The sequence below is a fragment of the Enoplosus armatus genome, chromosome 17 (assembly GCF_043641665.1).
Source record: "Enoplosus armatus isolate fEnoArm2 chromosome 17, fEnoArm2.hap1, whole genome shotgun sequence".
In the NCBI taxonomy this organism is placed as follows: Eukaryota; Metazoa; Chordata; class Actinopteri; order Centrarchiformes; family Enoplosidae; genus Enoplosus; species Enoplosus armatus.
The window spans coordinates 9,645,897-9,713,837 of NC_092196.1; the positions used below are offsets into that span (position 1 = coordinate 9,645,897).

Sequence of the window (67,941 nt, forward strand, 5' to 3'; positions counted from 1 at the left end):
AATGATCTTCATTCTCTGTCAAATGTATTCATTCTTTTCACTCATGAGAACAGAAAATCTACATGAGAATATATTTCATGGTGCTGATGACTTCAGGGATGTAAAAGCAACACGTTACACGGCGGTCTCTGAAGGACAACATCCTGCCAGTGTTCTTTCATTAAAGGCGCAATGAAATGTCAACCTACACACCTTTCCAACAGTTGTTTTCCCTTTACACACACACACACTCACACAGTACCACATGCCAAATGATAGCGATGTTTGATGATGTTCAATACCAACACCACCATAGGAGGGAGGGTCTGCCCTGTGGTGGAGCATCATGAGTTCACAATGTCATTCATCCCGGAGATTATTTCATTTACCGGCTCGGCCCGGCCAGATCACTTATTACATCACAGTCCACCTTGTCTCCAAGGACACACTAACGACCCCATTAAATAAGGATGAGGAATCCTGCACTGTGCTACTGCCGGCTCCCAAGTGTGCTTCATTACTCCGTGTGTACACGTGCGCCTCCCTGAGTGTTTGCATGTGCCACAAGATATACAACGTGGCTCCCACACCAGCGCTTCAGCCTTTACAGACATTATTACACTTTTTTTTTTTATCATCGCCTCACTACAAAATGTATCTTCTATTTACGTTGATCCCACAGTGAACAGCAGCAGTGTCAAGAGCATTTGAACTGATGATGACCTGATGTGGCACAATGCGTCATCACTATGGCAAATTAAAAAAACCAAAAGCAAGTGTGTTAAACTCAGCACTTTGCTGGAACGGCACATCTGGTGGTGAAAGTGGTCCCACAAGTCAGATTCAACTCATGACCCTTGGAGAAATGGCAGTCATCCAATCAACAAGGCTGTAAATCTCTACATAGTCTATTAATACTAAATTGTTATTTGCTATTTTCCCCACATACTGTATAAAGGCTGTGTGACAGGACAGCGCGGCCATGGGCACTGAAGCAGAAAGGGAGATGGTCCAACATGGCCAGTGGATGTGAGGAAAATGCTGAGTCACAGTTGTCCTCCACAGATTCTGAACATATAATCGATACCTCGGGGCACTTGAGGCATCAGACAGCACAGTGCAATTGGAGGCCATTTTCTTGCTTTGTTAAAGTGCCAACTAGGCACCTGAGGAGTGGCCTCAATTCTGACCCCGCCATGCCAGTGTTTCTCAAACAGCCACTGCAATGCCCTTCTTGTTTTGGTCTATGTGAAAGAGGAAAGAGGCAGAAAAAAAACTATTCTGACAATGTGGTATTACAGCATATTTTTACAAACCATGTAAAGAAAAAAAAGATGTAAACTTATGGAACAATTAATTCTTTATCAGCACATTCTGTCTAATGTGGCAAAATGGCAGGTTGTTTTTGCTTTGGATGCTATTCTGAAAAACTCACGCATTGCATTTGACTGTCATGCCCTCATAACAAGCTGCCATTTGTTACACATTCAAAGGGAGATTTAATCAACATGTCTGGTTACATAAACCACAGAGACGTGGTGCAAAGAAACACTGAATAGCAAATGAGGTTGTGCTTTCATAACTAGCCAAAAATCCTTTCTTCTTCCCCTGTAATGAAGACAGGCATTCACCATCTTCAGTGACACTGGTTCTTTCAGTATAATTCTGGTCATGTCGGCATGTTTCTGCTCAGAGACAAACTCATTGTAAAAAGACTCCTACTCAAACCTGCTAGGACTGTTTTTTTTCAATGTCACAGAGAAATGTTCCTGTCACAGTGAAAAGCAGTAGTAACAGATGTCTCAAATCAAATAGATATATAACACAATACAGATTTTACTGAGTTGAAACCCTGAGCTGTCATCCCTTAATGCATTTATAATGGAGCTTATTTTATTCACCTCCTCCAGACAGGCTGCAGCTCCGGGATCCAACATTAGCCTTCAGTCATTTCTGACCTAAAATGTCAACTGCGTACACTCTTGCTAGAGGGCACCAGAAAGTGCTGGTCTGACTATATGCTATGCTAATAACAAGTGAGGGAGCATGCCCAGACTTTGCCTTGGCTCCTCTGGGCGTCAGCCAGCAAAGAGCTGCTTTCAATGCAGCAGCCATATGCACCCCATGGGGGAATCTAATATCTTACCCTTGTTATCTTTTAATGGTCAGTAATGGCAGATAACAAAGAAGATGACACATGTTAAGGAAACACCGAATTAACCTTATTCTTCATGCCAGTTATCTCTGTGGTCTTCTTCTAAGTGCACATATATAACGTTGAACTGATGCAGGCACACATCAAGGACACCTCTGCATGTGTACTGGGAGGCATTTTAGGAAGTGACCCTCAGCCACACATCCTGTCTGCTGAAATATTCTCTGTGTGGAGGATAGAGCTAAAGCTCAGGCCCGTGCTGTGTTTGGATAAGAAGGGAAAAAGCCGTTGGCCTCCACATTCATACAATAGAGTCTTTGAATTCGTGCAACAACTTAGACAGGGTGGGACCTGTTTTTATTACCGAAGTTACGTAGCTTCGATTTCCATCCTCACCACCTGATTAGGACAACTATGTACTCCAGAACTGCACTGTTTATATTAAGCCAGCATCCGAGAGAGTCAAACTTACTTTTTTTGTCCTAAATAAATAATTGGATGACACAAGTGTTCTCATTTCCATAAATTAAGGCATAGGGCTCTGCAAGACTCCCCACCTCTCTGTCAGCGTTTTAAAGCGATGCTGTAGTCCAATTAATGTTGGGCTGCACGCAGTGCTGCTACTGGAAACTTTGAGCCCCGAGGTGGCAATCTGTATGATATCTTCTCTTATTTCTTATACACAGTCTGTCTGTCCGTGCTTGTTTTTGACCAGAGTTCAGCCTGCTGCCGCTCTGCTCTTCTACATTTTCGGTTGATGAAATTGAGCAAATTAAGGAGGAAGTAAGGTGACGGTGTTATTGAGCAACAAAGTCTGCGGCAGGGAGGAGGTCGGTGTGGATGGGTGGGTTAACAAAATGTCAAACTTTGGCACAGACAAATGATGTCGTACTGTCAAACAAGGGCGTCAGATCAGAAAATGCTTCTAAGTGTCATTCTAGAGGGCATGGACAAACAATATGTTTTGGCTTCTAATTTGGAGGACTTGTTGGGAAGGTGTCACACGAGCATAAGCCCACACCCAGAAGACTCCTCCCTCTGTGCATGCAAAAACAACTCAGCAACAAGGACATTGGCACCAGTGCAAAACATGCATCTCAAACCAAATCTATCAAATCTATTCAAGATCTATCAAATCTATATAAATCTTAAATTAAATTCCATATTTGAGACAGAGCATGACTGTGTCCATGCCAAACCAAATTCCAGTCACAATGCAAGCCATCCACATCTGGTTTAGAAAATTATAAAGATATCTTTTGCAAAATTACAATGTAGTGCACTGAGTCACTTAAAGTATCTTGATGACTGTGAAATTCCACGTAAGCACGACCAACTTCAGAAATGTTTCTGCTTGACTCTCCTCGGACCACAGGCACGTCCATCATCCTCCAAAGTTTTTGTTCCCCAGTGAAGCCCTTTGAGCTACTTATCTACACAACAGAGCAAAGGAGCTCTTCTCCTGCTCTCCTATCCTTGTATTCCTGTTTGTATCTGCTCCAGCAGAGTGCATCTAAGTATCAGTGATTGATGTAGTAGTTACTGTGTGCGGGTACTGACATTTTTGCTGAGACAACAAAGTGGAAAGCGTTAACTTTGTGGCTGCATTAGAACAGATCTGAGTACAGCCTTGCTGCAAATGTGCAGTTTCTATTTAAAGTAAATGTAAAACTTGGTGTTGATGAAGTGTGATTGCATTGCTTGGAATTATGTAATAGCGTCAAAGGTAGAAAAAAAACATAATTTGCAAAATGTGTAGATTGTGTATTCTTAGTGTGTGCTCAGCAATCTCTGTTATTGCATGAATTGGTAATGTCACCGCTGTCACCCTCGCTCAGTGATTTACAGTTTCAGCATTAAGAGAGGTGTCAACACCAAAAACAAATGGTCCAGGAGTTAATATGCTGGCACGCACAACATACCAGCCATATTTTCAAGGACAAAGTGTTCTGCATGCATTAAAACCCCTTTTTAATGTGAAAATATCTCTCAGAAAGCGAACAGTGGAAAAGTTGAGAGTTGTAATTAAAACCCTGAAGCAGCGATAAGATTATACCAAAGGGTGCTTTAGGTTGCTGTGACTCTTGATAAGGGATGTGAAGGAAGACAGGGTGGAGTGGTGGCGAAAGCATATAGAAAGATGGTTATGTTATTTCTAGATTTCAACACCTTCCTTTGTGTCTACATGTTGGGCAACCGGAGACACACACAAACACACACCCACATTTTATTTGCAGTCAAACACACATAGTGGGAGACAGACTATCGAGATCTCTCCTTGTCTTGATTCCAGCTGTAGTTCCTTTGGCAGTAACAAAGGTTGAGGAGTGTTAATGTTTCACTCACTCTGCCAGTCTATCTGCCAAGTTCCTAAAAATGCACTGTAGGGCCTCCTGGAGAGAAAAACTGCTTGTGCAAACACAACCTCTCTCTCTCTCTCTCTCTTTCTCTCTCCCCCTCTTACTTTCCTTTCAGACATTTTCGATAACTGTCCCTCATGTACTGCAATATTGTACTTTTGCTGCCTCATTTTCTCCTTCCTCTCCCTGCTGTGCCAACACGGCTAACACAAAACACACATCAGCTTGATTGAAACTGTTAAAGCATAATTCAGCGACTACTTTCACACACTAATGCTCCAATCTAAGCTTAAAAGCATTTTTGTTTATTATTAGATTCACTGCGTTTTTCCTAACGTCACAGCATTCAACATGTGCAGTGACCTACGTGGTGAGACAAGGCCAAACTGAGTTCCTCTCAGGCCTAAGGCTGTTATTCTGTCAGCCCACCTGAGTCCAGCTGAGCAATGGGAGACCCTCTAGGTCTGTTGCCGGGTAGAGGCACATCTCCACCCCTCGCAGGGATTGGTTGACTCTTTACGGCCCCACCTCCTGGAAACGCGGGTGTCTTCTCTGTGCGCAGCCGTCTGTCTCAAACCCTAACAACTGCTCTGGGGCCAGGTATTTGTGATCCGTGGGCTAATGTTAGAGAGCACACAGTTAGGTAATCTGATCTAACAGCTGTCAGTATACAACTCTACTTGACTGAATTTCAGACCCAAAGGTTTCAAAAGTTAACTCTGCTTATAACTGTTTCCTTCCCCTCCTGGTCCCTTCTCTGTGAAATTTGACTTTTTCCTCCTGAGGTTAGACACTGTATGTACTCATGTACACACCATCAGTGAAGTCAGCTAGACAGACAATGTGACTCTCACTATAAAAGGCGCTTGACAGTGAGGGAGAGAACATGGCGCTGTTAGACTTAATCAACCATTGCCTCTTAAATATCTTTCAATGTGTTAGTATTCCTGTTGCTCCCTCAGGGGTAAGAGAGAGAGGAGGCAGTGTGGTTGGGTGATTCATTTTTACTTTTCTACATCAGCTACCCTCTTCTCTTGTGGATCAGATGGATCAGATTGACAAAATCAAAACAATGATGATAAGTGATGTGGTGACACACACACACACACTCAAATGACAGTGAAAGTCTGACATTGGTATTCTGTGGAGGATACATTTTATCACTTGCCACTCTTTCCTTCCATTACAGGTGATCAAATAAAGAAGAAAAATCCAGGGTGAGAAATGTACCAGCAGCCACAAACCAAAAAGTAGAAATGCAATAGTCTAAAAGTACTCCACTAAAAGTTATGCATTCAAAATGTTACTAAAGTAAAAGTACAAAAGTATTGTCAGCCAAATGTACTTAAAGTCTCAAAAGTAAAATTACACAGAAACTCTCCTTTCAGAGTGATATATATAATAAATAATACAGTGTCATTGGATATTATTACTTAATATTGTAATTTGTCAGTGTGAAGCAAGTGTTTACGTGTTTACACTACTGGTTAGTTTAACAGTAAAGCACTGCATCATATTTTATAAGCTCCTCATATGTTTTGCATGTAAAATCTTGATCTTCAACGTAATTAGAAAACTAAGCTGTCAGATGAATGTGGTGAAGTAGAAAGTGCAATATTTCTCTCTGAAATGTAGTGGAGTAGAAGTATGAAGTAGCATAAAATGGAAATACTCAAGTAAAGTACAAATACCTCAAAATAAGTCTACTTTAGTAAATGTACTTAACAAATCCTAAACTGATAATGAATTTATCGTATTGTCTGTGTATCCACAGCCTGATATACTTTATGCCATAGAAATGTATTAAAGCAATTATAATCAATGTTTTTATTTTAACAATAGATCACATGACTTGTAAGTGAAAAGGGTCGCTCGTACGATGAACCAACACAGAATAATAACAAAACTCAGCTCTATGGAACTTAATAGCGCCCTTATGCTCATTGTTTTGGTCTTCTGGCCCACAATTTTGCTTTTTTAATTCACTCTCATAGTGTCATTTTCATAGCATAAACCTTTTCACAGGAGCCTTTGTCTTGTCATAGCACTAAAAGCAGAGTTGTAACTTTCAGCAATGGCTCTGTTCCATTTAAGTGTGCCAGTAAACTCAGCATGTACAATAGGCCTCTGGCACTGGCACAGCTAATTGGAATGCAGGCATTATTAATGGTATTAGTTACACCAGTGTTTGGCAGCTCAAAATGTGTATTACTCAACAAAATCTGAGACATGGGCGGTGATTCGGGGGTTTGGAACAGGCAGCCTCCCTGCCTACCGTACTGCTCCGATGTTCACCATCAACAATACAAGGCTTTTTGAACCGGGGTGCACCCAGGTGTGAGATTGCATAATGTAATCCTCCTTCAAACTGCACCTACTCTCGCTGTACGTACGGGGCTTCCAGAGAGACTCATTTCTGTGAAAGAGGAGACGTTCCTGTTGTAAATCTTGTACACACCGGCTCTGTCCTCTTTTCATCTTATGCCATCTGCCCCTCCATCACGATATGCAGCCACCCATCTCACCTCACCCCAAATGCTCTTCCTTTCATCCTAATCCCTCGTTCTCCATCTCTAATTAGTTGGCATGAGTGTCCTGACAATCTGTGCTGTATCACAGATGAAAATGGAGGCTGTATGTTGATGTTGTCCTAAATTCTAATCTCTCAAAATCAGGGCAGTGTTGATCCAAACAACTGATAATCATGTTACATCACGCAGTAAATGGATGCACCTCATCCTTTCCCTTCCACGTAAACCTCTTCCCACAAATAGAAATGTAATCAAATCATTTTTGGAACAAATGCTTGATTAGTTAGATAACTTCCTAACGCTTTTTGCATTTATTTTTTTTATTTTTTTTGCGTTTCCCTCCAGGAAGCAGACAGTTGTTTACTGACTATGTTTAAAACATGCTGGTTCAGGTCAGAACACAACATGACTTTTAACTATGTGTCTAAAAGGAAAAGAAAACACACTGAATGAAAAGTGACAGTGCTATCTTTGTTTGTCCTCAAGGAGATTTTTGTATCAGGGGACAGGAACACAGCCCCCACATACTATCCAACATCCTTTAAAAAATGGCGAGGGCACCTTTCATCTTCCTCTTCAACAGGTATTGTTTCAATTCTTTTATAGTTGTTAGGTTTTGTTTCATTAACAAATTGTCAAAAGTCCTGGAAAAAACAGTACTACTGTGCACACACTACACCAGCTGTAACAGTGCAACAGCTCTACAAATACTGAATCTGAAAAGCAAACATTTGAAGTAACATACTGGGAGGGAAGCCTGATCTGCTGAACACACAGGGAGAAGCTGTTTGGAAGAAATAGTGTCACAATTATGTCACATATTTTGCACAGTGGCATGTGCACATGTTGAGTCTTTAAAATGGGGAATTGACAGCCTCTTCTGAACCGTTGATTGTGTAAGAAAATATGGGAATGAGCTTATTATGTGATGTGGTTTAATGGTAAACATATGTCAAACCTAAGGTCATACTTTGTCATGTTTTCATTAGCAGTTTTCATACTGATAAATTCTCATTACACCATTAGGTAAATAACAGCAAGTGCCCCAGTTGGCTAAACAAGTCCATGTAAATGGAAGTTGTTCCCTGCTGGTACATGTTCTGTCACCCTCCCTGATGGGCCTGCTTCCAAAGGACACTGCATCAGTTGGCCTGGCATTGGCGTGGTCTTCCCCTAAACTAACATACACACACACACACACACACACACACACACACACACACACACACACACACACACACACACACACACACAGAAAGAGGCTGCCAAGGCCCTGAAGCAAAGGTTGACAGTGCGAAAGAGGGAGGAGCTGCATCGCCAGGTTGCTCACAATTGGCAGCATCAAGAACCGAGTTGTCCACCAGCCTTCTTCACCTCCCCTCACGAGAGCAGAGTAAATAAACTCCCCAGGAAGGCGACATTTCTACCAGCACAAAGTCTGCACTTTAACCCGTCATATCAAATTGACCAAAGCAACCGCTGTAACCTGGAAGAGATCTTGAGCAAGAAAGGTTCAATGATGCAAACAGGAGTCTGTTTCGATATATATTGCGTGTGCGTGTTTGAGCACCTGAGTTGTCAGCATGGCAGTATGTGATGTCCTTCCAGAGATTGCAGTTGATCCCAGACAAAAGGAGAGGAGGATGGGCAGTGGAATGTTTTTCCTTTAAAATCGTAAGATGAAGGTAGGAGCCTAGACAAAATAGCGTCATGTTTAATGTAAACCCAATGCAGAGTAAAAGCATTTGATCTTTGGACGACAGGGAGACAAAGCCAGCGGCCAGAATTAGCTATGATATCCCTCTCATGTTTTATTCATCACGGTGCATGCTGTTGCTTTATAAGATGAGACAAGGGTAGTGTTGTAAAAGTATACTCTCAAATCATTTGAGAAACAGCTGCCCTTTCTTTTAACGGTATCCCTTTAAGATTAGGAAAGAATAACATTTAAGAGTTTATGGAGAAAAAGAGGACAAGCGTAGGAAAACATCAGGTGATTTCTCAGTCAGCCACTGTAAGCAAGGTCAAAGATCTGGAAAAATCCATATGATTTTCCGGGGCAGCTCAGGGAGGGGTCACCGCTGTCTTATCACAGGTCGGAGCAGGCTGCACTGCTGTGCCGTGACCGCAGGAGTACACTTTGGCTTCTCCTCCCTCCCTCCTTCCATCTCTCCATCCCGCACTCCCTCTATCGCTTGACCAGCTGGCATCAGGCAGCACGCTCCCCTTCCATCTGCTCGTATTCTCAAGCTGAGGGAACACTGAGGGACAGATGGGCGGAGGGGTTGGGGGAAAAAAATGAGGAGGAAAAGTAAACAATCAGGTCAGCAATGAAAGCAGCTGAGTATCTTTTATCAGCTTTAGATTATCAGAAAGCCCGAGCACAACACGATAGCACACGTGATAAAGAAATCGGCAATTATTAACTCGTGTTTTGCGCTGAAGGAGGGGAAAAATAATCTTGTGAGGTCCAGTTTAAATGGAAAGTCAGCCATGTTATTAGAGAAGTCCTGTACATGAAAAGTGTCAAAAGAACATACTGAAGAGTGTACTCACAGCCGGCCAACATATCGATTTGCTGTGGCTGTTTCATATTGATTCAGATTAAAGCACCTTTCCTATCTGAAGGCCATCTGTCATTTTTTTTTTACGATTCAATCTAAGAAAGTGGCTTTTCATTTTAATATGTCAAGGTCTTGACCGGCATGTTTGTGCCGTGTCTCTTAATGATGTGAACCTGATAGAGCATGTCGCTGTAATTGAAAATCATATATATGAACCGAGCATAAGACATGCGATCAGTATGTGTTTTTGTGTGTTTGTATAATGTTGTCAGGTCTAGGGCACATAACTGATGTTTGCTTGATGAATGGGTAATGGGTGGTGCTGAAGTAACGACACCTCGAAGGGCACAACATGTACTGACAATTGTTTGCCATAATCATTCACTGGATGTCAACACAGACTATGTGTGTGTGTGTGTGTGTGTGTGTGTGTGTGTGTGTGTGAATCACCACCAGGCAGAATGAGAATTAGAGGGTTGCTGCCTGTCTCTGATGTCAGAGACACAACTTGGCAGTTTAATGTCTCAATTAATATGTGCAGCTCAAGAGATGTGTGCAGGAACACGGCGCTACGGCGGTTTGTTGCCCCTCACTTTTATATTTCCCAGCAGCCATAGAAATGTAAATCAGTTTAGGGGTAAATACATACACAGGCCGCACATCAAGGGATTTCAAATTCCCACCTTTGAATGGATTGTCAGAGGTTCAATTTACCGCGTTAGGGTGATCAAAAGATAACAAGATCCGTCGAGAAGAAGGCGCTTTCAAACTTTGTTTTTGAAAAATGAATTAATTTAGTGCAGCCTGTTTGGCTTCACCTGTACAAGCCCCAGTGGCAGCATAGCACTCTAATTGAGTGCAGAGGGGAGAAGCCATTTAAAGTAAAACATGAGCCTACTGCCGAGGACACACACGTGCTGGCTACAATTCAGATGAGGCTCGTATTTTTCCATCTAAGTCTCACAAATCTGCATACGACCGTCTCTTCAATATTCCCAAGGCTTGCCTGCTGCAAATTGGCTCAGAACCCACAACCTCGCCTGTGCAGGACTCACTGCAGCGCCTCCAGTCCCTCACTGGATGACTGCGAGAGGCTTTATAAATGCACTCTGTCCTCTTGCCTCCTGCCTCTTTGATCTTTAAAACTTTGGGGGAATTTTTCTATTTCTAGTTTTGCAAAGCCAACTTTGTAACGGGAGACAACTACTTATTGTACTTGAAGATAGAGGCTTTTTAACGTTTGAATCACTGCCCCTATTTTAAGCACCGCCTTTATGAGCCATTCATTTAAACTTGATATACGTTTCCTGCTTCTCACCCACATTTAGGCTAAAACCTTACAAAGTCGTCCCTTGACATGCAGTATATACAGTATGCGACAACAGTATACGATTGTCTCAATCAAAACAGAAACTTTTGTGAATGTTGCTTTCAACATGAAAAGGTAGTCTGCAAAATGATTATGCTGTCTTTGTTTTGTTTTACTGGTTTGTCTGCTTTAGCTTTGTGACATCTTTGGTGATCTGCGGTCATCGCTGTGGTGCTCTGGGCAGCATTTCCCAGTGATCACTTGGCAACAGTGTTACCACAGTGTTGTTTTGATTCACTAGACTTGACAGCAGCTCCCCTAACCCCAAACAAACAGCATGCATAAAACATTGCATGCTGTTTGTTTGGGGTTGATAACACCACAATAAATAACAGAACATCAAACACTACAAAATGCCTGCACAGTACAAATATATCAAAAACATTTCTGCTTAGCAACATTATTGCTACCTATCTGTACAGTTAGTGGCTAAAACCAAATCTTACTTCACCCGATAATAGCATTATATTGGCCTCAACTAGGGTTGCTTGTATGCCAGGAGGTACTTCTGCAGCTGCCAGGGGGTATGTGGAAACAAACTCAACTAAACTCAACCAACAACTACAAAATAGAAGATTGTGATTGAAAAAATATATCCACATATTTGTTTTAAGGAGGAAAATAAACCCAATGAAGCCAAATAGGGTTAACACAGTGTGATTCTGATCTGTAGCAAATTCACAGTAGCTGCCCGTCAGTCAGTTGTCACCACATGTTGCAATTGAGAGTGCGTAGCAACTCAACCAAACATTCCCAGTTCAATTGTGTGAAATGTCACAATATCGAGTTTTGTGTAATTAATAGTGTTAAATAACACCCAGTTTATAATCCATTCATAAGAACAAACTGGTGCAGACGGAGGGCAACATCGTCTTACAGGGCTGTGGGTACGTCAGACAAAAAGGTCAGGAACCGCTGCTTGACTGCTCTATTGCAGACTAGAAGCAGAGAAGAGAAGTAGAGTGACTATTTCTCTCAGCTCGAGGAAGATATTTCACCAGAAGATGCTACCCCAGCTGGATTAGGAGCATCAGAAGGGATCAGAAAAAGCATCCAAAAAACCAGGAGGCTGTATCTAGATTAATTAGAGCTTTCATCATCAATCAAATCAAACACTCACAGGAGTCTGGTTTAGTTAATTTCACAGTCAGTAAGAGCCAATCTGTTTGGATGCTGGACAAGTGGCGTTGGACTGTTTCCCCCGTTTCCTAAATAACCCTCAACACGACTGATCCAGGTGGTGATTTAGAGACCCGTATAATGAAGATATGCACCTGATATGAAGATGTGTTATTTGTGTAAAGCCCGTAAACAAATTATAGGATACATGAATACCTTAAGTATATTGTAAAACTAACATTCAACTTATTTTTACTGTGAAAGCTGTCAACAGCCAAAAGTAGATACGACATGGAAAACTAGCTGACTTTCATTTGTCCCTATGTGCATGGTGTGAACATATTACTGTAACATAACATCCCCTCTGAATCAGACTAAACCTGTTATTTTGTGTTTATTATTTTGTGTTTATTTGCTGCATCTCTAAATCTCATGTCAGAGCATATCATTGGAACGAAGGGCTCAAGGTCAGAAAATTCAATCTATGTTCACTGGTGACAGAAAATTGCAGCATGGAGCAACATCACTTAAATAGGATTTCTCATTTATGAAGTTAAACATGTCTAGATTAAATTATAATTACATGTATAAAATCATTAGGGTCTATGTGTTTAGTCCCTACATTTTCTGCCATCCATAATACACTCTAAACCCCAATAGGAACCTGCAGTAAAGGCAGAGTGATGGGCTTGCTAGAGGTGAGCCAGTGCACATATATTACACTCCCATGCTCTCTGCACTCCAACTCTGATTCATATTAGTGCCATAAAGCACAGGGAGGGGGCACTTTTAGACAGGGGTGGCATAAATCCCACAGTACAGAGATGATGAAAATAAAAGAAAAAAACGCTGCACACTCAAACACAATCCATTTCTAAACAATCTGCTCATAAGAGCCTCTTTTTTTGTTGCTTCTCTCTAAGCTATAATCTATGTCGTCTGTGTTTTTTAACAGTATACATAGAGTATATGAAGCAAGGTTAGAGTCTGATGACACAAAGCCAACATGGTGACCTTCATGGTATCAAGGCGTGTCCATCCAATCTTTCAGTCTCCCCCGGGAGCATCATAAAGCACACACTGCTCTGACACCTCAGGGTGCGAGGTGTAGGGGCGAGAGTTATGATGTGCTGTAAAATTAAAAAAAAAAAAAGATCTAAACATGACTGACTGAGCAGAGTGAGTATGTTTATGTTCTATTACACACATGCTTCAGCCTCTGGCAGCCTTCAACCACGGACGTCAGCACATCTGCGCGGGCTGAAATTTACACTGGACAAACTCAAGCACACATACACAAAAGGACTTCTTTAGCAAGACACACTCATCCAAGATTGGCTAGCAGATGTCTATTAAAATCATATGTTGCAGTAAATACTAGTGTCCAAATATTGAAAATAATGGACCCCTTTGCTTCTACCTCTTTTATTATTTAGACATCTTAACATACACTCTATTGAATGTGCTTAAATGAAACATTCCCTGTGTATCTCCAGGGTTTGTCAGTTAATGTAAGACAAGCCAAGACATTTCTTGAGTCACACGTTTGAAGTTAAATAGGACCTACTTTCTCTGTCAAGATATCTAACTAAATGTTTACCCTGTAAAGTCAGTCAAATTTTAATCAACTTTGCTAATGTTTGCACAGTGTCCAGCGTCAGTCAGACGGCGTGAAACGATCTGTGTTTAGATTGGGAGGGCGTCAGCAAAGTGGGGAAACCTGCTATCAAATGTGCTCTTTGAATATAGAATATAGCATTAGCACTATAGCATTACATTGTTAATATCATATTTTTTTTAGTACAGTAAAAACACCCTGGATCCTAAAATGTTGCCTCCATATCTTCAGTCTGTTTCTCTGTCTTAAAACAAACAAATCCAAACTTTTATGTTGCTGAATATCAATAACAGATGTTTCTGGGCTCAGAGTTTTCCCAGATGAGGGAGATAACCACGTTACAGGCCTGATACAGCTGTTTGCTACTTAATTTCTCAAAGACATAATATGATTTTAAAAAAAGCCCTGCATACTTTTCACCTTCAGTATTCCTCTACACCTTTATATTTCCTCTTGACTATTTATGGCATGAAGTTACTCACAAGCAGAAAGGTTCAGGCTTATTTTGGATCAGTGCTGGGTTTCTTAAGCACCAATAAGCAGGCATAATTACAGATAATATGGGCAGAATTAAGAGTGCATTCTGGTCATGGCATTTACTGATGCGGTGACCAGCCTTCCCCTCATGTTTACCTTGTCAACACAGCACACAGCTGCAGACTGTCTGCAGGAAAGAAAATAATTTGACGGGGCTGCAAATGTTCTTTATGGTCATTAATCAACAGTCATTCCACTGAAAATGTCAAATGTGTACAGTAGTTTTTTGGATGGATGGTTATGACTTCCCAGCATTACATTTGCAGCATTTGTCTTTCACACTTGCATGATGTTTTACAAATATGCCGATAAACATCCCCACTTATTTTCCTGTCACCGCTCAGAACTGCTGCCTGTGAAGAGTAGAAGATGACCTGACAGTAAGCATAACTGTGATGAAGAGGAAAAGAGAGAGAGTTACTCAGTCAAAGTGTGTCCCATGCTCCTCTGGATTCCTCAGCTTCACTTCCATCACGTTAATATTTGCTTTTTTTGAGAGCCAAGGCAGCCTGCAGCTTTCCCTTTAAAAGGTTCATGGTGTCCAAAAAGGAAATGAGAAGAGTGTGAGGGGAGACACAGAGGAAAAGAAAACAGAGAGTGAGGGAAGGGGATAACAGAAAAGAGAGATTTTGATACAAAGTTTAAAAACAAAATGGCAGAAATATGAAAGTGAGAGATCTGTTGAGGAATGGAAATCATAAAGTTGGATGCTGATGAGAGGAGAGGGCAAGACAGAAAATACTAGGAGCCAAGAGAAGATAGAGAAAGAGAGAAATAAAGATGGTGCAGCTGTCGGAGAGAAAGCCACCACTCTCTCTGCTGTTGATTATTTCTCGAGCACCCTGGCACACTGCTAATCTGAGGACGGATGGAGCTTAGTTAGTCGTTAATAGCTCTGCTGACACCTCCCAGTGTGGTGACCCGGCACATTCACAGGTCAAACTATCAGCCGACAACCAGCCCAAAATGAACCAGGGAGTTCTTGTTGTATGAGCAATAATATTCCAGTGTTCTGTAAACAAGTCCGACCTGAAATCTTCTGCAGTAGAGGGGGCAGCGATTTTTATTTATTTTTTCATTTTTTGCTGGAGGTGCATTGCTTAAATATGAATCATAGAAAGTGAATGAGCAGAGCAGAGCAAAGCTAACAGGAGCTCCACTGAAAAATCCCCCCCTTCCACTCTCTTCCTTTTCAATTCAGGTCATTTCTCATATCCATGCACAGCCTCACAAGAAGAAGCTGGCGGATTTTTTTGCCAAAAGGTGCCTCTCGTTAATAATTTTACAGCATTTCACAAAATTTGCAGGATATAAATTGGTAAAGCTCCAGGCACCTAATGTTGTGAGGTTGGGTTGTTATGCTGCAAAAATCATGAACACTTCAGATTTCTGCAGGGTTCATGAGAATGGTTGCTCTATGACCTACAGACCCTTCATGAATTTTAATAGTCCCTTTACATATCAGAGGTATTGACAGGGGAGTCAATACAGACTAAAAAATGTATGCACTGTGACTGGTTAGAAGCGCAGAAATGCAATGCCTTCGTATCAGGTGCAGAAAGACAGGATTCAATTAGAACCAACGTGTTTCTCGAGATGATCATTGAAGGTCATATGCTGTTAGGATTTCTTCGATCCTGAAGGAACTGAGCACCGCTGGGTAATGATTTTCTTACTGCGGCTATTGATATTCAGTATTAGTTCATCAAGAGAGCGATTCAGAGTGTAGGCCTTCAAGGATTATATTCTGTGTAGATTTTGGCCTGAACTGCAGCCTTTTGTTAATACAAGAGGCTGCTAAACTCATGTGATCCTTTTCAACTTTGGCAAAAATAAAACAGGACACGATGTTCACTGTGATGGATTATTAAGCCAAATCTCTCCACGTTGATTCTCACATGACGGGAATGTAAAGTAGCAATAACAGTAAAAAATCTAAATTACCATGCTATCCTTTGGGAAATAGTCAGCAGTAAAGTGATTTGCTGTAAATGAGCTAAAACATGCAAAAACACCGACATGGCTCCCTTTAAGTGGGAGAAATGCTTGTCTGCAAATTCTGAGCAGTGTAAGACGATATGACCTCACTGAGCACAACTTGCATATCTTAACAATACGTATACATTATTAATATACAGTAATTCTGTGTGTTTCTGTGTGCAAAGAAAACATGTAGTAGGGCAACGGGTCAGTGTTGCTTACTATCCCTCTGTGTAGCTTCAGACCATCATCTAAAGTTCTCTGTGACACTTCCTATAAGCTCACAATAGATTAACCTTTCATTTCCTTCACACATCTGCCTTGTACATACACTAAAATAGCTTCCAGGGCTCCTTATTGCTCCTTGTATAAGCTTGAGCTAGCTTTGGCGGCAGAAAGTATCAAGCTGACCTCAATCCCCTCCCACTGTGGGTCACCGTCTTGCCCGGCAGAGCAGCTCTCTGGCTGTCAAACGAAGCACCAATCTGGCATATTCTTATCCCTGCGGCGAGCTGGTTCCCGTGGCCTGGGGAGATTAGCCTTGCTATTCATACCCGACCAAAGCTACACTCTCTGTCTCCTCAGCCGCTCTCCGCGAGGATGCGACTGGTCAAATACTCTGGACAGCAAATCTACCTCAGCTAAGCGGCTGATTCTGCACGGTTCTGTCAGACAAGTGTTTCTGTCCCTATGCATGTGCATAAATCATGTACAACCTAATCAAAATCAAGAGTCAGTGGCCACACAACATGCGCCCAAAGAGTAAACAAAGCACCAAACTCTCAGCAACATCACACAGCTGCATCAGTGTGACTCCTGCACCTTCACAGTGAGTGAGGCGTTCCTCTCCATCTCTTCAACAAACACTCCAGCTTCTGCCTCCCACAAACCTGGCATTTAAAATTCAGATAGCTGAACTTTCCTCTCTCCCCGTCTTGATACTTTACAGCAGCCACATCTGAGTCGGAGCAGTTGAAAACAATCTTTTACCATGGGAATTAATTAAGACATAGACTAGACTCCTTTAAAACAGTGCAGAATGATAAAGGCTGAGGCAGAGATGAGAGTGAGTAAGACAGAGAGGGATGTAGATGGAGGAGAGAAACAAACCCTATTTTTTTGTTGTACTTTCACCAAAGTACTTTCTACTTCTACTCCACTGCATTTCAGAAGGAAATATTGTACTTTTTACCCCACTACATTTATCTGACATTAGTGGCTTTATTTTTACATTAAAAACCATATGATGCATGTGTAAAATACAATGCATTGTAAAAGACAAAACCAGTGGTTGCTAACTTTTTTGGCCTGTGACCCCCCCAACTAAACTGTGTCTAGTTGGGGCCATGTTTCATATGTCTATGTCTATGGCAATTCCACCAAAAAGAGAGATTTCCCCTCTAAACTTCTCAGATGGTTCCATTTAAATAACTGCTCAAGGCCCAAAGAAGTAATAATATACGTATATGCTTTTAAGTAAAGGATCTGAGTGCCTCCATCACTGTTGGACACATTATTGATTGTGGGGCTTGAGAAGGAGTTGTCAACCATTTTGGATTGGGGCCTAATATGCTCCCCAGCCACAATTTGTTGTTTAGCTTGGATCGCAGGAAGGCTTTCATCCATAACGAAACAAGTTTAGACAACCATATAGTGATAAGGCTTAAAACTGTGGGAGGACGAGAATAGTGACATAATGGGCCTGCGGCGATTGCCTAGTAACCAATCCAAGCACACACAAACATACACACAGGTCTCAACACAACGCTGGCCTGTGTAAAGGTCATGCCTCATCTCTTGATTGATAATGTGATATCAGCTGTGATATCATCATGCTGGTGCTCAATCAAGGTGGCATTCATTGAAATGGAGCAGGATACTGAAGCAATGTGCTGAACAAATCAACTGGAGCCATTCCTGTGAAGCACACAAAAAAATTGAAATTACTGGTTCAGCATTGTGAGGAGCAGTCCCATTTGAAGCTCAGCGCCCACCCTCCCCCCCAAACAAGGTTAGTGAATGGTGCCCACATTAAAGTAAAATATCCCTCAGGGTTGGAGGTGTTCCCTACACCTCGGTGCACAAGAAGTTTCACAAACACTGGCATTTTCACACCCAACCAGCTCTCCTTCAGTGAAAGGGCATTGTGCAACATGCCAGCAGGACACAGGAGGAACGGGCAAACACTCAAACTCCCACAGAGAGACAGGAGGGACAGAACAGTGCCATGTCCCCACCGCAAAACAAAACAGTCATCTAAAAGGAGGATATATGTAAGGTTTGTAATGTGGTTATGAAAATGTAATTAAATAGATTTTAGAAATATTATAATCTGTGATAACCTCCAATTTCCTGACTGTGAGCTCAGGGAATTTTGCATGATCTTGCAACAATTACTAAGTTTCATGCTGTTTTTCAAAATGACATCACTTGAAATTGAATCCCACAGTTCTCAGCTCCAAAACGCACCAACACCAGATCTGACGCCGCACTGTATTGATTTCCAATCTATCATCAATCTATTCCTCGCAATCCTATTATGTGCACCCTCCAACCCTTGTAAAGACCAAGGCACTATGTCACATAAAAAATGGATGCCGGAGCACTCCGAAACATTGTCCTCCCCTTACAGCCAAGATGTACCAGTTCTTCACCTCAACCTGTCATGATAGAGACAGATGTTCCTGCGAGGCGTCCCAGAGGTCGGGTAGCCATGTTCCACCTCTGCAGCTCAACCTTGGCAGATACATTAGAAAATGTAATTCCCCTCTGCCCTGCTGTATGTCTTTTAGTTGTGTGTAGTGTCCAGTAAAAGCCAAGACGCCGTTGTTCCTCCCGCTGTATTTCATAGACTCGGGCAAAGAAAGAGAGAGCAGAGATTAATTTAGCTTGACGTGTATGAAATACAGGTTCACGTCCCTGAAGGGAAGGTTTATAAATTGGAGTTTCAGCGAGATTGTATCTCAAGATTGCAACTTTGAAGATGTGCTTGGTCTTGCATGAGTTGTGAATCAGAAAGAAAAACAAACTTGGAATACTTTTAGTTGGCTGTTTAAGGAAACTGAACGTCAAATAACGTCAGCAACAGATATGAAAAAAGCCCATTGAGAGCAGATATATGAGATATGACGACGAGAAGGAAAAGGGAGAGGAGGTTGGATGATACAAGATACAGAGAGGGGAAAAGGGAAAGTGAGATTGAAAATAACACCTACAGTGAAGGAGGAAGATAGGCAGGAGGTGCAGGAGTACACCCTGAGCGACACTTCAGGCCATGAGCTGACAGGTGCCAAGAACATGTCACAAGATGATTTATTTCACAAGAGGCAATATCACTAACCATGACCTATTTTTCAGCTCTTTCTTATAACTATTTAAACCCAAGATAATAATCTCAAGGAACAGTATATGAAAGCTTAAAACATAATTTTACATCATTGGTTACATTTTCTTTCCCATCCACTGTGTAAAATGTTAATTATATTTACTATTGCGACTTCGTGCAGCAACACTTGTAGACGTCCTTCACAGCTGAGCTGGACATGACGCAGATATCAACACAAACACATTCAGCACAATCTGTCTGCCAGGATCTCAGCCTGCTACAACTTCATGCTGCTCGCAGGTTATCCCAAATGGGTGTGTGCAAGTGTGTGTGTGTGCGTGTGTCTGCATGCATGTTTCCATGAATGTAAATGCATCTGTGATGTATTTCCCATTCATATGAGGAAATGAAATAAAGGGACCCTCTTGGGCTGTTAAGAAAGATTAGAAAATACATATTCACTTTCGTTTGCTAACTGGCTGAGAAAACTCTACACTGGCCATATCAGCAGTCACCTTTCACCCACAAATAGACTTCACATTTAAGTCCAAGTTTCTCTAGGCGTCGTTTGAAATTGCTTCCACCCACATGAACTGTCTATTTCTCTCTCTCTCTCTCTCACACACTCGGATATTCCCTGACACTTTGTGTTGCTAATGCTGGATGGAGGTTGTTGTTGTCATGGGAACACATCTTTGACAGTTTTCTAGGCTCACTCGTAGCAAAAACACAGAAACTCACTAAGGAGGCAGAGGAAGTGCAGGCGTCAGCAGGAGAAAAAGGCAGCAGCTGAGTGGCGGGGCAACAAGAGTCATCAGAGCCGTCAGAGAGGGACAGCTGAATGCATCGAGACACTGTGACTGGGTGGTTTATCTGTGTATGTGTTTTTGGACTGTTGACGAATGATCATAGTCAGTCACCGCCTACGGAGTTTGGATTTACCTGATTTCACAGATCCCTACATCTGACCTTACAGCACGACAGATGCTTCTCTAATGTCTGTACGGTAAATATGTAGCTGGAGTCAGCAGCTGGCTAACTTAACTTAGCACAAAGACTGAAAACTTGTAGAAACAGCTGGCCTGCCAGTGACCAAAGGTGACAAGCCCTATTATTTCGATCTTCTTAGCTGGGACCAGTTTCCAGGGAACCAGCAGAGAGGTCCTGGTAGGTGGATTTTGTTACCTTTGGATAAAGCCAGGCTAGCTGGTTCCCCCTGTTTCCAGTCTGTGCTAAGCTAAGCTAACCAGTTGCTGACTCCAGCAACATATTTACTGTACAAATTGGAGAGGGGTCTCAATCTTCTCATCTAACTCTCTGTAAGAAAGCAAATAAGTGCATTTCCCAAAACTATTAAACTATTCAAAAAGCACTTAAAATGCAAATGCTCCAACTCAAACCCCTTGTAAATCTATTTGTATAGTTTTATTTAGTTCTAAACCTACTGTATCTTGGTTGTTTTAACTTACAGAGTTCCCATCTAACAGTAGTGTAATCTACATTCGTGTTTACATTCAAGATCAACTTGTACTGCTAAGTGAAAATGACAAATTGTCCCAGCACCAGAGACGTGTGGAGCTCTTACAGTAAGTGAAGTGCAGACTCAGTCTCTCTGCTCCCATCTGCCGGGTTGTGTATCTCTTTGTCTGTCTCCCTGTCAGAGATTTATGACTCTGTCTCACCACAGGCCTGCCTCTGCACCCAAAGATGCTCAGTAATCACATCATGCTGCAAGACGGCAAAACATTTACTTATGCATGTGTGCGGTATTAATGTAGATGTGTGCGTGTCTGAGCAATGTAAATATGCATTTCCATCCACATCCAAGTATACATGCAAGAGGATAAGCAAACCTTCATTTCCAATTCCATGTGTTATTTATGGAAACCAGGAGTCGGTATGATGGAGCTACTTTTGACAAGTTATTTCTCACTTCATCATCTTTTTACAGTGCATACAGTATGGTGAATTGCTTTTTCTTTAAAATATGTAGTCAGCATTGTTCTGCATTTCAGGCAGTTTTTTTTATCGAAATACATTATAATGTCTCTCTCACTCAGTGTGGGTTTCTCTTCACTATGTGTTTTCTCTCGCTTTCTTTTCCACATGGTCCCGAGGCTTCTGAAATACAAACTATATGATCAAGTTTCCTCAGCCATCACAGAGTTCATGCAGACTAGCAGATGTAGCTGTAGAGCAGCGTCTCGGTGCCTATAGCCGTCAGGTAAAGACAAACCACGATATACAGGAGGGAGGCAGGAATATAAATAAGTTAAAAGGGAGATGGTGGTATGTGATAGCAGCTGTGAGTGGCTGAAGGAGCGTGAACACAGATATATGTTTGGGTATGAGACACTGTGTTGTACCACAAAATAACTGCTTAATTACATCATGAGGTGACTTCTGACAGAACACCACCATCACCAACAACACCAACGTGTATTAGCAAATGTTCGATGGCCTGTACTAATAGCTGCTTTCAAACTCCTAAATAAACATATGAATAACATCTTCCAGTAACCATGAACACCATGGCCCCACTTCAGGTCCATTACACAAAACAGGACCAGTTGCCAGGCAACCAGCAGAGATTCCTGGTCCCGGCCAAGAAATAGTCCTCAAAAATGTCTGGTACATAACCCTCCTTAAAAAGGCAAATTGTAATTTTTACACTTTATACGGTTTTCATACAAATTAAACAAACAAGACATAATGAGGCTAGCTGTTTCCCCCTATTTCCAGTCTTTATGGTAAGCTAGTTAGCCGGCTGTTGGCAGGAGGTACCTTTGTACTTAGCATACAAACATGTGAGTGGTATCAATCTTCTCATCTAACTCTCAGCAACAAAGCGTATGAGCGTATTTCTCAAAATGTGGAACTTTTCCTTTAACCACAGTTTTGTTAACTATATAACTTGCTGTATTAGCTGTGTAGCACTGTCACAAAGACTTCTGAATAACACTAAAATGGTTATGGTTTAAGTTATCATATTATTCCATTGATAAGAAAATGACTCCATTCACATGACTATTGTTACAATTGTCATCAGTAATTTTTGCAAGGCCTCTGAAATGACTGCTCTGTTGTAAAGACTTGACACATGCAAAATAAAAAATAAAAAACACATCAGGATGACCCCTGGAAATTTCACAATCACAATACAATAACAACAAACTTTTTATTATGAAAACAGGTTGTATAAAATATATTAGGCACTGTTCTCTTCACAGTTTACAAGCACTCAGTTATCTTTTTTTATGACGTCCAGTTACCTTGCCATCACAGTAACAACTAACCTTGTAACATCAGGCCTCAGGTTTGCTTGTGTCTCTGTGGTCTGGCAAGGACATAGATACATTTTCTTGGGGCAGACATCATTTGCGAAGGTCTGAACACAAGATGAGTGTCCATTCTTTCCTGCACTTACATATCAACAACTTTTGATTGAATGAAAACCCCACTGGGCTGCAAAAAGCAAAGGACACTTTTGTAAACCAGAAACAACAAGGACAGACATTGTATTCATTATTCTTATAAATGAACAAATTAGCATTTTAATGAGCCATCCCATAACTGTGACTCAAGAAATAGATCTTATAGAATATAGACTATCTATCACATTTGATTTCTCATGTGGCCCGCAGAAACACATGTGGGCCATGTTAAGCACTTGTGAGTGGGGAAATTGTAAAAGACTTTAAATGTGAAGCACTTGATTATATTCAGTGAACAGCATGCCGTTATGTTTGCTGCTGACATATTGATTGGAGCCTTCATAGACTTGTGTCTGTCTGCATTAATATGTTTTGAATAAGTTGAGAAAAGGTGTAAATAATCTCTCTCAGGCACATAATTAGTTCCATAAGACAAACTGAAAAGTCTGCACATCATCACTTATGCAGAAAAATATTATTTAATATATGGGCGGTTCGGACTGAGCCCCTCACCAGCGTGCTAATTGTAAGAAGCACGGTCAACATGGACAGGAGAGCTCTAGTCGCTCAGCATTTTAATGAGCATAAATATGATCTCAGCCACCTCATGGGCATAGAGGAGGTCAATAGACCCCAACGAGGAGGAAACTGAGACAGAGGGGAGCTTTCTGGATTGATTTTTTGCATACTCTTACACCCAGTGGTTTAAATGAGGATCTTTACTTGAGATGTGTTTGTAAAGATTCACGGGCTAACTTTGCATTGATTATTCATTTCCTTGTGCTGCCATTGCGAATTTTCTAGGGGCTTTTCCCAAGAAGTATCTCATTGACTATCTTATCTATCTATGTTGATTATCCTGTTGTATTGGTTTAGAAGTTCTCGTATCCGTGCATGACAGATATAATATAATTGATATTCATATCTTTCTATTCATGTTCACTGAAATATTTACATTGGGGGGGGGGGGGGTTTACAGTAGATTTGAATACAATGGTCATTGGACAATATGAAATAGGCATGCTTTTTTGAATAATATTTTTCTGTATAAGTGATAGGTTAGTACTTCTATAGCACTCCTGTGTGACTGTGTGAAAGTCTGGACTGACTTTGCATGTTGTATCCTTGTGAATAAGCTGGGGCACATACAATCGAGGAACCTTATTATGGGCCATCAATTGACAAGAAAAAAAACACCTTTTCTGTTACAAATATACAACATTTTGCCCTACTTATATTAGACAACATGCCCTCCCACCCAGAGAGCTGATGAATCCACCAGAGTTGAGGATAACACCTCAGTGAGATCAGAACTAATCAGTGTTAATCAGCTATGCATGACATCAAAACAGACCTCTCTATCTGTAGCTGTGCAGGGCACTTACACCATATTCTCACACACACACACACACACACACACACACACACACACTTCTGTAGATAAAGGAGAAAGTGGGGCTGAAGAAAAATGAAATAAACAAAGACATAAACACATTTACAACAAGACAACAAGGAAAGCATGAATATACAGTACATCAATCACACAAACATACACACACACACACACACATACTGCACACAGAAAGATGTCAGCTGCTTTTGATGATAGGAAACATCAATATTTCCCTGGGCCTCTCTCCAGGGGTCTTCAGATGAGCATGACATGGGAGGGCTCCTGGGAAAGGTCCACCATTAGATACAACACTGAGGGATCAAAAGCTAGGATGTAGCCCACCAGTGAGACCTCACAGCAGGGCATTAAGGAGGACTGATCCTGGAGAGGTGGAGGAGATGGAGGATGAGGAGAGATGACAGGGAGGGTGTGGTAGAAGGGCTTAAAGGAGAAGGGGAGGAGATGGGTGTGCAAGGGAGGATAGAAGTGATAGACGTGAGCAGGAAGTGGCAGCCTTGCACTGGTAGGCACATTGTGAGTCACCAGTAAGTCAGCAGCTTCATTATTCTGGCCTAGTTTAGTACACAACAACCTCCACGTACCTGCTCTGTAGGCAAACTGGGTTTGACATAAGGTGAAGTAAAATCATAACCCGTGTTTGTTATTTCAATTTCACAGCAAACTTTGATTTACGAGTTTAATGTGTGTTGAGCATTATTTGGAGTTGTGTAGATAATTGTCTGTCCACTAACAGAACTGATGCAGCTTCTGTGAGGATGTTACCGCAAGTGTGAAATGAAATCTGAAAGGTGTAGACTGAAGTGTCAGACTATCTTATCCAAAGCTCAGACACATGCGCCTGTAGCTAACAGAGTTACACCAACTTGTGCACACTAACTCACACACAGACACAGTTAAGACTGTGACAGGTGATTAGATTGGGGCGTCAGTGGAGGGGTTGGCGAAGTGTAGAGGGCCAAGAGGGATCGAGATAGACAGAGTCACATAGGTTGAGTGTTTGCCACCTATGACTGTATGATCACCAAGGTCAGCATGCTAACATGCTGATGCTTTGCAGATATAATGTTGTGGTATAATGTTCACCCTCTTAGGTTAGCGTGGAAGCATGCTAATAACAGTTGCTGTTTAACACTACATACAAAGTACAGCTGAGGCTGATGGGGATGTCATTGGTTTAGTCGGTATTTGTTATTTATAAGATACATAGCAGGACAAAGTCTAGTGGAACAGAGGTACCATATAAACCAAAACTATAAATCCCATGTCCAAGCAAATCAAAGTGAATTTCATTTGGCTTAGGCAAATATCTCAATTTAAAACAAATTCATGATAATGTAATCTTTTTTTATTTGAATTTATTGTTTATTCAAAAGTACATCGAGCATTAAAGAATGAAAATCACTTGAATTTTGTGATTCATGAGGCTTATTAACCAAGATTTTCTCACTGGTAGCAGTGGCTCAGCTCTCTTGTTTACATGTGTGCATGATTACAGATGATATAAAGCTGAATTGCAGAAGTAGAGTGATTGTCAGAAAGAGTGCGGAGTGCCTGACAGCTTAAAGTGCCTCTTCAGAGAGAAAACCACTGCCAGCACCATGAATCATAAAACTCAAAAGGGAAAAAGAGAGTGACTCATAAGACAAAAAATCATCCAGTTGCTGCCTGCATGCAAAAAACAGAATGACATGAGATGGGATCAGCGATAACAGCAGTATGTCTACGTCATCGATGAAAGAGTAACCAGACCCTTTGGGCGGAGGGGATAAATAAAGGAGCGAGGAGTGTGGGTAATATTACACACATCTCCCTGCAGCTTGTGGCCTTGCCGCCTGTCAGGGCCTGCTGGGCAGTGATGTCACTCAGACTGACATACACAAATACACGGAGAGTATGTAAAGGACTGCACACACACATCCTGCAGATGCTTAATTATTAAACACATCACATATATATTCATATACACACAAACACACATGCACATGATTCCTCATCGATATCTATCCAGTCAATAATTCATGGTATGTTTTCAACGACTGCCTTTCACTGCCTCCCCCTCTCATATATTTTTCTTTTCTTTCTGGATCTGTGGCTGCACTGTCATCCACTTAGTTACAAATGCTGTGAACAACAACCCTTTTCTAACATTTAGAGTCAAACTTCTGCACATACAGAGGGAGAAAGAGGGCAGCAGGGTGGATGTTAGATTCAGGTTTCTGGTTCAACCGCACATTTGTGTACTTCAAAAGCTCTCCCTAAATATAGGAAAGGAGAGAGAGAGAGAGAGAGAGAGAGAGAGAGAGAGAGAGAGAGAGAGGACAAGGATCTGACCGGTTTGCACCCATATATAACCTCTGCCTCACTGCTAGCCAGCACGTGGTGTCACACTAAACTGTGTCCCTGCTTTCAACCCTAGTTCAGTCCCCTCAGCACTTTAGTCATTTGCTATAAATAGGCATACACACACACACACGCGCACACACACCACAACCACAAGCCCATTTTGTCTACTTTTATTTTCTAGCTGAAGAGATTTCAGCTCACCTGCAGGCTCGTGTTGTGTTGACAGTGTGCACAGCGCGCTCTAAGAATGCTGTGTTGCTTTGCTGTATTGGCTCAGAAAATGCTTAGCCAGGCCCATCACAGTAAAATACTGCGCACCTCCACGGGAGGCCAGAGGCACTCTCACCAGGACCCAGGGAGGCTTTTAAATCACATGTGATCATAGGTGTGCGCGCACACACACACACACACACACACACACACACACACACACACACACACACACACACACACACACACACACACACACACACACACACACACACACACACACACACACAGGGAACGACAGAGGCACATGCTGTGTGTTACAATATTGTGCGAGTAAGCGAACACACATAGACACCAACAGTTCAGGACATTGTGGCTCAGTATTAGCGGCCATTTTAAGACCCGTGTATATGGTTAATTTCATTAAGACTGAACTCTCTTTCTGTTCATTTTCTCTCTACATATTAAATATTTGTATTGCCTGACATAGTGTCCTGGATTAAAAAGCTTGGCTGTGTTGGTGGAACAGTGAAGTGACTGTGTGGTGCTGAACCCACTGTATCCACAACAGCAGAGGGCCGCCTGTGAATGTACACACTGGAGTAAAAGCCTCTACTGTGGTCAAATAGTGTGTGAGGGGTTCAGTTTATGTGTGGGATTGACTGCATGCACATCAACAAGCAGCTGTATGTGTATTTATCAGTAGCACTTAGTAGTTAGTAGTATCATTTTCCCATTTTAGGTCTCTACATATCCTGTGAAATTTTGGAAGAACAGGTCCGTCAGGTTGGTTTTTACTGGGAGAGATTCTCTGGCAAATAGCAAGTGATTGATTTTACATTTCTGGCAGCAGCATCAGGCGTCATTTGGAATGAAAAGAAGACGATCCTGGAAATAAAATGACGACTGAGTCATGAAGGCTTAACAGACGTAAGAAGAGCAGTGGTACCGACAAGCAGTCAAAATCCAGGCAGATGTCACGGTCCTGACAACAGTGGAGGAACCCCAAAACAGTGACGATCAAATATTTGAGTACTTGTACTGTCTCTCTCCACAGGCCTGCAGAGAGAATCATGCTTGGGAATCGGATAATTAAGGGAAAAAAATATTTTAAAAAACACTCCTACACACACTAAAAGTGTGCTAATGCAGACACACACACACTTCTCTTGTTTACCAAGCCTTTCAGCTGCACTACTTGCAGGGTGGGAGTCCTGATAGTACGCAGCAGATGCTTTTCTGCCCCTCTTTCCCTGCCACCGCCATATTTTTCACTCCAGTGTCATCTGGTGAGCCTCTCCTCTTTCCTCTCTCTCTGTTGACTTCCTCCTTTCTCTCTCTCCCCCCCTGCTTTTCTAGACTTCTTGGATTTCTCACCTTCCTCACTTTGCTTTCATCCAGCCCTCTTCACCGCTAGTGAAGAGTGCCTCTAATTTTGAAATGTCTCCTAAATAACACACCACTCCACCGCTATGTTGACATACCACAGGCATCCTTGAAAGTATTGCAACCATCACATCAATGAACTGCACCTCATGAAAGGATCCATTTCATAAGCATGCAACATGTTTCGACGCTGATACACTGAAGAGGAAAATGTGTTATAAAAGCAGGGACATCGACTTGCATTTGTATAGCACCTTTAAAGGGACCCAAGGACGTTTTACACACAAGGAGGCGGACAAAACAAATAATACAAGAACAAACTATGACCATAGCAATGTTTGCCGGGGATAACAGAGCGAATTACGTCCAAAGTCCTTGGTGAAGAGGTTAGTTGTCAGGAGTGTTTTGAAAATGTCCAAAGATGCAGCATCGCAGATCACTGCCGGGAGACAACGTCCTTGGTCTCTTCCTTTGTTTCTACTGAAAATGTCCTGTCCTCGTCTTCCCTTCTCTGAAGTTACTCCTCTGGGCTGAACATCAGCATAACAAGCACAGGTGAGGACACCAGCATGTTTCATCAAACTTAGGAAGAACACAAAAAGGGACTTCCTGTGTTCACCGATAACTAACAGAAAACAAAGCACATCAAAAGATTTGACTTTCACGAAGCAGGGAAGGCAGCTGGGGATGTAATGGTACATGGGCCTTATAGGGTTTATTTTACTAAAATTAGTCAAATTCAAGCACACTTTGTATTGCAGGTGTGTGACAGTCATAAACATTTCTTTATTCAGAATCTGTAAACATTGTTGAGAGTACTTTTTGTCCCCATCCATTGGATACAGTTCTGACACAGGAAGTTGGGATCAGTTCTTCTTTTGCAGCGTCTGAGCCGTGATGCAGCACAAGTCTGGCATGTTACAGCCTCAAGAATCCCCTGTCTGGGCTTCAACACACTCTGTGACGTCAGGAACCTCTTTGTATCTGTGTGCAGGCCTCGCTGTCAGCCCCCGCACAGCTTATAGGGAGGAGGAGTGGATAAGGTGGGACGGAGGGACAAAGACAGAGAGACGGAGGTGGGAGGTGGACTTTACGCTGTGATGTAATTTCATGGAAATTGCTATGTGTGGTGATGCTGCAGAAGCATTGAACAGCACAGCCTCCTACTGGCCAGGAAAATACTTCATGAACAGAGTGTATCTGACTGGGAAAATATGATGTTTGTGTTGCCACTTTACATTTAGCAGCAGTGTTTCGTCATCTTGAGCATCCACACTGATAAATGCCACACTGGAGCCTGAGGATATCATTTGAATATATCGAGTTATTCTAATTATTCAGTTGTTCTGCAGCCTAAACATCACACGTTTACATGAGCTGTAAGCAGCATGATGGAATTAATAGATTAAGCACAGATTAATAAAAGCTTGGTCTTCAATGAAGCTTATGACATTAGACAAAAGGCGTCATGTTTGTTTCCAGATATGAAAATCATACTTGAATATGACCGCTGTGGAACTGAGAGGACGCTTCTGCCTGATTGGAAAATAATCATACAGCGCCATCTGGTGGTGATATGGGTCAATTATTTTGAAGGAGTCAGTTTTATGGCTTGTGGGCATTTAAATGTCATTAATCGCTTAATAAACTTTAATATTTTCAGTTCTATACGGAGTGTTTGACCTTGTTAATGGACGCAGTAAGCATATTTCTGCAGACAAGCATGTGGGACATACAGTAGAGTGACGCATGCAGAAGGTGTAGTGAAGAAAGCACAGGGTAACAGTTGAAGTTTTGGTTCTTATGCAAATGTCAGTGTTTGTATGTCAATGTTTAACTTTAAAATCATGATTACATGGCATCAGTGAACTGTAGGATTATGTTTTTTTTGTCACTTAAAGGCCCTGAGGAATTATTTTTAATATTGAAGATTCATGACAAAAACCAAAGTTACAAAAGTATCTTTAGGTATTGTTTTATTTTTGGGACTGTGTGGTGTGGTCTGATCAGATTTGGTTGTCAGTGAGCAATCAAACCAACTGTCATCAGACTCTGTTGCTGAATCCTGATTGGTGCATGGATGTACATGACATCACCTTTTTCTAACGAAGCCCCGCTCTCAAAACGTGAAAATAACACAGGAAAAAAAAAGAAATACTGTCAGAAAACATTGTGTTCATGCAGGACGTCATTACTCACTAAGAGGCTGGTTAAGAAAATATTTTTCAGGGCCTTTAACATACTGCCACACCTTTCAGTGGGGGAAACATTTGCATAAATGAATTTAATAAAAATGAGACATGATAACAGAAACTTCTCCATGAAACTGAGTTTAATAGATTGTTAAAAATAAGGCTATGATGCTGTTTTAGCAAACATTGACCAGGAGGAACCACCGTCATGGCGTCCTGAGAAGCCCAGTTCAACGGGTAAATATGACCAGTCTCTGGATTGTTACAGATGGACATATACGCCGCACATTTGCAAAATCAAACACACACTGACAAATGTGTCTTGCGTTCAAACTCCTACATGTACACATGTACTGTACACACAGACACGCGTATAGACATCCACCCCACCCAAAACGGTGGCAATAAACAGATTAAGCTGAAGACATAGCAGTGTTCCCCTTAAAAAACAACATGCATAGCTTAGTACACGGATGTGTTGTTCGAAAGTTATTGTTTGCACACTTTGATCTCATGGTTTGTCAAAAATTTCCGACATGATTACATGAATTCCTTTTATTTAACCATTATTAACAATCACGCAAACTCATTGGACTGTCTTGTTTTACAATAGCCTCCTATTTTATTTTGCTCATGTAGAAAGTTACATTCTGAACCAAGATAGGCTCCATAACAAAGGAAATAAATACTGGAATGGCAAAAACACAATATAAAGTTACTATTTTGAAATGGACTGAAGACCAACCATGGCCCAACTTTTCAGATATAAAAACAAATGTAAAACACCCGCTTAGTATCCTGCCATCGTGTTACGGTCATCATGGAAATACTCACTACTTAATAAAAGTGTCTCACACATGAGTACAAAACACGCACGTTTCCAAAAATAACAACAAAAAGTAAAATAACAACAATAATTGCCTTCCAGGCCTCCAAATGTATTTGGAACAACAAAATAAGGAATGATGAAGCAATCAGGAGAGACGCTCTTTAGTGCTGTGTGCGTGTCCATTAGAAGGTGCCAAACAAAAATGTTATTTTTAGTCAGATTCCCTTATTCAAGCTTATTTCCAATGAGACGACACCCTGAAAACACACATGTATACCCTCAAATTATTAGACCCACAAGACGTTTAGAGTTGGAAAAGATGAAAATAATGAAAAAGCCAGTTTCATGGTGCTTCTTATTTCGTCCTTTGGTTACTGAGGTGACACCTTGCTAGAAATATGTGTCTATTTTGTTCCCCTCACATAATTAGCACATAGTAGTGTTGTGTACATTACCATGGGTGTTCTTCCAAACCTCAAGTGACTAACATGTAACATTTTAAAGTGCCAATGAGATGAAGCAAACAGGAAGCACCACGCTGGTGGCACAGGCAGACTGGGGCGTTTTAGCTTTGAAACGTCCAAGCAGACACACACACACACACGCACACGCACACGCACACACACACACACGCACACGCACACACACGCACACGCACGCGCGCACACACACGCACACAGATAGAGGATTTCCCCATGCAGGCTAATGATAACCTCCAGTACAGTAAGCTGGTTCTTCTTCTTAAGTACCCAAACTACTTAGGCATTATTCATATCACAAAACGTAAACCTGTGGCAAATAGGGCTCGGTGTCATTTAATACTATTACAACCTTCTCAAGCAATGTTTCATCCTACAGCTTTTGCTGAATAAAAGCACATCTAAATTTACCACTGGTACGTGCAAGCTGCTTTTCTAATAATCAGACAATACAGTGGAGTAATCAACCTCAGAGACACATTCAAAGAATTTAACCTTTTGAAATGTTTTATACATTTTGACTTGTAGGTATCATATTTTGTCACCTAGCTCTGGTAAAGATAATAAAAATGTTCAACACAGGAAAGACTTCAGTGAATGCCTACACACACCTGATGCTCACACACGTACGCACATGTGGTTTACAAATGTAAAAGTCTTATGTGTGTAATACAAAATATACTTCGGTTAAACTCAAATCTTCCTGCTCCTTTTTCAAATGATTAAAATGCATCAAGCACTTTTCCCTTTTATATTTCACATCCAGACCCTTTTTTAAGAGACAAACAACGTCATGATCAAACTAACACCTTCAGTCGCGTTGACTCGGCCTTCTTCCTCTGTGCACCAGCTTTGCCAACATGCAGCCCAGCAGAAGGGAACACTTGGACCTTGGACGTATTCTTTAAGTTAACATAAAACTCACCTTACCTATTTCAAAATTCATGAAGAATAAACTGTACAAAACATGGACTAAAAATAATTGTTTTTTTTTACAAAGTAGTCAACTACTCAAGCATTAAGAACAATCAGTAATATCAAATTAAAAACTTTAAGAGGGGCATGCGAGGGTTGGTGGGCGGCCCTGACGTTGGCACAACAGTCTGTGATTTTTTTTCTTCTTTTTTTTTTTTTTCAATCATGAGAAGTTGTGACCTGCCAGACGATGAGGTGGCTCTGCTCGGCCTTGGTAGGTGCCGACTGCTGGCTGGCTGTTGGCTCTGATAAACCGTCCAACTCGCCGCCTTCATCACCTGAGGAGGAAGACGACGAGTCAAACAAACAGCATACCAGGTGAGTCACAGTGCAGACATTGCACCAGATGTAATAGACACTATGGTATAGTAAACTAGCTGTATTACTTTTCATGTGGATCTCTGTGCTTTGTTAATGTGGTTTACTCACCCATTCTGAAGTCAATGTAGCCTTCACCGCCACTCATGACCAAGTATGTTTTGGGTTCAGAGGCCGTGTCAGAGGATTCAGATGGCGGGTCATCTGAGCCTGAATCTGCACTGCCTGGAGGGGGCATCGCCTGACCTGTGACAAAAAGCCAAATGAAAAAACATTTTTTGTTTACAGTAACGAGAACAAAGGAAAAAAATTGTAATCAGGAAGCAGCTGCCATTTTTACTTCATAACTGACTTAAACAATGTTAAAAAATATTTCAGTTTATTTTCTTTCAACTATTATTCAAATGACATTCACAAAATGGACCTCTGTCATTATCAATTCATCTGCCAATTCTCTTGATTAAATGTCAAATAGTAGTAAAAAACGGCCATCTTAGTTTCCCCAAGGTAACTGAAGTTTAGTTGTGTCCAACCAACAGTTCAAAACCCACAGATATTCAATTTACAATCATATTTAACAAAGAATAGCAGCAAATCGTCACATTTGAGAGGCTGAAACCAATGCATATTTGGCATTTTTTCTTGAAAAATTACCGAAACCATTGATTGATGATCAATAATAGTTTTTAAATCAATCAATCAATTAATTGTTGCAGCTCTACATGAATGTTACAAATAGAAATTGTGGAGATGCCTTTTTGTTTGTGATATCAGATTCAAAATAATACGAACATACATGTAAGTAATTTGTCCCACACAAGTGGCTGGCAATTTTCATTGGCTGATAACTATTTATTTTGCAGCATCTGTCACAGTTTCTGCCATTTGATACCACAGCTTGTCTGCATTTGTCGCTTACCTGGCACGGTGACAAAAAACTTGACAGCATCTCGGTGTCCATGGAAACACAGCTGGGCGTGGGCCATGGAGCAGTATGGCACGAAGCTGCCTGGCATGGCGCAATCTGAACTGTCATCACCGTAAACCCGTACAGCACTGCCGGGCCGATTTGGCACAATTCCCATTGCTGTTGTCCCTTTGTTGGCTGCAGAATAAGAAAGAAATTAATCAAAGCTACTGATGTCACGATGTGCATATTATCTTGGTTTTGTACAAAAACGTGTCATCTCATTGGTCTATTTTGCTGTGTATTAAAGCAGGGAAGACAGACACACAGAAGTCTTAGGAGCAAAATGATCGATAAACAAGCAGATGAAAGAAACAAAACAAGACCTGAATGCAAACAAGGTCAGCTGTGGATGAAGGGGACTGTGCACAAGACAAAAGATGATCAAATCTCAGTGAGCAGGAGTGCTGACTGGCGGGTGTGAAACTGATTTTGCCTCTAGAAAACTAGACAAAGCAGGGTTATGAGCAGAGATGGCCTGCACACAGTGTCTCAGACAGCAGAACGGTCTGTGGGTTCATGTCAGTATGACAAGAGGAGTCTGTTTGCGCTCATTGTTTTCGAAAGCATAAACAAAGTGAGACACTCGTGCCAAAAAACTGTGCAGAAGAGAAAAAAAGGAAGAATGTAGAGACAAGGGAAGTGGATCTCAGTTACCAGATGAGAAAACTAGCTTACAGAATCTGCCAAACGGTGTCGTGTTAGCTACACAGTGACTGTGAGACCTGTATCCACGGCAACACGGTTGTCTTTTATTCAACAAGTGGCGCCTGGGTGGTAACAATCGTTGCATTGTCTGAACGTGCCTTGAGAGAAATCTAGGATGAGGATCGAGTGAGGCGCAAGATGCAGATTGTACGGTAGCCAGGATTTAAAGAGAGGTTAGAAAGGCAGAGTGAGAGAAAACGAGAACGTATGTACGGTATGACGCTGTTTCCACTGCTACTATACTTTGGTTTAAGCATATGCCAAAGTTTCGGGTGTGTGATACCTTCAGACAGCGGGATGGAGATGATGACGCCGTTTCCTGTCCCCACCCACAGCCGGTTGCAGGACACCATCAGAGCTGTGATTCTCACAAACGAGAAGCCCAGTTTACCCGTACCTGCAACACACACAGAACACACACTTGTTTGCTGCTGTTAGGCTGCTGCACATATACTTGTGTACAGAAGCTACACACGATAAGTACTATACGTATGTTACGTAGGATAGCTTTTAATCTGCTTTTATACAGAAACTCTGGCCACTGATTATTTCCCATAAAAGTAAAAGACAATGTTCTGGTCGGACGAAAGTCAGAGAAGAGATTAGGATTTCTGAGAGAAGAAGAAGAAGACTAGTTGGTAGGCAGAGATGCATACCCAACATCTTGCTGACATAGGGCTCGATGTCCACGTCCTGGAGGTGCTGGTAGGTGTGGGCGTGAAACAAGCGTAGAGTTGAATCCAGCCGGATGGACACCCAGATCCCGTCTCCCACCCAGGCCAGCTGCCGCACCTGACTCTCCTTGCGAGGATGAGCGTCAAACGACTTCTGCTCAGACATGACAGATTGAGATGATGTGATGTTGTTATAATATTGTGGAAATGTTAAATGTATGTATACATTTAGATAAAGGTTATACAATATTACACAAACGTTTAATGGGTTGTCATTGACTGGAAAAGAAAACTCATTTGAGTGACAGCTGTACCTCTATCCTCATGGCCTTCGGCTGGATGACGTAGATCTTGTTCCTGTAGCCGCACCACACTTTGTCATGGACAACTGTCATACAGCGGATAGAGTGGTGGGGCCGGCCCAGATCCAGCAGGTGGTAGTTGGTTAAATCCCACTGACCATCTGCTTGGGAGAAACAAAGAGACTTGAGAACTGATGATCCTCCAACAGTGTAAATACTATATAATGTTAAATGTTAAATAACTTCCTCTAATATTTTTAGCTTCTTTAACCACAAAGAACCCACAGACTTACCAATGCCTCTGTGGAATATTGCTAATGTCCCATCAGCCAAAGCCACCAGGACTCTCCCTTTAACATGCCTGTAACAAGAGATGAGACACTTTTTCACACGCCGTTTCCCGTAGGACATATAAATGTATGTTTGGTGTGTGTGTGTATCATTGAATAACTACACACTCACACTATGCTGAGGATGGAGTCTTTCAGCTTGATGGCATGGAGACACTTCCTCCATCGAGCCACAGACGAGTGGACATACAGACTTTAGAGGGAGAGACAGAGATGAAGAAAGGATTTCACACTAAATGTAGAGCTGGTGAAAGTAGAACTGACTAGATACATTTGCTCATAATGAAAGTTGTGCAATAAAATAATAAGCAGGACCTGTTTTGGATTAAAACCTGATTTGATAAACATCTTCAGTCACATCTTATGCCACCCCTTGTGTGCTGCTGCTGCACTAATAGCACCCTCTAGTGGCTGTTGTCCTGCTCACCATCCATTCTGGGCTCCCAGCCACATGGTGGGGAGGGCGCTGCTCATCCTCAGGACTTCTCCCTCTGACGGGTCTGATGAGTCTTCTGGCAAGGAAGTCACACCATCCTGCCCACAGCCCCTGGATCACAGAAGGCAGGAACTTCAACAATTTTTCAAATGCTAAAATGCAAATGCAAAATACTAAAAAGATGCAGATATATTAAAATATAATTTCATCAATGTTACCACAGTCGTTCTTATGAACCATGAAAAGGCCAGTTGATTATTAGCTACTGTAGCTAATTTTGGTTTTTGAGGATGTGTTTCTACTGTAGGCAGAACATTACTTTGTCCTAAAAATATCATCATTGCGATTTGCACCTTGAAAACCTTTTCAGAAAAAAAAACAACCTTGCCTCTGCATATCTTGGCGTGAACTAAAACGGTTTTAGAAGTGATCATCTGGAACATTGCTCACCTCTGTGTGTCAGCAGGAGAGGAGTCGGTGGGTCCTACACCCAGTGGGTCGGTGAACACATGCTCCGTGTAGATTCCTGGCTGGTTTTGATCCGCTCCCTGGTCCTCCTCCCCTTCTTCGCCCACACCGGCGTTAGCCTCTGTTGCTTCTGTTGCCTCTTCCGCCGTAGGAACGCCGTCTTCTGCTGGACTGGTCTCTCTGGACAGCTCAACTGTGGGCATCATGGATTATAGGGTTAATCAGGGGGTCAATGAATGATGCAGGAAAGGCTTGGGTGGATATTCCAACATACTGCAATATACAGTAACTTGTCCCTGATCATCGGGGTTGGGAGGAGTGAAGTATCTAGGGGTCTTGATGATGACTGAGGGTAGAGTAGACAAAGTTGTAAAATAACATTTCTAGTATCTCTGACATAATTATCATGGAAATTAAAGTAATTCTGATAGATTTAAAATGCTGCTTTTGCTCTTTATTGTAAACTCAGTCCCTTTGTTCATATCAGGATCCTGTAGGAATGTAAACCATATTTTTCCAGTAAGCTGATTGATCAATAGTCAGTCTGTTGACAGGTTTTGATCTGATCCTCTGAAGTTAATGTGCTCAGGAGGAGGTTAGCTGGGAAGCATAGGTTACCATGGTGATCTACCTCAATTAAATGTGAGCCAGCTTCGTGATACCGGAAAACCTGAGTTAAGGCCAAAGATAGCAAGCTAACTCACAAATATCACTAGAGATACAGGTCCCTGGTGGATGCTTAAGTTACAGCTAGTGGCCTGCATTGTGTTCGATGTAGCATTGTGGCAGTAAAACAAATAAGGACATACTCTATCAAAGCATATTCTCAGCAGAGAACTACCTGAGCCAGAGATGCCGCTGTGCTCAGCCGGCTGGTCAGTGACACCTGAGTTGGCCGTCTGGGGGATGGCGGTGGTCCCCTCAGCTGCCATGGCACCATCGCTGCCTGTTGAGCCCACGCTGGCCACACTGCCGGCCAGTGACACCCCGTCAACTTGACCAGCCTCCAGGTCTTGGGGTACCTCCTCACCTGCCGGATAATCAGTCTCCAACACACCTGAAAAAACAACACAAACAACCTTACAATCAAGATTCAGAGTTGATAGAATAGAAAATAAATGATGCAGTCATGACGAAGACAAAGAAACACAACACACACAAATAAACAATGTGACCACTTAGCCTACCTGGCACACTGGCAATGCAGACGACGTGGGTGTTGCAGGCGTAGAAGCTGTCGAGTAGGTCAGAGGGCTGACTGGCGTCCAGCACCATAACCTTGGTGGAGGAGTGGGTGTTGGTGCACACCCACACCCTACTGGACACCTCGTCCTGAAGGACCAGCTCCTTCTCCTGCTCCCCTTTCTCCTGATCCTGACAGACAACACAAAATCAGCCAACAGTCACGACAGAATTTAAACCAAAGTTGAGTGAAATATCAGTTTACACATTATAATAATATAATTTTTATAATAATAAAAAAAACCTGACAGGATAACCACAGCCTCTTCCTTACATTACTTACTCTTACCTTACTCTCTTGCTCCAACTGGTCCAGGCTACTCTGAGATCCCTTCGTCTGCTTAGTGAGCTCTGACGTGGGTAATGTCCTCCCCCCAGACAGGTTGACCCCTGCACCACACCACAGCTGGGGAACAGAGAGAGAAATTGGTGTAAATACTTAATTTTCTTCAGAATTTAAGGAAAAGTTCATAAAAGCAGATAGCCTGCTGCTTCTATTCAAGTGTTATCTAGTTGTTGACTTATGTACCTTCATAGAAGCATCTTTCTGATCCAGAGGTCTCAAGTATACTGGTACGGGTAAGTTCATTTTGTTCTCCACCTGTCCACCATTTGCCACCTGTTGAGGTACAACCAGCACATGCAAAAGACACAGGCTTTTAAAACAGATTTAGCGATAGGGTTTACATAAGTTTGATTTCAGTGTGTTTCCGACAATGCTTAATGTGCTGGTTTGTGTGTTTTGTTACACTACACTCAAATTGGACAATTTAAGTGTACATTTTCTTTTACAGGTACTAGGTTAAAACAAAATTAACTGTCCCTTTCTTACACACCCATGGGTACATTGCAAACAGGAAGTGCTAACTGCTAATTCAGTATACTTTTAAAAAGGTGCCAATTTACCAAAACGTAAACAAATATATACGAGGTTCAAGTTATAGCCCATAGCGTAACTCACTGACTCCATGGCAACATTGAACTTCCTGAACTGTAGTTCTTTGAAATCCCCTGGTCTAAGTGGAGTTTTAAATATTTGACATTTTGTCACATAAACATGAACACAGAGCTCATATAGGCACAGAAGACAAAATGACGGCTACGTTCATGAGTAAATCAAAAAATATTCTGCATTCAGTCCCCGAGAGTGCACAACTTCACCTAAACATTTACAATTTTCATTTTCACATTATGTGGACAATTCAAATAAATGTTAACTGAACCAAAAAATTGTCAGTCTTGAACATTACATCGGTAATCTAATGAAAAAACAGCCATACCTCCTCCCACATGAATCCTATTCAAACTTTCACTTCCCACCTTGTATTTGCTGGGCAGGCTCCAGCCATGTGCAGTGACTCGCCCATCCTCCTTCTGCATGTGGGCTTTGACCTGTCTGTACTGGGCTCTCTTCTGCTCTTTACGCGACGGCGAACTGCACTGATCCTTTCTACAAGGAGAGCAAAGGGAGTGAAATGTTATCAGCTAATTATTAAAAGGTAATCATTGAATTTCCCACTTATTTCTAAGGTTTTTGGATTTGTGTCAATTTTGGATTCACATTTTGAGCCTTTTTCATGTCCCTCAACATGATAAAGTACACCAAACTCACAGTCACTTGACTTCATTACTCACTCTTCATTGAGGAAGTCGAAAGTCTTGGACTTCTCTGTGGGGAACTGGGAGAAGGTGCTACTCCTCTTCACCAGACTGCCCGGGGCGTTATATTTCATGTTGGACTGCGACTCCACCTTCTTTATAGAGGGGCCACTGGAGGAGGAGCTAAACAGTCTGCTGAAGCTGCAGGTGGCGAAGTTACAGAAAACCAAGAGGGAAACAGAGCAGACAGGAGCGCAGGGAAAAAGCAAGGTAGGGGGTCACCAACCAACCAGACAACCAAGGAACTACCACCAACATTTACTGTACAGTGACGAAAAGCATGCCGGGAGTTGAGCACTTCCTATCAAATTTTAACTGGGTATTTGAACATCAATATTGTCAAAGTACTAACAAAATTGTGTCTTTAGCACCAAATGTCAACAGTATCTTAAGTATCAAGTTAGATAGTTTTACACTTTTACAAGATAGTCTTGTACTGAGGTGTAAGAAAACACAATAACCCCCAGGCAAATCTCTGTCAAAAGTAGCATATATCCCTGTATAAATTATGCATCATTTAAATTAGCATGTGTAAACAAAAGTTTGAATAAACAGATAAAAACATCACAGTTCAAAAAAAGCATTCAAATCATACTGTCCTGTAAAATACTTTCCATGCAGAAAAGATGGGGGAAACCTTGTTACAATATTAACATATTTCATTCAAATCCTAGCAGACTGAACACTGATGAGTCTCCATTGATTTCCCACCACTGACTGTTCGTGCTAAAACTGAAATCAAATAACATATAAGCTACTAGCTTAGGGCTTAATTTTGTTCATTATTTTGTTGATGCCCACTCAAATAAGCCTGATAAAACAAAGATAACACACAAAACTTGTTAAAGAATATAATAAAAAAGCATACTGATCTGCAGGTACAAGCTGACTTAAGACAGAACATGTACATGTATTTAGGCTGTACAGGGAACTCCGTTCCTCTTTAGCTTCTTATGAGCAGACAGAGTGGGAAAACAACAAAAAAGGCACACAGCAGGCAGGAGACAGGAAAGCCCGGGGGCACAAGGAGAGTCATGTCTGAACAGTTCATGATAACAACAACTGATGACTGCACAAAGAGAAAATATCATGGAGAAAAGACACATCAAAGTTGGATCCATTTTGAAATGGAGGAGCAGTTCTGTGTCAATGGAGGGAAAGAGAGAGGTTTGGCTAGGAGAAGGTTTATTATAAACCATCTTTACCTAATGCTGCCAATTCAATAGCACATCCCGGAAAAGATGAGGAAAAAAAACGTGTTTGAATATTTGAGAGAAAATGTCACAGGAGTTAACTCGGAATATGTGCGCTGACCTCAATAGGCCGTCGAAACTAAAGCCCAGACAAAGGTAGTTTTCAAAAAAAGAAATTTGGGAGGACTTACAACTGCCAGATGCTGGATTTCTTTTTTTCTGTGAGTGTTGGATTTTCTCTCGAGGCCCTAAAGAAGAGGACAAGATGATATCATGTTACCTGTCAGTTTGAAGACACAAGTGCAGGTTGAGGATGTCCTGCTGCTTCTTACATTTTAAAGGCAAAATCGGTTAAGTTCTTTTGTTGATATGTCATTACTGTATTCTTCTGTTTGGTTGGTGAAACACTAAGACGTTATCGTGGGTGGGAGGTGGTCTCCATGCTCTTTTACTGAAAAATGTTCAGTATTTTTGACAGCAGCAATACCTAATAGCTAACTTCAATTCAGAAAAGATTATAGTTATGGTTAAGTTATGGATTTCAGCTTTAAGACAGAAAAACAGCAGACATTATTCTCACAGAACAATTAGACACTGGGATTAAGTTTGTATGTGGTAAATATTATGAGTTAGAAAGACTTTGGCAGTGTGAGGTCATTTTCAATAATAACCACCAATTTGTACACATGTGAAAATTTGCCGTCCTTTGTTCTGTACCTGATCATCTCTGTCCACCGCACAGCTTCCTGCAGCTCCATCAGTCTCTCTTTGTACTGGTTCCTTTCCATCAGCACTCTGGCCATTTCCACTCTGGTGAAGCGCTTCCTCTGGGTGGAAGGTACGTCGCTCTGCGGTAGATTAAACCCACATGACGACACAGAAATACATTTATTATTGACAGATACAGGACAAACATACTGCATATGTATATTACATATATGTCTGTAATCTTAAACACTGTTGGGCAAAAAACTCACATCTTCTTCATCTTTAGTTTTATGTTTCACTTCCTCCACCTCTAGTCGCACTCTGGAAAAGACAGTTTATTACACATCCAAGATATACAGAAAATAAATGTAATAAAATCATTTTGCTATGTCCAGTTGTTATTTTACAATTTACAAGCACAGTGGTGGTAAACTGGTAAGTGCTACCTGCTGTGACTGTTGACTTACTTTTTGAGTTCCTCCTCCAGCTCCCTGTTCTTGTCCTCCAGCTTGGTCTTGGCCAGCAGCACGGCCTCCAGCTCTCCCTGCACCATCTCCTTCTCACAGGTCAACTCGTCCACCTTCAATATCAAGTCTTTATTCACCACATTCAGAGCATTCCTGGAAAGACGGTAACAAGGACATCTCAGCAAACTAATAAAATACTGTTGGCACATTTTAACTAGGACAAAGGGTTAAGAGGTAGCACATTTCAAATATCAAAGTACATTAAGTTTTGAACTTACTTTGTCTCAAGCAGTTGTGAATTCTCCTGAATGAGGTTTTCAACTTCCCGGCCCATTCCTGAACAGAATTGACGATGAAATTAGAATCTTTTTACATAAAAAAACAATTTGACAACAGGCTGCAGCAGTGTCTACATAAACACTACAGATTAAGATGCACCACTGTGGATTATTCTTACTAAAGTAAAATCCAACAAGGAACTACATAGGATGTGAAATATCTCTCTAGTGAGATATTTGTTACTGTAGGTTTCACAGTACAAGAAACTAGCACAACACACAAAACGCACAGCACGTCACATGACTGACAGGAGAAGGATGGATAGAGTGGGTGGGCTCTTACCAATCAAACTAAGGTCTGAGAAAACCATGCAATCCAAGTCAGGCGGAAAGAACAAGGCAGAGAGAGAGAGAAATGCGGATATAGTTTGAGACAGTGGAATGACCAAAATGATGAAGGAGCCAGAGCTAAACGTGTAGCTGTTGACTCCACAAGCAAAAGATGCTGTTGGGTCTCTAAAGCTAGTTAGATGTGACAATCGCAGCAGTACAGAGAAGGAAAACAGGAAAATACGAGGGCAAAAAAGGAATAATTCAAGCTGTAAAAAGAACAGTTAGGCCAACAAAGGAAGCATTGAACTCCATCATTCATGCACCAAACTTTGTCAAAAGTTGTCAAAAGTCAATTGTTATCCAACATAATGAAGAACAAGCTGTGAGCTGCAAGGATGGCGGATATGGCAGAAAATGACTAATGAGTGGAGGTCAAAGGGACATAACAGAATAATGTTTAGCTAAGGAAAGGTTTGAGGTCATACACACCAGAGTACTCCACTGGGATTATGGACAAAAGCCAGAGGATGAGATACGGGAGAGAGAGAGGTGATGTTAACATGGGTAGATGGCTAACACTGCGTATAACAGCTGGACCAAAGCAAGTGGTGTAGCAGTGCAGCAGACAGCAGGGAGTTACAATGAATTCAAAACTAGTATTATCAGAAGAACAACAGCTGCTAGCCAAATATAGTAGCAGAGTTACAGTAAAACAGATTTCTGGCCATTTTGAAAAAGCAGCGATTACAGATATAAGAAATATTCAGGGTCAATATGCAGTTCATTTGTATGTAAAACATTTCACTGATACAACAAGATAAACAGTTGTAGGGTTAGTTGTCTGATGTCATGTAATCTTTTCAACAAACTTTGCCAAAGAACAACAAGTAGGTATTATTTTCTATATCAGGACACCTAAAAGTGACTTATAAAGTATTATTGTACCATGGCCACTTACAAAATAAAAAAAAGATAGGCTGCTTAAAAATTGTATCTCTGAAATATCTTAAGTGCCATTGCCAATCACATTTTACCTCTGAGAGGGGGCTATCTTTTATTGATAACGTAGAGATGATTTCCACCAGGTAGAAATCCTTAGGGATGCTAACAATAACAGAAAGTGGGTATTGTTTGTGGCTTTATTAGTGGCCATAAGTTGCATTCTGTGTTTGTTTGGCTAATTTTTTTGCTTGTTAATTTGTTTGTGTTTTTAGGACAGAGGATGTAAGTCCTTAAGATGTCTCAATAGGCCTGTATAATTTTAATAGACACCCATCTACCAGCCAATTACAAACGAGTATTTTCCATGGCCATAGTATAATTGTCACAAATAACATTTAAATGCTTAATCTTCTCACAACATGCTAAACATTGGAAACATGAGCTTTTACAGAACCCATTATGTGTTGTAAATCCTCAAGTACCAGAGAAAGACACAGGTCAGTAGGTTTTTTTCACTCAAACATCATTGAGTCAATTCATAACTGAATCAAGACATTTCATACACACTACTCCAACACAATGCAGATGAAATATATTCAGAGGATCTGACATGATTGCAGCTACATTATTCTATTTCAGTGCTGTATTGTTCCAGTGAAGTTTTTACTCACCCAGCAGGTCGGCCCCTTCATCCACATCCCCTATGAGCCCAGTGCCGGCAGACGACAGCTCTTCAAACAGAGAGTCCGTATTGCGGTCAAATGCCATGTTCTCAATTCCTTTAGTAGGAGTACTAAAAGAGCAATAACAAGAGGGGGTTGATGTTTTGCTACCTGGTGAAACTTTGTCTTAAAGTGACCTCTGCATGTTCTCTGTACTACCTGCTGGGCTTGTATCCAATGAGATCCATGTCCAACTCAGGGGTGGACTCAATGATGTCCTGCACATCTGAGTTCTCCTCATTTTCAGGCAAACCTGCGTGAGACACAGCACATGCCAGAATACCAAAGAGAAGGAAGGGTATTGTATGTGAGTGACTGGGACATTTACAGATTAAAGTCACACCTCAACAGCATAAATGCTGTATGCCAAACCCTTGTGTCATGTACTGTATATAACTGTATATGAAAAAAGAGAAACGCAGTCAGATCACCAGGACTAATGGATGACTAATTGATGAGATTCTGTAACTAGTGCTGTTTCATGATGTTTGACCTTACCCACTGATATGGATCTGGTCCCCGGTGCAGCCTGCACCTCCGTGCTCTTACTGTTCCCATCTTCCCTCTCCACGTCCGAGGCCGTGGTAGACATTGGTGTGGCCGACTTGGAGCCGGTGAAGTCCGACAGCTCATCCTGTAATGAAAAGCAATATTTACACAAAGCCATTCAAAGTCAAGGGTCAAAATGACTAGTAGACCTTCAAAGAACCAGTGCCAATATGAAAAAAGGGAAAAACGTACAGAACACATAAGGACCACAAAGAACACAACAGCATAACAACACAGTTTACGATCTAACAGGTTAACATGGTTGGACAGGTTGAAAGTGCTAATCACAAGCTAGAGGTCACTACATTCACTACACATGCAGTATAATAGAAGACACAAGAGTCAAAAACATCAGGAAATCTAAAGAAATACTATGAATTAACATTAAAAAGAAAGAACCTTGAAACACTAAACAAAGTTGTGGATGCAGCAGCACGGATTTGCGGGGGGGCTTCACACAACATCAATTGAAATTAAATATGGCCACAATGGGAGCTGCAACTCTACCGCTGGTACACAACACGCAACACACAAACCCACACACGATTCGAAAACTAAAAGCTGAACAGAGACTAAAAGTATAAATCTACTGGACATCAGATCTGAAATCACACAACTACAGCATTAAAAGACAGAATGCTACTTAAATGTATGATGCTATGTTATTGTATAATGAGTGATCAGACATGTTACTGTTAAGGTAAAGAAGATCTGCATGAATGAAACAAAAATACAAAGAAGCATGTGAAATATAAAACTCATGCATTTTAACTGAAAAACGAATTAGAGGCCAGATGCAACCACGCTGTCAGTGATTTTAAAAGATGAATAATTTACCAATTCCATCCTTCACACAGCTGACTGTTGTGTGCACATAGATTTTGAAAGACCCCAATGTAGCCTTCGCACAGGACATGGTTGCATGTAGCACAATCTAGCACAGGTGGTCTGTGAAGTGATGGTCTATAAAATGCACAAAGTGAGAGGCGGCGCTTTTGAAAAGATGAAACAGCATAGTGGAGGAGACTACTGAAGCCCACACACACGCAAACACAAACACTGTGCTGTCCACAGCCAATGCAGGCGTGCTGCTGCTGCCGCCACCGGCACTTCTGCCAGCCGCCACTCATCCAACTACCTTGCAGTCGTCTGCCAGTGAATTCCCCCAAGAAGAGTCCTGCGCACTCTTACCCTCCCTTTCCTTTGGGGGGTCGACAAAGTCCAACTGCTTTGGGAGGGGAAGAGTAAGAATGAAGCTCACTTGTGCAGAAGCAGCAGAAATGCATACACCCCAAAGTGTGCATGTCTGTGAAGTGGATGGAAAAGTATTATCGTATGTGACAAGGTATGTATATGCAGGTAAGCAGGTGGGTGTGGGTGTGGGTGTGGGTGTGGGTGTGGGGGTGTGTGTGTGTGTGTGTGTGTGTGTGTGTGTGTGTGTGTGTGTGTGTGTGTGTGTGTGCTTTATTGCTTGCAGTCTCAACTAGACAGTCTACACTATGAGCTAGCCCCAACAGATTAATCTGTAATCTGGTTTTTGTTCATCATTTTCTGTATATAAAATAAATAAAATAGTATAAAATAGTGACTAAAGCTAACAATTGTAGAAACAATAAGTTAATCGATTAGTCGATCAACAGGAAAAATAATCTGCAATTATTTTGATAATCAGTTAATAGTTTCAGTCATTTTTCAAGCAAAAAGGTTCTCAATTGTGGAGATTTGCTGCTTTTCTTTGTCTTGTGTGATACTGAAGACATCTGATGAGGTCATTTTGGTCTGTAAGAAATTGTGATGTATTCTTCACTATTTTCTGACAGTTATCATTATTTGCTGCCCTAACCAAATTGCTCAAAATCTAAGCATTTGTAAACTTGCAGCCAAGTCATCTATTTTTATTTATTGATTTTCACTTAATAAAGAAGTAAAAGTATTGCTCCCCTGACCTGAGCTCCCCTTTAAGTGACACTGCTTTGTAAAAGTCCCTTTGAATGAAGCAAAAAGAAATGATTTAGAAAATGTAATTATGCCAGTTTTAAAGGCAATGGGATGGTCTTGCTTATATGACTCATATTGTGGATGGAGATTAGATCATGGCTGGCATGCGGGCATATTCACGTTATTAACCTGTCGTTCCTTTTCACTTGAAACGCCTCCTACACCAATAAATAAATATGACATCTCTGCTTAAATCTAAGAGCCTGTGTGCATATCAAAGCCGCTCGTGTTCAAAAGGCCATGGCTAAACAATAACCATCCTGTAGCACTGATTACATAAGAGCCAATCACATTCCAGCTAGCCCCTTTCTCCCTCAGTGACTGGCTGCGAGCCATACAGCGGCATCACTCCCATCATGCATCGCGCCACAGAGCTGATGTCCCAGTTTTAACAAAAACGCAGAAGTGGGATGAATTAACATTGTCACCCTCCAGGTCCTAACTGCCACAGATAACCCACACACCAAACACATTTAGAGTACCAGTCACTGTTTCACAGAAACCAGCTTCATTTTAGTTGAGAGAACATAACGACGAATATAATGTCTATGTTAGAAGAATGTCTTGTGTTGTCAGTAGTATTTAAAAGCAGTTTAACATGATTTGAATCACACATCACATGATGAAGCTCAATATTATGATTAGCATCAAATAGAAAACTGCTGCTATTTATTCATGTGATACATTTAATGATCTCCTCTGACTGCTGCACCAGGGGAACAGACACGTCTGCATATTCATCAATGGCCAAAGAGGAGGATGTCTGAAAACAGAGACAGCCTTGTCAGATGCCTACTAAAATTTGCCTACACGCCCAAGTCTTATCAAAGGCTCTCTATTTTTAAATTGAGCCAAAGCCAAAACTCCTCTATCTTCTAGCACTGGCAGGAGGGCTGGAAACACGGCCAGGAAATGGGATTAAAGCAATCATATCATTCTGAATATTTTATGCATTTTTTTATGTTTGTATGCTGTTGACACTCAATTTGATCAAACAGCTAACAGAGTAGATAACAGACAGTATTTAATATTCAGGTATCAAATAATTTCAAGCAAGTGAAAAAAATGTTGTGGACTGAGTAATGATGGCATCACGCTACACGTTATTCTTTAATCATTTAAGATTATCATAATTCAGACTGGACAACCAGAATTAAACATGTCACCATTTACACAACTGACACTGAGGAAAATAATGAGGACACAGTCAAAATAATCCTGTCTGGGTTTTTGTGTCTGGACTTCAAAGACATGGCATTATTTGTCTTTTACTATGCTACACTGCATGTCTGATGCTCATTTTCATTCCAAACTGCCCACGTCAGTATAAGGCTGATATCATGTAGTCTGAACCAGACATGAGTTTATTCTTTGAAGGAAAATCACCCTGGAATAACTAACTGTGATAAAAGCTCACACGGAGGTGTCATTCACAAACCTACCTTCAGACTGGTGTTGGAGCGTGGTTGTGATGGGTCGGTGAACCTCCAGCCCTCTGTGCCCAGTGTCTCTGCCCTGGCCTGGGGGTCCGGGGTTAGCAGAGACACCCCACCAGATGATGGGAAGATCCCCAAAGAAAGAGGCCGCTCTCTCCTGGAGTCACAAGAAAAAAAGTTTTTTGTCAGAGGCACAATTCACAAATCTTGTCTCAGTTGAGCCCTTGTTAACCACTAAGTGTTTGCTTAGTTCTTGATTTTTGGTTGAAGTTAATACAATAGCAGAGCTGAAAAACAGCAAAATGCTTCTTGATAAATAATTGTGAAACCACAAAGATCAGACCTACTATAAGTTCACATAAAGTTGTTCACAGGTTTGTCCATAGGTTTGTCCATAGTGTTATATGCCTTAGTAAGATAGAGTTCTTCCACGTGTTTCTTATGCAGCATTCATGTCACGTAATTACGGTTTTCCGACTTGTAAATAGCGTTCCTGTCAACATCCAACATCCAATTAATTACAACTGGGAAATTCAGATTTTTGTAGAAGCTCTGATATGTCTGTCTAAGCACTTATTAATATGAAAGTGTCTGAAAACTATACAAAATATGGACAAATATGCTTCACATCAACAAAAGTCTGTCAATCAATGTAATTAAATCCAAATTTAAAGGATATGGTGTTATGTTGTCAATAGAAACGTATCTGTTGTGGTCTTACCTGACTCGGCCAGCCATGCTCGACTCTGAAGTCTCACTAATCTGCTGCATTTTGATCCTCTCTACGTGCTCCATATAATTATGAATCATCTGCAGAAATCAAACCAAAGACCCAGTAGTAGTCATGAATGTTGTCAATGATTACAACTCGACAACATTTCTGTCTTTCCTTCCTTCCTCTCCCTCTTACCTCTGTGTGTCGCTGATGGAGGGAGTTGTATTCCTTCTTGAGATCCAATTCACGTTCTTCTAACCTGCCAACTGAAACAGATTACAACACAAGCTCAGTTTAAGGTAGTCAAATTACAAGGTGCAAGACAAAGATCATATAAGATCAATGAAAAGAATAAAAACAAAAACCAGGCGTAAAAATCCCAAATCTTGCAAGCAGGGTCTGGACCACAAAATTCTTACCAATAAAACAATACCTATGTAGCAACTATATGTGTATATGAGATATACATTAAAGGAATAGCTTGAAATTTTTCAAAATACGCTTATTTGCTTTCTTGTCAAGAGTTAAATCAGACGATGTCATGACTCTCATGTCTATACAGTAAATATGATATGCTGGTTAGCTTAGTTTAGCATAAAGACTGGAAACAGGTTGAAACAGCTAGCCTGACTCTTTCCAGGTAATAAAGTCTATCTACTTGCACCTCTAAAGCTCAGTAAGTAATGTTCTAGTCTATTTCTTTCCCGGGAGCAGTAACCGAGGTCCAGCACATAAGATCTCGTAAAACAGCAAATCATCATTTTCATATTTTGATTTCTGTGGATTAAACAAACGGGACATAACATTTATATGTCAAAAAGTGACTAACCAGCTGCTGGCGGTAGCTTCATATTTACTGTACAGATATGAGTAGTATCAATCTTCTCAACCCTCCACCAGAAAGCAAATTTCCCAAAATGTCACACTAGTCCTTTAACTTTTAGACCTTAATTGTACGTCACTGTAGTACAACCCTGCACATACAAAAGAGTGAACATATCCCACTTGCATAATTTTGCTCTACCGGGCAGGCACTGTGACTATGCAGGCAGGGTAATCTCAATCAAATGTTGGGCCAATTTATGAAGTGACAAAAACACCTAATCCCCTATTACCGCGTCAGGTCGAGCCTGAGGTACACAGACAGCTACATATACAGTATGAAGCCTGGATACTATCAATTACAGCAGCTAAAGCTTCTGCATGTTGTGTGATGATGTCTCGCCTACGTGCGTACTTTGACATCACCGCGGAATTTCATTTTGCTATCATGAGTCATCAAACTCACGGAGACACGTAATGAAGTGAAGTGAGACAGGCTACACACAGGGGAGACAGCTGAAGTAATCCCTCCTGCGTGTTCATATTAGTGATGCGCACATTCAACAAATCACTGTGAGGAAAGGCTGAACGTGCGGCTGAACATTAAGGCAATGATACTGATTGATTTCATTATTTATTTACCTAAAAAGCTGTTTAAAAACTGACATAACTATATCTTTATTTCTGTTATATCCACTAACAGGATATGTAATACAAAACAACAAGATAGAAATGCCAACTGTATCATTTCCCTGATCTGTGTGGCAGCTGCTTGACAACCCATTAAGGTCCATTTAATACAATGTCATAAATCTGCTGGGAAGCCAAGAGGGTGAGATGTGTGTCTGTGTATAAATCTTCATCATCAGATTGTTGGATGCCTTTTGCTTGACCAATGCAGTATAACGTGCTGTACAAATATTAACCAATGATAGAGAATTTATTTAACCAGGAAAGGGCCTCACTGAGATTACAAATCTCAGTCTGTTGGTACAGATGAACGAATGGTACTTAGAGTTTCAAATGTCCCTAATGGGAGTGCAGAACAGCAACAAATAAAATACACAACCAAAAACAAAACAAAATAAATTATTGGTCTCTTCAATGTCAGGCGAGTGAAAATAAAGACAAGACAAAAGCAGGAGAATGGCTTAAAAAATCTAAGCTACACTGTCGTTGCCTACTAACTGGGGTCACAGTAGCTGTGGACTCTGTCCTAGAAGCCTCAATCTGCTCAGGTGCTGCAACATACAGTGATGAATGAATGATTTACTATTCACTGGGAGTGGCAGAGGGTTGACTGAACCAAGGGAGCGTGTACACTAAAACCAAACAGGGCTGATACTTGATTATGACTGATAATGTAACGAAATTACAAAATGATTTACATTTAATTTTCAAGAATAAACCAAACACTGAGTTTCTTATGTTTGCCTTCTTAAAGCTTCTGCCGAAAGTGAGATATGGAAGAAATTCATGTTGGCATTTTCTTCCCCCTCACAGCTTTGTATGAATGAGGGATTCACTTTAACCAGCTGTGCTGCTTTGCCACGAGATACTGGAGCAGTCATTGTGTGAATCCGCTATTTCCAACAAGACACAAGTTAAGAGCCAATCACTTTCCCTCCATTCCTTAATCCACCAATAAGATGGGTGGTAATGCACTGCCGCATTAGGAGGATGGGTATAACAGAAATCCTATAATCCCATTACTGTTACCCCCACGAAGAGTGTAAGTGTGTGTGCAGGGACAGAAAGCCATGAGAGAGACATCAAACAAGTGAGGAAGATGATACGAAGAGAGTAAAAAATAGCAAAAGCTGAAGGGAGAGGAGAATAGCCTTGTACATGGGAACAGACTAATAAGAAATCATGCTGAGACATAATTTAATTTTCATATCAATGAATGGATGTTTCTCCATAACACAACAGAGAACAGTAACAGTGAGAAGAATTACACAAACGATCAAGTTTTGCAAACGTGTGTGCGTTTGTGCTTACTCTGGTCTGCGTAGTTCTTGATCTTGAGTTCCAGTTGTCGGGAGTGGGACTCCATTCTGTCCACATGGTTCTGCAGGTCCTTCTTATCCTGTTCATGAGTGTCCTCAAACTCAATGAACTTCTACTCAGGAACGCATACACACACGCACGCACACACGCACGCACACACACACGCACACAGAGCTTGATCAGACTCACAGGCACTTGATCCCAAACCCATCAAAACTCATTTGCTATTAATAGTCTGATGCTGTTTAAAGTGACAATTAGAGTTATTTTTTCTCATTTCTTAATATAGTAGTTCTGTTACCATGGTTACCAAGATGCTGTATCTAAACATGAGTGTGCTATTGATGTTACTATGGTAATGAAACCATTAATGCATCAGCTGTTTTTTTTTCTATACTTGTATGAAACACATAACCAGTATTAGTATAATAATGTATTCGGTGTTTTACACAGTTAAACCTGAAATTATTAGAAGAATCGATCAGAAGAGAAAGAAATCAGCTATTATTTTAATAACCAATAAATTGTGTAATTCATTTTTCAAGCAAAATAGTTGAAATATTGCCAAACATTCTGTGAATGCAGCTTCTTACATGAAGTTGTGATCAGCATTTTTTTCACTACTTTGTGACATTTCATAGAATCAGTTCATAGATTTAAAATTATCAGCAGATCAATAATGAAAATAATCAATAGTTGCAACCCTATACACACACACACACAGTGTGTTACATAATAGCACAGACCACGTGTGCCACTGTGGCATAACTTTCCACAACATGTATCAAGGTGATGGATGTAAAAATATTTCTGAATCAGGATTACAGGGACAGGATCGTGACTTATAGGTTCATCTGGAAATTCCGGTTCTTCCCAGTCCCCTTCTAGGCGGACCACTGAGTGGGAGTGTGTGTGTGTGTGTGTGTGTGTGTGTGTGTGTGTGTGTGTGTGTGTGTGTCAGCGTCCACATCCTGTCCAGCTAAGCAAGCCAAGGCCCTAATGTGGCTGCCCTTCCTCCTCTGGACGCACAAGTCTTACTCTACTTTGATGTATAAAGACAAGTCACAGTCGGCTGGGCAGTCTGTTATTCTGCGCTTCATGACTGAAAAATAAAAAACCAATCTTAAGATTAAATGTATCTTTTGCATCAGAAACATTGTGTTTGCTGCAGACTTGAAGTGGCCACTACAGAGTTTTCATTCAGGCTTGCTCAGTTCAAATGTTGTGTTGAAACAATTAAACGTTAAATGTTGTAGAGATGAAACAATAAACTGATTAGTCACTCGATAGAAAATTAATCAGGAACAATTTTGAAAATCCATTAATAATTTACATAGCCTAATTCTATGGGCAAAAATGCCCAAAATTCACTGGTTTCAGCTTCTTAAATGTGAATATTTGCTGGTTTTCTTTTATGATAGTGAGCTGAATATCATTGTTTTACACTGTCAGTCAGACAAAACAAGACAATTGAAGACGTCACATTGAACTCTGGGAAGTCTCGATGGGCATTTGTGCTATTTTCTGACATTTTGTGGACTAAACAATAAATCAATCACTTGAGAATATAATCTTTGAAAATAAAAGTAATAATTAGTTACAGCTCATAAAAAGCAAAAATACGTTGGAAATCCCATGGTCATAAAGAGCAATGATTGATGGCATAGATGCATCTAACTAAAACGGCAACCACAGTGCAGAAACTGGAGAAGGCTGCAAATTAGTTTTAATGATCTGAACAGCTGGTCAGAAGCCTCAAACTCAAGGATTTCCACACAGTCATCAATATCATAAGTCATTTGCATTGTTTAATGTAATGTCTATGTCTTTAAATTACATTACAGACTAGAGGAAACAAGGTTGTAATAACAACAGAGCAGGCACGATGATGATGATATATATCTGTTTCATGTCTGTGTGAAATCTATAATGAGTTAAAAAGCAATGACTGGTCAATCCAGCCAGTAAAAGGTCTAACAAAAAAAAAAGTCACTACATGTGAAAGCTTGAGCTGTTCTTCTCATCTGGAAGCAGCCTCCTAAAAAGAAATGTGACACCCTTCACTACTCTGGAAATGTGGGGGGGGTCCGTCTGTGACACTATAATTTGACACTTAAACCAAAAACAAAAGGGAAATAAATGTAAAAATGCAGTGGGGGGACGTTCCCTTCCCGCTAGTTTCTGACAAAGAATCACATGACCTGGAAGTAATGCCTTGCCTCTCCAACAGGCTCCGCGTACCCCTGCTCACTCCTCCTCAGGGGTTTGGACAAAGAGTCTTTCCCAGGACAACCCCGTAAACACCTGTGGATTTCTACCCTACACAATATGTTACTATAACAATGAAGGATACACTAGTATTGTCAGTGCACATGTGCATGAGTGTTTGTGTGGCCGGCTGTCACACTGCTTCAGTGTCACTGTGTGTACGAGAGGTCTACATGTCCTCAGCATACTGGGCTCGTGTCCCTGCTGTCCCGATGCCCTGAGTCAAAGAAGCAAGCTGGGACAGAAGGTCCGAGTCACATCACATCGCCCTTCATACAAGAAGCTCAGTGCCAGGAGGCAGCAGATTCACACATGTAAACCACACACATCAGGCATCACCCACACCAAAACACAACCCTGACACACACACACACACACACACACACACACACACACAATGTCTGATCAAGTAATGAGTGAGATCTTTTGCTACAAAATGCAGCCATTTGGTTGCTGCTTGCTCCACGTCCTAAACTTTGTGTAGCAGCAGATGCTGACTTGATTTCATATTTGTTACTTCAAAAAGGAGGCACTCAAAGTCAGTTTACTTGTCATGAGGAGCACTACCCAGCCTGTGAAAACAGTTACATAACGTCTTCTGTGGCTCTGGAGAAACTTTCTAATACCTGAAAACTATCTATAATTATCTCATTTTGAACAGAAAGACGGTGTCATAAACTGAAGGTATGGTATTTGAAAAAAATGTGGGCATTTACCGGGCATGAAGAGTCTCAAGAGAAAGGCCATCAAATGTAGGATCCAGAGTTTTTGCAGCTTCAACCATACTAAGGGCATCAACTTATACCTTTATTTGTCTTTATGGAAGCACACGACTGAAGTACTGCTTTAAGAGAGAGAAACTGACTTCAAACTATAGTTTATGGTCAGTGGATAAACAGCATGACATCCATTTGCTCTGTCAACCAATTTAACATGCGGTTAAGTGAAAACGGAGGTGAAATGGGCTGATATTTTCATTTCTAGACAGCTTTTGACAGCATGACAACATCATATCTGACCGAGTGAGTTACTGATTGTGTGGGTGACGGTATGGCTAAAGTGCTTTGCTAAGGGGCGACGGGTGGAAATGATGACCTGCTGGCAGTGAAGGGTGTTGGTTTTTTAATTTATGTAACACATGATGTTGCCCCCCAAAATGCTGAGTCACTTCACCTGCTGTGTCTTCAGTCGGGGTCTCACGGGGCTCAGACGTGACTTCACTATCTGATGCAATAGGCGAGCTGACAGATTATAGGTGTGTTTGACAGAGAGAGGTGGTTATGTTTAGCTTGTTAGGACGATGCCTCTGTTGAGGCAGTGAGTAAGAAATCCCATCCTTGGATTAGAGATACAGTGTTATGTCACTGAGCAGACACACAGCTGATACAAAGAGAGGGGCCATTTCAACCTGAGGTTAGCCACGACACTGCCTTGTTTACATGCCCAGTGAGCACCATGGCAGGACGGACTGGATGCTACCGGGCCACGTGTATAGGTTAATTCACCGCACGGGGATGCTGGAAGGACAAAAACACCGGAGGCAGCCTCCATTCCTCCCCCAAAAGGATGCTGTCGACCATCCCAGTGCCGTCCCCAGTCCCCCCCAGCTCCATTCAACTCACCTCCTCTGCGTGTTTCCTCAGCGCTTTCTCCCGCTCGTACTGGGTGATGAGCTGCTCGTTGTCCTCCTTCAGCAGCTCCAGCTCCACTTCGTGCTCCTGGTTCTCCAAGAACACCGAGTCCAGGTTCTCCAGCACGGCCACGACGAGCGGCATCAGCTCCTTCACCACGTCCTCGTCGTATTTACCGATAAGCCTCTCGAACTCGCGGTAGATGGAGCTGGCCAGGCCCGATACCCGCTCAGACATCATCGCTGATGTCCCCGGGTCGTCCTGGTACACAACTCCGTCTTCCAGCTCCATTTTAGTCCTCTCCCTTTCAGCAAACAGGACCTATGTAGGTTATTCCACGTTAGCCCGCCACTATGAGCACCGTTACCCGCTTAACTGAAAGCAGCGTTTCTTCAAATAAACGTACACATTGAGGACATTACACGGCTGGACTATTACGATGCAAGATAGGCTACGTGGATTTCTTCCTCTTTTTCCCTCACTTGTCCCATGCTGCCTTCAGGTGCTCTTCCAAAGCGTCTACTTCCCAGTTTCACTTAAGGGCCACGGTTTATTAAGTCAGTTTATTTTGTTTTTTTATCTTGTGGGAATAAAAAACACTCATTAAATTCCCATATTTTTGTAATGCTTTGTTCTTAAAGAATCACGAGCTGTTCAGTATTGGTATCAGTATTTTTTTCATCCTGTTGGATGTGGGAATTCCAACATTTCCGGCAGTACATGAAGGCACCATCACAACAGCTGAGTTGTTGACCAGATCACGTGATGACGTCACATCATGCTAACAACGTCAGATTATTTGCACAGACACACTGTATTGTACACACGTTTTACTGAATTATTTTCAAGCTTAATACGAGGGGAAACTACACAATAATAATAAATTCCTGAAAAGAATTTTGTCAGGAAATATAAAAGATTTTCACATTTGTTGAGTGAAAATACATTGATTTCATGAGTATTTCCTTTTGCTTTTTAAGAAATCTTTATTAAATTTTAACAAAGCAAATACACAGTAAAACAGCCACATATAGAAACACACATAAACACATATAACATACAGCAAAATATTACCAAGCATACAATACAAATTATGAAAAGGTTCTTTCTGTCAATGTCCAGGATGTTCCATGGCAGGATGTGTTTTTTGTCCAGGGTTCTCCTCCTCCCTTTTCCATGTGGGGTCATTTTCATTGACAAACACCTCTAATGGCACTCTGCCACGCCCTCTAATGGACAGACATGTATTACACTTCAAGCCTCAGTTTAGTTTTGGGGTTTTCTTGAAAAGTGTTATTGCGTTACCACTGTCTGTATCACATAATATTTGTAAAAAAAAAAAAAAACACAAGACTGTTATATAATGTAGCAAAGTGCAGGAGAAGTCCTGCCAATCACTTCTAAGGGATTGTATTACAACATTGTCTACTGTGTGGACTAGACGGAATAAAATAAATGGAAACTTAACAGCAGTACTGTAGCACAATAGGAAATAGAAAATGCTGTTGGAACAACAGGTACATTATATGTAACCATATAATATAATAACCGTAGTCAAAATGAGTTTCACTTTTAAGCCACATTCAGCCCAGTTTCAACCAACATTACATTTAGTCTTATGTCATTTAGTCATTTATGTCTTTTGATCTGCTAATCACCAGATTCATGATTACTGGGTGACTGCGACACCAGAAATTACCACCTGAGTCAACAAAGCATAGCTAACGATATAATGACCCAAAAAATTCAAAATGCACTGTGAGAGTGAGTTACTATATTCAGCAAGGTAAAATACAGAACAGGTTATAAGATATCTTACAGCAGACAATATATGCATTCAATGCTTGCAAATTAAAAACCAAAAGGCGATATTGCCACTTTATGTCATTTCCATGCATATTGTATCACACACACACTGTGATAAAGCAAGATTTGCCTCTACAGTATGTACTGTAGGTCTACAGGCTGTTGACAAAGTCTTCTCCAAAGTTAATCATGTGTCTCAGTGCACTCAGTATCATTATATCAATGTCATCATCTGGGTCAATCTCTGAGTGGTAGTTCTTCACAGGAAAGATGCAGTACAGTGGAATACCCAGCCGCATACTTAGATCCTCCATCTAAATTTGAACAATTTGACAGAAATGACAGCAAATGGCTGATCAAAGGAGATGTTTGTGTCAGAAGATTAAAATGTAAAATGAAGTGAATAACAACTCTCTTCAGACTCATAAAATCACCAATAGAAACCTACCTGTTTCTTCAGGTACTTGCTCTTGTACACATTCTTTATGTCTGCTTTGACCTCTGGACAGGCTTCATCAATATGGGTGAGAATAGCCAGTTGGGGAATCCCTGCCAATACAGAGCCAAACCCGAGTCAGTCAAGATAATGTTTGTCAGGTTATTTGGTTCAACTTATGAAATCCAACAATTAACCCAAACCCTTACCCATGTCACTGGCTGCAAGTCTGACATCCCTCATCTTACTCATATGCTCAGAACTCAGTATGTTTGATGTGCAGGCAGAGATGACACAAACCAGAGCATGAACTTGGTCATTTAGAGTGGAGTTTCTGTTGTAGTCCTGATCATTCTCAGATAATGGTGAGTGAGGATTGAACTGGAAAATTAAAGAATGACTTTTACATGTAAATAGTTTCATATATGTTTTTTTATGTGAATAAAATATTTTATGCAAAATTGATCACAAAGCTGTATTTTATTGCTAGAATATATCCAACACAGTTCAGTGAATTCAGTAAATGTACTTTGTAACCCTCTTTGACATGTCCCATCATGGCCAGTTTGATGTCATCCACACAAGCTCCTCTAGCAGCAGCCATCTCAATGCCCATGATGTCAGTGAAGGCAAAAGGGTAAAATGTCCCTGGTCGTCCTTTTTGGAATTTGAAAGTTCTGTACTGTAAAACAGAAAGGTGCACATATAATGACAAAATAGTGCCACCTGTTGAATGATGGCCATAAAACAGTTTGTCTCTTGCTCACTAGTTTCATCACAGTTAATGCTGCTGGCCTGATCTGTGTGGGGCAATGATCATTGCAGGTGCACATAAAAAATGTTGAGAGTTAAATGTCATGAAGTTTTACAGTGCATGAAATACATGACCTTGGTTAAAAAACACTCCAAAGCAATTCGTACTTTGTTGGTGAAGCTGTCGTGAGACTTCGCATCAGCCAAAGCTCGACCAGCCATTCTGCCTTGTAAAACAGAGTCGACAGTGTTGATGAAACTGGACTTGCCAGAACCAGCTGGTCCATGAAGCAGAACTCTGAGCTGTTGGAGCTCATCTTTATGAGGCTGATAATCCCTCAAAAACTGCAGATAGTTCTCTTTTTGGCTGTTCAACAAAGAAAAGGTTAGATTCAATTTTAGATCAGAATGTATTTATTAATATCAATTTTGCATATGGTACACATATTTTGTGATGACCCGTTACATTAAACCACTATGTCACTGAGACTGATAACAAACACAAAATGACACAGCAAACAACACAACACACCAACAAAGGAGTGACTGCAGTTTAAAAAAAACACCATCACTTACCCCCATGGTATTTTCCTCCATGCTTTATTCAAAGCTGAAAAGTGCACATGTTAAAGAATGCTGTTATTCTTATGTATATAAGTTTAAAGAATGTTCTGTCATATTGTAAGAATCTTACTCTTAGGAGAAGGTGGGGGAGGGGGTGGAGATTTCCAGAGCCAATTGAACATTTCTACAATGAGATGTCAAGGCAACATGTAAACAATAAAGCCTTTTCTATATATGAACTACATTATTTATTGCCTAAAACCAAACCAAATGTCAATAGAATATTTGAGACTTAACATTTCAGAATATTTATTTGTAAATTTAGACTCGTTGCAACAGTAAAACTGACACAAGAATAGTACGCTGCCGCAAAAAAATAAGTGTTCAGTAAGGGAAAGTAAAAGTACCAAGGTAAATGTATTTTCACTTTCACTTGATCAAAAGAAGCATTAGGACAAAAAACTAAGATGTAATTGTCCCACTCCACGAATTTACGCATACAAACAATAAATCAAGCTATTTTATTTGAGCATTGAGTGAACATCACACTAATCTAGCTCAAGATGAGCTCTAGTGTTTCTTTGTTTATTTGATCCATCCTAAGTAACCTTCATCTACCAAGTCCTAAAATATGTTTCTTTATTTAGTGATAACAAGATACAACATTATGTTGTATCAAACAAATATTTTATTAAAATTTTATAAACTTAAAGAAGAATTCAAATAATCGTTTCAAAAAATGAGCAGAAAAGGAGGTACTGTCTGTAAAAGAACCTGTTACTTAAGCCTGAAAACAACATTTATCAGTATAGATACCACAAAAGATTCTTACCTCAGCTGTTGCAGCCGTGAAAGGAAGTGGTGATGGTTTACCTGAAGTAATGATTCTGAAATTGAGAAATGAAGATTTTTATACTGGTACAAATTACATGACTATAGAACTTAACCACTGTTTCTTCTGGACAAATTCATCAAATTAATAATCATGAACTGTGAATTGCAAAGACATGGTTAGTTACCTAAGAGTGTCCAGTGGTAGTTGTTGATCTCTGTTCGGTGTTATCTATTTTGGTAGGTATCGCATGAGCCACGTATATTTAAGCATCCTTTCACTTTCTTTTAGGTCATGTGATTTAAAGGAACTGCCGATCCAGGAGCTAAAGGTGCAGTCAGGTGTGTCACACATTATCTATTATCTCATAACCCAGATAACACAACCAGAATGCCCAGCCAACACCCTAAAGTTTCAGTGGTTCCTCTGGACCTCTGGTGGAAATGTGCTGACACATTCACGGAGAACGCACAAAACATGTTCAAAGGGAACAATTTAGTGTAAGCATAATCTGACATTATAAAAGCACTCCTATCTCCAACAATGTATTGTAGTAAAATGAGGCACACAGCTAACACACATATCTTGTATTTTAAGAAATGATGCACCACGTTAGACTGGCTTATTGAGCTCATGCTGTTTGATTGATCAAACTCATCAATAATTGTAGGAAGAAGTAAAGAATTAAAGCATGGCCACTGCAGCCAATGACAGAACGGACTCTGCCCTGTTGTCTGAATTGACAAACAGACAAAGGCTTTGTTTGGGGAATATCGACACTGTGAAATAAAAATAGAAAAAGAACATTTTGAAATAAAATCTGGTGGAATTAAACAAAAATGACGCGCAATAAACTCACAAACTGAATACAGTATAAAAGTCTGTTCATGGTTGTATATCTTTACTTATTTCACAAAGCCTTATTTATTTAATCTTGAACACTTTGATATTCCAAACAAACAAGCGTCCTTTTTGCAAATCCAGGTTTTGTACCGCTAACTCATACTTTATTCATCAAGTAAAATAACAGGTAATAAGATACATTCTGACAAAAAACGAAGAACAACTAAGAAGACATCCTTCTTAGTTGTTCTTCGTTTTTTGTGAAGCCTCACATGATATAGTGAATACTACATGAATTACACAATAATACAAATCAACAAGTATCATTTAGATTACTGTTTAAAGTTTTTTTCATGCCTTAATTGTGCAAGGTTTGTCTCAGCAGCATGTAGGTCTAAAGGTTGTTGAGGAAGTCTTCTCCATAGCTAATCATCTGTCTCAGTGCTGTCAGTATCAGCACATTAGTCGTCATTCATTTTGATTTCTGAATCGTAGTTCTTAACAAGAAAGATGCAGTTCGGTGAAATACCCAGCAACATGCTGAATTTGTAGACCTAAGTTTTAAATTAACACCATTTCAGTTGATTAGTAATTGCAAAGTGGTGACCAAAGGACTGGCTGAAATACTGAAAAATGAACATAAATTACATTCCAAGATTACAAATATAACAAACATAACAAAATCACCAATAGAAACGTACCTGTTCCTTCAGGTACTTGCTCTTATAGACATTGTTGGTGCGTTGGTGCTTCAAAACTACTAAAAACCATAGCTTTGCAAGATCAGAAAACAACTGATCTTACACAGCTATGGTTAAGGTTTGGATTAGTTTAGGCACAAAAGAACAACTTGATTAGGGTTATGGAAAGATCATGGTTTGAGTTCAAATTGCTTATTTAAGGTTAGGAGACCTTCATCGTCATGGTCACAATAAGGACTTGGTTACGGTTAGGCAATGACCGCAGTCATGGTTAAAAGAAATCAACACTGACTGTCAGTAGGAAACAGGAAACGAACACCGGCATCCTGCGTTAAAGTCTGATGTTTTGTTCAAATAATACCACCGGCCTGCGATATGGCTGGAGTAAGTGCCCCTAGCTGAGCCTCCAATGTGGTGTTTTCCAGTGTTCATTTTCTTCCTTTTCAGCTTGTTTCATCTTTAGCATGGTCTCTGTTTCAGCAAGGGCATGCTTTTGCTGCCTCTGCCCTGACATGGGTACTTGCTGCTGTAGGCCTACTAATTGGTGAGGCTAAGATGACTACAAGCATCGTCGTCTTGTTTTTGCTCCTCTCCAAGTTTAAGCATTGTAACATCAAGTAGGCAGCATACCAAAGTCCACATGAGTCAGTAAACAACTGGATGGCGTCCATGGATGTACTAAGAGAGTTGAATATGGTGCTGCCACTCCTTGCTGCTAATTTGTCCCAGTGGCCGCTCATGGTATTCAAGCACCAGCATTATTTGAACCCGTTGTTTTTGCTTGGGATTTTATTATCTTCATTATTATTCCACCAAACCGTCGAAGGTGGACAGGTGAAATTTGCAGGGTAAGGTTCATGTACACATAAACACCTCAGGCATACTTTCAGTTTCCTTTAATTCATGTGTTTTTGTTCAAAGAAATGTCTTCTCTTCTCTCAGGTATTCTTTGATTACTTTAGGTCCTTGTACCTGTCACTTCTGGTGGGTCGGTCTCAGTCTCAATAAATTGACACGTTTGTTTAAGGCATATTGGAGATCAGGGTGCAGTCCTTCTCTTTCTTTTCCACTCTGTTCTGTCTCTCCCTCTATGTTTTTCATTTTCCAACCAGGCAGTGAGGCTTGATGTGTAAAGACATCATGATTTGTGTTTTTGACATAAGACACCACTGATGATGGGCACATCTGTGATTTGTATATAAAACATGCATATTTCTTTATTCTAACAGGCAATGGTTAAATGTCACACTCATGGTCCAGACATTCATGGATTTCTGAAGATGAATCCGTCAGACTTTGGTGATGTCCTGACTTTCACTCTTGCAAGTTTTCACTTCATTGGTCATAACATTTTGTACAGATGTTCATGGTTCCCGGATGATGAATCCTGGTGTCTTTGGTTATCATGACTTTTCCTCTAGTGCCACCATGAGGTTAACACCATGACATTTTTTATTGAGTCTTTGGATGGATTGCTGTGAAATGTGGTACAGATGTTCAGGTCAAATTTTCTTTTAGTTATCACATTTCCATCGTCCTCAACGGTACTTTGTGTTTAGTGCCAATTAGCAAATGTTAGCATGCAAAATACACTAAGATGGTGAACCTGGTAAACATTATACCTGCTAAACATTAGCATGTTAGCATTTCCATTGTGAGTATGTTAGCATGCTAATGTGAGCATTTAGCTCAAAGAGCCGAAGTACAGCCTCACAGAGGCACTAGCATGGCTGTAATCTCTCAGTCTGGTTTATCTTTGTCTCACAGAGGATAAAAAAGTACATAATACAAATTTCTCTGTCAAAAGAAAGAAATTGACTGAAGAATAGTGTAAATAGTCAAAAAATATAAAATGACAAACAATGAAACACAACGAGAAAAGACAAGCTTACTGGACGGCAGTGAGGAAACTGCAGAAAATGAAACCCAACAACCAACTGGAATCACAGCTGGACAAACAGGGTAACTCATAACTACAGCAAGCATGTTTGTTAGTTTATATCCATTTTTTGATGAATTACAAATGTTCCACGGATTGATGAATATAACTCCTCACAGTGTGATGCCTCATTGGAATAAGTACATTTTGTATTATTTAAACCAATATCACACAATTGCATTACATCAAAAGATTGCGTTGTTGTAGAGCAAGTAAAGCTATTAATGGACTATAGATAAGCATTGAGTTCTTCTCCCCCATTTACAGTCCGGATAGTTTCACATTCGCTTGTATATGTAGATGACTTTGTGGCAGGATGGACAGCGATGCTCTACATCTTGACAGGAATCAATGCAGAACGGTATACAACAGCAAAGAAAACACCTGTAGGAGGAAACAAAGTGAATTATAACTTTCCAGATTTGTTGCTAAAGTAATAATGGTTTGTAAAACAGGATATGTACTTTTTCCAACATAGTTTTGGACTTATGATTTAAAATGTCTATTTATTTTTCCATAAAATAGAAACCACGAGAAACTAGACGTGTGGCGAGTTTCTACCCAAAAGGTTGTTTTTACCCAAAGATGGCGAGGGCGCCACAGATGGCCCAGGTCATCAGGCCTGCTGTGTGGTCTGTCTTGGTGACCACTGACTGCTGGCAGTGGGGACACACAGTTTGTCCTGGGACGTCATGTAGTGCAGGTGTCACTATCATGTGAGTCACTGAGGGTGAGAAATGCACAACACATGAAATAAAGGATTTGTCTCCATATTCACCTGTACAAGATTAAAATGAGTCCCGTGCCCCATTTGACACTGCAGCATCTGTTTACTGATAACTGGAGGTTATACATTTTTTTAAAATCTTTGTCAGTATTTACCTGTAACCAATGTAATTAAAACATCCTAAATTTGGCACATGGTAGAACAACATTGGCTGATCAGGCTGGCAGTGATGGTCACTGTTGTGGACAGCTAGTAAGACATTTCTGTTGACTTGTTCACTCTACTGTAGACTTTCCACTTTGGGCTGTCAACATTTGAGAATAAAATGTACTGACTGCACTGACTTAACAAGACCAGCAGAGGCTGCCAATAACTCATTTGATAGGGAGATAGACCTCTGTTTCTGTCCTTTAGAGTAAAGGATGTTATCCAAACATCCAGACAGATGGTTTTATAGTAAAGGACAGCTCAGATTGTTCTCATTGTGTTGTGTGAAACTGTCAACACAAAAAGTACCTTGAACTCGATATCAATGTAAATGTGAGAATTACAACACATCCTCCATGTGTTCATATGAGCTGTATTAGTGTGATGAACCTTTTTCACATGTGGAGTTCACATGAAGAAGTAATATACCTGGAAGGAATCCTTACTTGTCTTTTACCACAAACAATACTCAATGTGACTGTACGTCACAAGAACAAACAGTGAACAATAGCTTTTTGTTATGCACAGAGGCCACAAATGGGCTATTCTTCAGATCGCTTTGGTAGGAGACCGAGGACTTCACCCACTGACTTTGTGGCACTGTGCAGAGGCAATTCTTCTCATTTCACAAACTGGAACGAAAACACATTTGGGTCAAGTGCATCGCCTCACCTGTTGTGGCAGGTGCAGCCGTGGCCGGAGCAAAAGGAGCACCTGGCAGATGAAACACACAGTTTACCAAAGCAGGAAAGGACGAACAGATATTTATATCACTTAACATAACTGCCTTTGCAGAAAATAACTAATAACTGAATTCATTTTTAATTTGTGGATTTTGATCAGACATTGTATTTCAACATCCTTTGTCTAGATGGTTATGTGTGACTTAAGAACAAAACAAAGAACAAAGGTCCATTTGCTGCTTTTTTGAAATAAGATTGTTAGGCCTCAGATGAATTAATCATCTCAATCTCAAAAGTAAAACAGTAACATCTTTTGACTCAGGGAGTGACCACAGACACAGACCTCCTTGGTATGCAGCAGGTGGAGGTGCTGCGGGAGAGAAGCCCGGCTGAGGGTACATCCCTGGCTGAGGGTACATCCCTGGCTGAGGGTACATCCCTGGCTGAGGCATTGCACCGCCATAGTTCATAGGTGGCCCAGGGTATGGTGGAGCTGATTCCTGTGGCGGGTATCCTTTTTCCATCTTCAGAAAGCTTTACTGAATTTGAGAAATTTGTATTATTCATTTTTAAGTTAATCAACTGGCTTTCAAGCTAAGAAGTAAAAGTATAAACTTTGTTTTAAACAGTAACAATGTATGTTTGACACAATCTCATAGGTTGAGAAAAGGTTTTGGGGTTCTAGCTTAAAATGCCCACCAACATCAGCCTTGAAAACATGAAGGCCCCTTCATCCATCTGAATTAGCTTTACAGTGTGTGCCCTATTGCATATAAATGATCAACACTGGTTTTGTTACCTGCTTAATGATTTTCCACAATGTACAATAAACTGGAGCCGAACTAGATGTTATATTTGTATCCTGTTGATGCATAATTTCATAGGCTTGGTTACCTAAGAGATGTTGTCAGAGCAAAAAAAATATTTAGTCAAATGTAGATATTAGATTAGACTGGCTTATTGAGCCAAACTCAGATTTATTAACTGAACTCATAAAAAGTAACAGTTGGTTCCACTACAGTTGGTTCCACTACAGAAGGGAAGTGAAGACTTCGCTTCACTTCCCTTCTGTAGTGGAACCAACTGAAATTTACCTAATTAATTATTACCTAATTATTCATCAGCAATAGCCAAATTAAGGTAACATAGACACAATACTGACAGCAATGACAGTGGCTCTTCAACCATAAACAAAATTTGTGTAGCACAGCAGCATGTGAGAAATGACATGTGAGATTTCTGTGCAATCATGCCAAAACATAAGTTTTAGTTAGATCAGTCAGAATAATGCTCTGAGAAAGCCAGTGCTGGAGGAATCCTTTACTGTGGCTGAAAACGATGCTACGGGAGTAGTGAGAGTGAACCAAAACAGTAAAGCTGCAAACCGGACAGCTAAACAAGGAGCTGAAACTCACTAGTTGCAGGATAATCAGTAAAAATAATGTTAATGTAAAATCTTAATCTGTAAAATAACTATTAATAAAGTTGACACATATATGTAGTGGAGTAAAATGTACAGTAGTTGCCGCTGAAATCAAGTGAAGTAGAAGTATAGAGTGGCATAAAATGTAAATACTCAAAATTGTACTTAAGAAAAGCACTTGAGTAAATGTACTTTGGGGAAAACTGAGTGTAACTTTCAAGAAAGGTCAAACTGTAGTATTACTACAGGTCCAAGGCAGCCGGAAGCAATAAACACCAGCAATTTACCGTATTAGTCATTTGCTTAGTGGGAGAGGCATGGGGCAATAGAGCTCATGTTTAAAACCACTTTGCTCTGATAATGTTACCCTGTACCTGTCCAGATCCGTGAGAGCTTCTTTCAGCTGGGTCTTAGTTTTGTCATGCACTAAATCAGTGGATTATAGACGAATGCAGTGCCACAGTGTATGCTCTCAGTCAGTCCCTGTAAGCCTTCCGGTGTCTTGTCATAAATCCATCATAAATCAATTAGAGTAACATGAGCCACGTACACTGATCAAGCACTTGTGCCTTCCCCTGTTTTCTTTGGACAGTGCGGCTGAATAAGGCTTACAATGTCATAGATATATAAATAAAGATTTCCAACAGAAGAAAATTCACTATGTTAAATATTTTTTTCTATCTATGTTGTATAGATATACTTGTAGCTTGAACACAGTAGCAACAGTAGCTGCTTATTATATAACTACCAATGTGTAAAATAGGATTTGCCTACCTGTACCTGTGAGAGTTAAGCAGCCGCTCTCCTCGAGCAGCCTGGTCCTGAGTGAGGCTGGAAGAAACGCAGCAAAACCAAGAGAGCACAGAGGGAAGAGAGACAGTGCGGACGGTACAGGGCACGATTAGAAAACACCTGCACAGAAGACTGCAATCTAATTCCTGATAGAGGAATTACAAGAGTGTCTGTACTTCCTTTTAGTACGACGTAATGGAGTGACTGTAGTCTTACAACTTCATGATGCCCCCTCCCCCA

The 67,941-nt window shown here is 40.8% G+C and overlaps 3 protein-coding genes across 5 annotated transcripts; all 3 read right to left on the minus strand.

Annotated features, from left to right (window-relative positions):
- Positions 1 to 32,904: 32,904 nt before the first annotated feature.
- On the minus strand, positions 32,905 to 56,292 carry spag9a (sperm associated antigen 9a). The gene is given in 32 exon segments (XM_070924019.1): positions 32,905 to 33,077; positions 33,229 to 33,363; positions 34,037 to 34,254; positions 35,054 to 35,189; positions 35,449 to 35,620; positions 35,781 to 35,929; positions 36,062 to 36,129; positions 36,231 to 36,311; positions 36,546 to 36,665; positions 37,005 to 37,215; positions 37,864 to 38,079; positions 38,210 to 38,375; positions 38,554 to 38,670; positions 38,794 to 38,883; positions 39,585 to 39,714; positions 39,900 to 40,064; positions 41,308 to 41,364; positions 41,834 to 41,964; positions 42,094 to 42,145; positions 42,292 to 42,444; positions 42,570 to 42,627; positions 42,879 to 42,905; positions 43,392 to 43,403; positions 44,516 to 44,637; positions 44,726 to 44,819; positions 45,065 to 45,200; positions 46,254 to 46,340; positions 48,556 to 48,706; positions 49,271 to 49,359; positions 49,460 to 49,530; positions 52,088 to 52,208; positions 55,987 to 56,292. Coding segments are annotated over 32 exon segments (3,954 nt in total). The 5' UTR covers positions 56,287 to 56,292; the 3' UTR covers positions 32,905 to 32,958.
- Positions 56,293 to 57,004: 712 nt separating this feature from the next.
- Positions 57,005 to 60,650, minus strand: LOC139300247 (interferon-induced protein 44-like). The gene is made up of 9 exons (XM_070923271.1): positions 60,574 to 60,650; positions 60,387 to 60,441; positions 59,685 to 59,738; positions 59,567 to 59,600; positions 59,159 to 59,357; positions 58,767 to 58,919; positions 58,447 to 58,618; positions 58,250 to 58,350; positions 57,005 to 58,115 (listed from the first exon to the last, which is right to left on the minus strand). Exons 3-9 carry the CDS (start codon positions 59,734 to 59,736, stop codon positions 57,954 to 57,956), a joined length of 873 nt encoding a protein of 290 aa, XP_070779372.1. The 5' UTR covers positions 59,737 to 59,738; positions 60,387 to 60,441; positions 60,574 to 60,650; the 3' UTR covers positions 57,005 to 57,953.
- A 2,673-nt stretch (positions 60,651 to 63,323) lies between these two features.
- On the minus strand, positions 63,324 to 67,796 carry LOC139300337 (cell death-inducing p53-target protein 1 homolog). Of its 3 annotated transcripts, none has more exons than XM_070923388.1 (5): positions 67,684 to 67,796; positions 65,830 to 66,025; positions 65,476 to 65,517; positions 64,449 to 64,593; positions 63,324 to 64,253 (listed from the first exon to the last, which is right to left on the minus strand). In XM_070923388.1, the coding sequence occupies exons 2-5, from the start codon at positions 66,008 to 66,010 to the stop codon at positions 64,148 to 64,150; spliced, it is 474 nt and encodes a 157-aa protein (XP_070779489.1). In that variant the 5' UTR covers positions 66,011 to 66,025; positions 67,684 to 67,796; the 3' UTR covers positions 63,324 to 64,147. The 3 variants fall into 3 exon arrangements, with proteins under 3 accessions (XP_070779489.1, XP_070779491.1, XP_070779490.1); XM_070923390.1 differs by having other exon boundaries at positions 67,690 to 67,717; XM_070923389.1 differs by lacking the exon at positions 67,684 to 67,796 and adding an exon at positions 66,286 to 66,300.
- Between the last annotated feature and the right edge of the window lie 145 nt (positions 67,797 to 67,941).

Bases quoted from the DNA above. Each gene is read 5' to 3' on its own strand.
- LOC139300247 (XM_070923271.1), bottom strand. From the start codon at position 59,736: ATGTTCAATTGGCTCTGGAAATCTCCACCCCCTCCCCCACCTTCTCCT. The intron at 58,619-58,766 runs GTACATTTACTG...TTAATTTTCCAG, and splicing joins ATGTCAAAGAGGGTTACAAA to TTCAATCCTCACTCACCATT. The intron at 58,351-58,446 runs GTAAGGGTTTGG...CTGTATTGGCAG, and splicing joins ACTTGCAGCCAGTGACATGG to GGATTCCCCAACTGGCTATT.
- LOC139300337 (XM_070923388.1), bottom strand. From the start codon at position 66,010: ATGGAAAAAGGATACCCGCCACAGGAATCAGCTCCACCATACCCTGGG. The intron at 65,518-65,829 runs GTCTGTGTCTGT...TTCATCTGCCAG, and splicing joins ACCTGCTGCATACCAAGGAG to GTGCTCCTTTTGCTCCGGCC. The intron at 64,594-65,475 runs GTGAGGCGATGC...TCTCACCCTCAG, and splicing joins GGCTGCACCTGCCACAACAG to TGACTCACATGATAGTGACA.